The sequence below is a fragment of the Spinacia oleracea genome, chromosome 2, assembly GCF_020520425.1.
Source record: "Spinacia oleracea cultivar Varoflay chromosome 2, BTI_SOV_V1, whole genome shotgun sequence".
In the NCBI taxonomy this organism is placed as follows: domain Eukaryota; kingdom Viridiplantae; phylum Streptophyta; class Magnoliopsida; order Caryophyllales; family Amaranthaceae; genus Spinacia; species Spinacia oleracea.
This window is the reverse complement of record NC_079488.1, coordinates 98,781,479-98,852,674: the sequence shown is the minus strand read 5'-3', so window position 1 is coordinate 98,852,674 and position 71,196 is coordinate 98,781,479. Positions and strand designations below refer to the sequence as shown.

General features: G+C 36.5%; 5 protein-coding genes and 1 non-coding gene across 8 annotated transcripts; 3 read left to right on the top strand and 3 right to left on the bottom strand.

The window, feature by feature from the left end:
- Window positions 1-5,709: 5,709 nt before the first annotated feature.
- On the top strand, window positions 5,710-17,096 carry LOC110792881 (ABC transporter G family member 3). Of its 2 annotated transcripts, none has more exons than XM_021997702.2 (12): window positions 5,710-5,958; window positions 6,550-7,171; window positions 7,277-7,356; window positions 10,151-10,437; window positions 11,048-11,219; window positions 11,664-11,777; window positions 11,907-12,035; window positions 14,116-14,307; window positions 14,786-14,872; window positions 15,026-15,298; window positions 16,221-16,328; window positions 16,690-17,096. In XM_021997702.2, the coding sequence occupies exons 2-12, from the start codon at window positions 6,694-6,696 to the stop codon at window positions 16,945-16,947; spliced, it is 2,178 nt and encodes a 725-aa protein (XP_021853394.1). In that variant the 5' UTR covers window positions 5,710-5,958; window positions 6,550-6,693; the 3' UTR covers window positions 16,948-17,096. The 2 variants fall into 2 exon arrangements, with proteins under 2 accessions (XP_021853394.1, XP_021853395.1); XM_021997703.2 differs by having other exon boundaries at window positions 5,719-5,958; window positions 6,586-7,171.
- A 1,988-nt stretch (window positions 17,097-19,084) lies between these two features.
- On the top strand, window positions 19,085-30,764 carry LOC110792880 (dolichol kinase EVAN). Its single transcript, XM_021997701.2, has 14 exons — window positions 19,085-19,572; window positions 19,774-19,886; window positions 20,486-20,668; window positions 20,838-20,942; window positions 23,677-23,747; window positions 23,828-23,905; window positions 24,018-24,232; window positions 26,174-26,363; window positions 26,451-26,516; window positions 29,395-29,483; window positions 29,577-29,691; window positions 29,891-29,942; window positions 30,029-30,123; window positions 30,267-30,764. The coding sequence occupies exons 1-14, from the start codon at window positions 19,382-19,384 to the stop codon at window positions 30,378-30,380; spliced, it is 1,677 nt and encodes a 558-aa protein (XP_021853393.1). The 5' UTR covers window positions 19,085-19,381; the 3' UTR covers window positions 30,381-30,764.
- Window positions 30,765-34,234: 3,470 nt separating this feature from the next.
- Window positions 34,235-38,634, bottom strand: LOC110792879 (ABC transporter F family member 1). 2 transcript variants are annotated; one of them, XM_021997699.2, is made up of 6 exons: window positions 38,419-38,634; window positions 38,092-38,311; window positions 36,993-37,066; window positions 36,665-36,875; window positions 36,347-36,581; window positions 34,235-35,649 (listed from the first exon to the last, which is right to left on the bottom strand). In XM_021997699.2, exons 2-6 carry the CDS (start codon window positions 38,302-38,304, stop codon window positions 34,595-34,597), a joined length of 1,788 nt encoding a protein of 595 aa, XP_021853391.1. In that variant the 5' UTR covers window positions 38,305-38,311; window positions 38,419-38,634; the 3' UTR covers window positions 34,235-34,594. The 2 variants fall into 2 exon arrangements, with proteins under 2 accessions (XP_021853391.1, XP_021853392.1); XM_021997700.2 differs by lacking the exon at window positions 38,419-38,634 and adding an exon at window positions 37,169-37,314 and having other exon boundaries at window positions 38,092-38,235.
- Window positions 38,635-43,956: 5,322 nt separating this feature from the next.
- LOC110792878 (40S ribosomal protein S27-2) lies at window positions 43,957-45,914 on the bottom strand. Its single transcript, XM_021997698.2, has 4 exons — window positions 45,759-45,914; window positions 45,379-45,480; window positions 45,263-45,291; window positions 43,957-44,371 (listed from the first exon to the last, which is right to left on the bottom strand). Exons 1-4 carry the CDS (start codon window positions 45,759-45,761, stop codon window positions 44,245-44,247), a joined length of 261 nt encoding a protein of 86 aa, XP_021853390.1. The 5' UTR covers window positions 45,762-45,914; the 3' UTR covers window positions 43,957-44,244.
- A 4,641-nt stretch (window positions 45,915-50,555) lies between these two features.
- LOC110792867 (uncharacterized) lies at window positions 50,556-51,778 on the bottom strand. The gene is made up of 2 exons (XM_021997683.1): window positions 51,637-51,778; window positions 50,556-51,199 (listed from the first exon to the last, which is right to left on the bottom strand). Exons 1-2 carry the CDS (start codon window positions 51,776-51,778, stop codon window positions 50,556-50,558), a joined length of 786 nt encoding a protein of 261 aa, XP_021853375.1.
- Window positions 51,779-53,347: 1,569 nt separating this feature from the next.
- On the top strand, window positions 53,348-57,755 carry LOC110792865 (uncharacterized). The gene is made up of 3 exons (XR_008928338.1): window positions 53,348-53,723; window positions 55,983-56,510; window positions 57,221-57,755. It is a non-coding gene; the product is annotated as an uncharacterized protein (transcript).
- Window positions 57,756-71,196: the final 13,441 nt, after the last annotated feature.

Sequence of the window (71,196 nt, the reverse complement as noted above, 5' to 3'; positions counted from 1 at the left end):
ACCTAGGCTAGCTGAGGTGGCTTATTACAAATGGAATCATGTAACTGAATCTCTAACAAACTTCCGGAAATGTAGGGGAAGTTGTTGAGTGTGAAGTCTTCTAGAATAATCCATGTTGTTGCTGACTGCATGAGCATGCATCCTCTTAGTAGCAGCTCCTGCAGTAGAGTGTAAACCAACACCCCCCCTCAAACTAGGAATAGGGAACACATTGACCATTCCTAGTTTGGATGATAGATTTCTGTGTTGAACACCAGGTAAGATCTTGGTGAGTATGTCAGCAAGTTGATGTTGAGTGGGTAGATAACTTAAGGTGATGAGACCATCAAGAACTTTGTCTCTTGTGAAGTGGCAATCCACTTCTATATGTTTAGTTCTCTCATGAAAGATTGGATTTTTTGCAATGTGAATTGCTGATTGATTGTCACAATGTAGTTCAACTGGTTTTAAAGAGTTCACCCCCAGTTCTTCTAAAAGTCTGACAATCTAGGTGACCTCACTTGCAGCTTGTGACATGGCCCTATATTCTGCCTCAGATGAACTTCTAGAAATGGTGGATTGCTTTTTTGACTTCCAACTAATTGGGGAATGACCAAGTAACAAGATGTAACCAGTGACTGATCTTCTGGTGGTGGGACAAGCTGCCCAATCAGAATCAGAAAATGCTTGAAGAGTCAACTGATCAGTAGCTTTGAGCAAAATACCTTGCCCTGCAGTATGGGAGATGTATCTGAGTGTATGAGTTAAAGCCTCCACATGCTGAACTTGAGGAGAATGCATAAACTGACTTAATGACTGTACAGCAAATGCAATATCAGGTCTTGTATGAGTTAGAAAGTTCAGCTTTCCCACATAACATCTGTAAAGCTCTGGTTTGGGAAAGGGAGTGCTGTCAACTGAAAACTTGAAATTCAGAGGTAAAGGGGTGATAGCTGGCTTAGTGATATCAAATTCACATTCATCCAGAAATTCCTTAGTATATTTCTTTTGTGTGAGAATATACCCTTCATCAGTATGACTAATTTCCATACCAAGGAAATAATTCAGAACCCCTAAATCCTTAATGCTGAAAGTTTGATGTAAATGAGCTTTGAGTGCATTGATCTTATTTTCATTTGAGCCTGTGATGATGATATCATCAACATAAACAGCAACCACAGTAAGATCCTGAGAGTCTTTGTTGAGAAACAAAGAATAATCATTTTTTGACTGAGTGAAACCTTGAGATCTGAGTTCATCAAGCAATCTAGCAAACCATTGCCTAGAGGCTTGTTTTAGACCATATAGGGATTTGGTTAACTTGCATACATGGCCTGGTGGTGCAGTAACTCCTTCTGGTACTTTCATATAAACTTCTTCATCAAGAGTGCCATGAAGAAAAGCATTGTTGATGTCAAGTTGAAACAATTTCCAGTTCTTGTGAGCTGCAATGGAAATGAGACATCTGATGGTAGACATTTTCACTACAGGAGAAAAAGTTTCTGTGTAATCAATGCCATACTTTTGTGTGAACCCTTTAGCAACCAATCTTGCCTTGTATCTTTCAATGGGACCATCAGCATTCTTTTTTATTCTGTAAACCCATTTACACCCTATGGTCTTCTTTCCTTTTGGCAAAACAACAAAATCCCATGTTTTGTTGTGTTGGAGAGCAGAAATCTCTTTATCCATTGCATCAATCCATTTAGGATCAGTAATAACTTCTCTGTAAGAAGTAGGTTCAATGCATTCCATGTGAGCAGCAATGAGCAATTTGTGTTTTTCTGGTAAGCTGTCAAAAGCAACTAAATTGCACCAATGTTTTGGTTTCTGACATACAAAATCCTTCAAATGTGATGGAGGTTTGACAGTTCTAGTTGATTTTCTTGTGGCAATTGGAAATGTTGGTTGAGGTTGAGAAATGTCAGATGATTGAGAGTTTTCTGGTGAGGGAGAGTTTTCTGGTGGAGGTGAAGGAGAAGATTGTGGTGAAAAAGAAGATTGTGGAGATGAGAGGTGAGAAAGAGATTGAGAGATAGAGTCTGAGGGAACAAATAAAGAAGGTGAGTCATCTAAAGAGAAAGGAGTGATAACAGGCAAGAAAAATTGGGTAGAATAAGTTGAGTATGGAGATGAAGATATGTGGAATGGAAAATGTTTTTCATGAAAGGTCAAATCTCTGGTGATAACAGTTTTGTTTGTAGCTAGGTTAAGAACTTTGTATGCCTTTTGGGAAGGTGGATATCCAATTAACACACAAGGATTAGCTCTGGCATCAAATTTGGTTCTGCTAACCTTGGGAGTTGTCATGTAGCAAAGACAACCAAACACTCTTAAATGAGAAAGATCAGGTGGTGTTTTGAAGAGCTTTTCATAAGGTGTAGCAAATTGGATACTTTTAAGAGGCATCCTGTTGATCAGATATGTTGCAGTTAGGATACAATCACCCCAAAATTTATGAGGGAGTTTAGATTGAAAAAATAGTGCTCGAGCAGTCTCAAGAAGGTGTTTGTGTTTTCTCTCCACAACACCATTTTGCTGTGGTGTGTGACTACAACTCTTCTGTTGTAAAATTCCCTTCTTAAGAAATAATTGTTTCATACTTCCCTCTGTTAGATCAGGTGCATTATCTGATCTGATGCTCTTAACAGAAGTTCCAAATTGAGTTTCAACATAAGACAAGAATTGAGTCATAATCTGAACAGAATCAGTTTTGCTCTTCATTAAATGTGTCCAAGTCATCCTTGTAAAATCATCTACAATGGTGAGAAACTGGTTACACTTAGTAGAATCCAGTACAGAATATGGGCCCCACACATCTATATGCAATAGTTGAAAAGCTTCTGTAGTTTTAATACTACTGCTTGAAAAAGGGAACCTAGACTGTTTAGCTAGTGGACATATTTGACAGAAACACTCTGCTAAACATCCCTTGACATCAATTCCACTGATGTTCTTTATTCTGCCAAATGAAATATGGCCTAATCTAAGGTGCCACAATTTGGCTTCTTCAACTGCAGTAAAAGAAGTGCTTGATAAGGCATGATCTCTTGAGATTGTCTTGTTGGCAGGTCCAATTAGACTCTCATTCAAACTGTAAAGTCCCTTATTTAGTTTACCAAGCACAGTGTGCTTTTTCTTGGAATGGTCCTGAATAATACATTCATCATCATTGAATGAAATAGAGCAGTCAGCATCATGACAAAGCTTTGAAATAGAAATAAGATTGAACTGAAAACCTGGTACATACAACACATTTTTGAGAACAATGTTTTCACCTAAGTGAACAAGGCCTCTGTGTTTTACTTGAAATTCTGTACCATCAGGTATGGTGATTGAATGTTGTTTATCAGGAAGAGTTTCAAGATTACTAAACATGCTCAATTCTGAACACATATGATCACTTGCACCACTGTCTAATATCCATTTTTCTTTGAAGTGAGATAAAAAACAGAAAGTACCTTGAGCTTGAGAACTTGTTGCTAAACCAAGAGAGTTAGAGCCATGAGTCTCAACTTGGTTAGCAACTTGGTTAGCAACTTGATAAGTGCTGAGATGCTTCATTAACTGATTGTATTGCTCCTCAGTGAATGTAGCATGAACCAGACCTGTTTCTTCTTGATTTGATCTCTCAGAAGTAAAAGTGTCTTCCATTTGAACAGCTGCTGCAACTCTTTTGCCTTTTCCTTTAAAGTCTTTGGGATATCCATGCAGTTTCCAACATTTTTCAACTGTATGGTTTTTCATCTTGCAGTGTTCACAGAACAGATTGTTTCTCGTGTTATTCCTTGATTGACTTCCAAAATATGTGTTCTGAGAGTTAGCATTTGAGTTGTACTTGTTATCACTGAACTTCCTAGCAGTGAACACAATTGATTCTGTATTCATGTGACCTCTACTATTCTGCACTTCCCTCTGCTGTTCATCTTGAAGCAACAGACCATATGCTTTAGAAATAGTAGGCAAAGGATTCATCATGAGGATTGTGCTCTTAGGATGTTCATATTTCGAATTAAGCTTCATCAGAAACTGAATCAGTCTTTGGTCTTGCTGTGACTTAAGTAACTTTTGAGTGAGTGTACAACTACAACCAGTACAAGAACAGAAAGGTAAAGGATCTAGACCATCAAGTTGGTCCCACAGCAGCTTAATCTTGGTGAAGAAACCTGATATTTCTTCATCATCATCTTGATTAAGATTGTACAGCTTCAATTGAATAGAAAACAGTTGAGGACCAGAAGATTGATAGAACCTATCCTCTAAATCCAACCAGATCTCTCTTGCTGTTTTCAAATATAGAACACTTCTTGCAATTGAAGGTTCAAGAGATGCCAGAATCCATGAAATCACTAAATCATTACATCTAGACCAGATTCTATGATTTTGATGACCAACAGCAGGTTGATTTAAAGATCCATCAACAAAACAAAGCTTATTTCTAGCTGATAATGCAATGATCATGGACCGTTTCCAATCATTGAAGCATTTTCCATCAAAAATTATGCTGACTAGTTTTGAAACATTAACATCATGGTTACTAAGAAAATATGCGGAATTAGGATTAAGAGAAGAATCAACATTCTGATCTGCAGGCATTTTGAATAGAATGAATCACAATTTCAAGAAAAATTGAGACAATTACCAAGAGTTTGATGAAGAAACGAATTGAGAAAATGTCTGCATTCAAGAAACCAGAAGAAACTTGAAGAAATCTTAGCAGAATTACTCGATCTGCTCTGATACCATGTTAATTTTCATGTTCTCAGTAAGAATAATACTGAAACATTGAGAGAAAAGAATAGCTTCAAGCTGAAGCAATTGAATTATTGAATGATTGAATAGATATTACAGCAACTAAGTCTATTTATAGACTGATTACATGAGCTACTTTAACCAATGAGAAGCAAGCTAGTAATGAAGATCCTATCATAATAAGTTACATGTACACCTAGGCTAGCTGAGGTGGCTTATTACAAATGGAATCATGTAACTGAATCTCTAACAAACTTCCGGAAATGTAGGGGAAGTTGTTGAGTGTGAAGTCTTCTAGAATAATCCATGTTGTTGCTGACTGCATGAGCATGCATCCTCTTAGTAGCAGCTCCTGCAGTAGAGTGTAAACCAACAATGTTGTTGTCGATAATAAACAACAACAATAGAGGGTTATTAATGATAAATGTACTCCGTATAACTTCTTTGTTTCTACCATTAAAAATGTGCACTAGTACAAGGCTACCATTGAGAATTTCCTTTTATTATTTTTTATCACTCGGAATTATTTCGCCTGTACTTATTTCATCTTGTCTCCTCTACTTGTTTTGTTCGAATCTTGTGTGTTTTTTCTTTTTCTTTTGTTTGGGAGGTTATTAAAATTTAAAAGGGTATTTTTGTCTTGTTTTTGTTTTTAAAATCATTAAACAATTATGTATTTAGTGTTTTTTGTACTGCATTTAGTACGTGCGTTATTTAATTATCTTACTCTTCATACTAATATTGAAGTGAATCCGACTTTAGCATGTCCTCGAGTCATCAACATAATGTTGCCTTGCATAAAACTCCTTCGAAATTATAGCTAGATTGTTTGAGCCTTAAGCTAGAATGAAATACCGACATTAGGCGCAAATGTTGGCCCATAATAATGGCTTTTGTGTCGTGTCTTTCTGTTCAAACAAATCTTCAACATAATTTGTGATTGAAATGATGAACAAACAACGATTATATTCTCAACTTTAAACCAAAAAAGAAACCCACTAAGTAAAAAGACAAGAATTATACAAATACAAGTATAAATAAAAATCAAGCCAAAAAGCAAACTTGTTCATTACATACAAATTTAGAATTAGCTGTAAAATAAAAGCAAGTCAAAGGATTTATTGTCCTTCTTCTTCTGCTCTGCAGTCACTTTCTCTCACACTCCTTTCTTTCTTCTTCACTCTTTTATGCTTACTTATCAGATCCATCTTCGGCATCTTCAACAAGGTTAGCTTTCTTTTTACTGTTTCCCGTATTTAATGTATCAGGTTTTTGAATTTAAGTTTGTATATTTTTTATATTAATATTCCATTTTGTTGCATGTTACTGGGAAACTTTTCTTCACCCATTTTTAGATTGTTTGTGTAATTTATTGTGTTTTTGGTGTATCTTTGGCTTCTGGGTGTTCGTTAGTTTGTTCATATGGTTAATTGGGTATTTGGGTGTGTCAATTTCAAATTGGAATCTTTTTTAGTAGTATATTTTTGCTACTATATCAAGTTTATGCAATTTATTGCTTATTTGGTGCATTTCAGCTACTAGGTATTTGTTGTTTTGCTTATATGGGTAATTGGGTGTTTCAACTTTCAATTCAATTATTTATTTATTATCAATATAGTAATGCTAGTAAGCTTGTGTAATTAAATGGGTGAAGGTGCATAGTGCATTTCAGCTTTTGGGTGTTGGTTATTTTGCTCATATATATGGTTGATTGGGTTTCTCATATCAAATTAGATAAAATTGAGAATTACATGATTATCGGGGTTTGCAGTTCTTTTCCATGCTTGAATGAGTTTAATCTTGGTTCCTTTGTTACAGGCTGGCTCCTGATTGTTAGAATTTGTTGTATTGTAGAATATTGGAGTTGGGCACTGGGAAGTGTGTTGTTTCTGAATGAATTTTGTATGAGTGTGTAGTGGTTGATTTGAAGGATTAGAGAGTTGTGAATTATTGGAGTTGGAAATGGAAGAAATACAATCCCAATCAGATAATTATAGGTCTTCATCTTCCTCAGCTAGTAGTCCTGCTACCAGTAGAGTGCCTTCGAGTAATTTCTTCTATTTGAGGAAACCTGGTTCTCTTAGACAACCCATTTCGTTTGAGGATTCGCCGGACTGGGGGGATGATACGGATATTGATGTTAGAGTGGATGACGTAGCTGACTCAATAAATGCTGCCACCACCCCTGGTTCTCCAACTCTGTCAAAACTCAATAGTGGGTCACTGCCTTCCCCTTATGTTCATGAAGGTGCAGCTGTTACGAGAAAGGTAGCCGGTGCTTCGGTTGTTTGGAAAGATTTAACTGTAATGATAAAGGGTAAAAGAAAGTACTCTGACAAGGTCATAAAGAGTTCTACTGGCTATGCATTGCCTGGAACAATGACGGTTATTATGGGTCCTGCCAAGTCCGGGAAGTCTACTCTACTAAGAGCTCTTGCAGGTTTGAATTTCTAGTTGCTTATTAGTAGAGATGGGCCAGTTACAATATTTGTGTAAGGTTTATGAGTTTTGTGCTAATGCAGTGTTTTCCCTCTAATTCCTTCAGGGAGACTGCCTCATTCATCTAGAATGTATGGTGACATATTCGTCAATGGGATGAAATGCGACTTACCTTATGGGTCTTATGTGAGTCCCAAATCATACTTTAAGACTGAATGTCTGTTTTATTCCTGATTATTGCTTTCATAAATATCTAACTGTGTTCTCCAATTCTCAATGTGTCTCTCTATCTGTACTTACCTGCTTGTTTCCCTTATCTTCATCTAAGCTGGCCTCACATGCTAACACGATGAATTATGTACCACTTTGATCTTATATCATACCTTTTCACAGCTTAATAATGCAGAGAATTAAAGCACAAATAGAAGCAAAGAAGGAGAGTGATAAAGTAAGGATCTCCAGTGTACATTGTCTGTATGACCACCTGTCTTGGCTAGTTTGTTTTTGCCGAACATTTTACCTTTTCAAAGCAAACATGAGAATCTAGATAGTTTTTATTGTCTTTTGAGTTTTGACTTTGAAGTACTGCAAGAATGCAACAGTTCTTTACTATGTGATGGTTGAAGCCAATGAGTTAAACTTTTGGATTATGTCAGAAACATCTAAAAATCCCTGTGAACTCAAACAAACCTTATATCTTTTCTTGGTCACAGAGAAGAAACACCCCGCGTGGAGGTGCCACCTGAAAAAGTTTGATTGCTGAAATTCATTTTTATGCTTTGTTCTGTAAAGTGAACTTAGTCACAGTAAATCCATATAACTATATTCTTAGTGGAAGGGCTTTTGTAAGATCTGTCAGGACAGCAACTGACACAAAAGAATCGTGATTTCATCGGTTCAATATGGCACGTAATTGACAATTTTGTGAAAGAACTTTCTAGTATTAGACCTAGAGAGCTTAAACCTAGCTTGTGTTTCTTTGACTGTGTTATACTAGTTTTAAGATGATATCTTTCTCTCCCTCCTCTCCCTCCTCTCCCTCTCTCAAACCCTAGCCTCCATTAGTGAATTTTGAAGGGGCTTCCATCGATTTTATCGGTGGAAAGCCCCGATCTTTTTATTTTGTTGTTCTTTTTCTAATTTTGTTTGATTTTTAGGGTTTTAATAATACTTCCTCCTTGTGCGAGGAATTGTTCTCCCTCGAAAGACAGGGTTTTTCTTCTCCTTTTAGGGAGAATTTTTCTTAGGTTAGATGTTCCTAAATTTCTGGTGCACGAGGGAGAATATTATTTAATTTCGCAGGAGAAATTGATTCAGCGAGAAGATTTTTGCGGTGTCGCAGCAGATGTCAGTTCTACATCTACAATCAATTGAATCTGATTTAATTCAATATCAAAATTACAACGGATCAAAAGAAACAACAATGTGTTAGAGGGTATACAAGATGTTCGATGCGCGATGATCGTAGTTTTGCAGGAAACGAGTTTTATTTGATTCGATTTGTTATGTATTTGATAGATTCCGATTTCTTTGTTAGATGTCGTATGACTTTTTATTAATGAATTAATTTTAATTCAAAAAAAAAAAAGATGATATCTTTCTTGTTCATGAAAACATATGACTTAGGAAATGCATGGAGGTCTCCCTGTTATGTAGTCTTTAGTATACTAAAATACGGAGAAAGATGAAGGTTGATGAAGGTTAATTAATGGTGGTATCATGGTATGTGAAGAGAGGATGTTCATTAATGGTGGTATCATGGTATGTGAAGATGAAGGTTGATGAAGGTTAATTAATGGTGGTATCATGGTATGTGGAGGTTAATTAATGGTGGTATCATGGGATAAGAGGTTAAATGGGATACGGATGTAATTGCAGGTGATTGTGGGCTTAGGGTGGTAGTATTGAATGGAGGGAATAGAGGACATTGCCTTTTTTTCCTTTGATTTTTAAATTTTTAGCATATGTAACTATTTATGAATAGTTTCACTTTAAGGTTTCATGTAATGATATGTGAACTTCTTGAATCTCAAACAACTCTCTATACCTTTTTTTGTGTGTAGAATAAGTATATTATTGCATACTAAGCAACTTCACTTAAAGTATCTGAGAAGTTGAAGCTCAAGTAACTAGGAAATGTTTACAAAATATTTACCGTTTTAACTATACACATTCTTTCTAGCACTTATTATCCAATCATCAGTGGAAAATTAACAAGATTAAATTTAATTTCTATAGTTTTTGTATTTCAAAAATTTCTTAGTTAACATCCTGTATATTACAGGAAGAATCTCACTTCTACAATAGAAATTTGAAGATAGCAAACACCATATAAAACTGAATTTCAAAATCTTCTTTAAACAGGTTTCGCCACAGAATTTCTTAGAGGATATTGCTTCCTTCCCCCATAGAAAAAATGCCTTTTGTGCGAGTAGGCTTGGTGGTGTCTATCGAGAAACTCGGATCCTTGGCATGGTAGTCTTCTTGAGGAGTTCATGTAGTGTCAATTTTTGGACTAAATTTTCACTTCATGAGTAACAGCTAGAAAGTATGAAATTCATCGTTCCAACAGTGTCTTTCGATGCAACAGGGGTCAGGGGGGAAGGGAAGCTTGGAGACCTGTTACCTTCTACAAACACTATATGGCATATATGGAGGCTCAAAATTTTCCAGTTGAAGCATCAGATCTTGCACTGTGAATGAGTATATAAAAAAGTGGCTTGCTTGGGGTTTATTTGTAGCTAATATGTATATGTTGAAGCTTATTATGTCATTGGGTGTAATGCCTGTGTCACAGTTGTGTATCCAAAATATGTTCTCATACAAATTTTATAACAAATGATGTATTGGGACAGAATTTTGATGCACAATGGTTTGTCTTTTCAGTTGCAATCATTGTGTTTGATGCTGCTCTGGCTATACATGAGGATATCTTGCAATGCATTAAAATTTTGATCTGTCTTTTATTTTTTATATGCAGGGATATGTAGAAAGGGAAACCACACTAATTGGATCTTTAACTGTTAGAGAGTTCCTTTATTATTCGGCATTGCTTCAGCTTCCTGGATTCATTTGCCAGAAGAAGAACGTAGTTGAGGACGCGATCATTTCCATGTCTTTGGTTGATTACGCGAACAAACTTATAGGTGGCCACTGCTACATGAAAGGTCTTCGTAGTGGTGAGAGAAGACGAATTAGCATTGCCAGGGAGCTTGTCATGAGACCACATCTTTTATTTATAGACGAGCCTCTCTATCATCTGGACAGGTGCTGCTGATGTACATTAGTTTTTTTTCTTCTTCCTTTTCCCCTTATTGACCCTCTTTAACTATGTTTTCCTGCCTGGATTCATGTTTTGCGACTTTTTGATAACTGTGTTCATTACTCGTCCAGTATCTGATAACAAACCAGGATACTCTCTTACGCCTTCATCTTCAGGGGTAATTGGGGGAGGCACCTCCATTTGATACGTATTGACTTGATATTTTATTACTGATACTCCATATAGATGATTCAGAGAGCCAGAGAGATTTTAAAGTTTCTGTGCATACTTGGCTAGCTACGTCAACCTTAAGTTGGGGATATGGCTCGAAATTGCATTTGTTTGACTTTTTATTTTTTGTAAGACTAAGGGGAACTAATATGGTGCTTGAATTCGGAAATATTAAAGGATCTTCTGACATTATTTTATGAATAGTAACTTTGACTACAATGGATAAAAATAATTACCTTGCGCCTTGAGATGTTTTTTCTTTTCAGTTGGACCCATAAAGAATTTTCTGCTGCCCCTCATCTAAAACTATTGTGACGGAATCATGGAATTAACACAAATTAAATATTCCTGGTTGCCAGAAGCTAATGAATTCTTGTCTTTCAGTGTTTCTGCACTTCTTATGATGGTTACATTGAAGAAGCTTGCAACTACTGGGTGCACCCTAATATTCACAATAAACCAGAGCAGCACAGAAGTCTTTGGCCTGTTTGATCGAATTTGCCTTCTCTCAAACGGAAACACCCTATTTTTTGGAGAAACACTGTCGTGTTTGCAGGTAAAACTGACTTGTTCTGTGTCTACCCCCTTATTGCACTCGTTGCTTTATCTGGAATTAGTAAATCAGTCACATATAGCCTTAAAAAATCTTAAATTTGATTGGTTTTTGTCATGGGTCGTGTACTTTCTGCTTTGTACTGTGTTAGCAGTCCAATCTGCAAGTCTCTCAAATTTTAGCGCTGCAAGTTTATTTAGTTTTCTGACATTTTCATAATTTATTTGCCTGACTGATAGTTAGAATTGAAACATGGACGCATGCACTCTAGTTCTTTCTATGTTCCCTGTACAACATTTCTAGGAACAATGTACAAAACATTTCTAGGAACAACGATAATTTCGTTTTCAAATTAAATTTCTCCCCTTTTCCAGTAGCTTCTAATTTCTGAATTAACATGTTCCTATGTAACTAACTGTCTAAATTTTCCTACTTTTATTGATGAAGCACTTCTCCAACGCCGGATTTCCATGCCCTATAATGCAAAGTCCTTCTGATCATTTCTTGCGAGCAATCAATACAGACTTTGACCGGATTATTGCAATGTGTAAAAACTTACAGGTATAAATTTATATGCAGTTTAATTAATCTTTTGCAGCCATCATGCTTCATTTCTTTGCGATCTATGCAATTGTAGTGATCTTTCTCATGTGAACTAAAGTCACAAACATATTGATAAATATGAAACAGGACGACCACGGTGACTTGTCATCAGTGAATATGGATACTGCCGTTGCTATACGTACCCTTGAAGCAACTTACAAATCCTCCGCAGATGCTGCTTCTGTTGAGGCAATGATTATAAAGCTCACTGACAAGGTTTGTTGTTTCTATTTGTTAGTCTATCTATATTTCTCTTTTTTCTTTCCATTCCTTGTTTGGTTTCTTTCTTTTAAACTTTTTTTTGATGTTCAAGGGACTTGTTACGTATAAAGTTGTAGGCTTAGCCGTTTGCAGTTGTTTTGCGCTTTTGCCTGTTTGCCTTTCCTTCCATCCTAAAATATTAGTCCCAGTTTTCAAGAAAAGGACCAACTTTCCGGTTAGGGGGAGTATAACTACACCTAGCTTTGTAAAAAAGAAAAAAGGAAGAAAAGTTGAAATGTTAACAAACACATTTTAAGGAATTTCGTTTGTGTATTCACTGTCAGGTCTACTATGGTCTTAAACTGTTTTTTTTTGTTGCATTTAGATTTTAACGGGAAAATTTTGATTATGTTAGAAACCAACACATACTATATTCACTATCACGTTTTAAAGTAGTTTATTCATTGCTTATTTAGCGTTGAGCCCATGCGTGGTGATATTCCAGTAGGAACACACACAAGAGGGGGGGGGGTGAATTGTAATTCGAACTTTGATAGCGTTTCTTTCGAAACCAAGGAACAGTAAAGAAACTGGGAGCAAGAAAGACTAGAATAACAACTGTGAGAACTTCTTGACACTAATCAAGAAGAGAATTTCTTTTATTATAGTAATGCCTCGATTACAATAACTCTCCAACACAAGTTTCTCTCTAACTCGTGTTCCTCACAGTAATCTACTCAGATTACAACTCTATCTCTTTCACTCTCTCAGGCTTACACTCTAAGTCTTTACAGGATAACTCTATCCTCACTAATACAAAACACAATTCATGTTTAGATAACTCTAGATATTAATAATGCTTTTGTGTAGATATAAGGAACTTAGGAACTTGGAATTAACTAGGACACAAACTGTTTTTAGAAAATCTTTGATAATATGTTTTTAGGAAAGCAAAAACTCTTAGAATTGTTTGTGTAATTTTCCAGAAAATATATTTGTCCTTTTATAGGTTTATCCCTAGGGTTAGTTCCCTTCAAAACCTCAACTGCCAACTGCCAGTACTTTGATCTTCACGTCCCTTGACTTGAGGAACAAGGGGAAGACCACTTCCCACGTTTCAGCACAAAGCAGTTAGTGGTTTGACTCAATCAAACCCTAAAAGATTTCCTTCAACAGATTTTATTTGTTTACAAAAACTGTGGAGAATTTTTAGGAAAAATAAGTTTTGATTAAATAAAATAAAACGTGAATCTATTTTATATTAAAAACTTATTTTTATTTAACTACATGTTTTCATAAAAATTTCTTCCAGTAAAATAAATTTGCCTAATTAAATCACAAGTTCCTTGAGTACCATATCTTTTGCATAATTAATATTTACATAAAATTCTAAGTACAGTAGACTACCTAGACTTTTATGTCTTCCCTTTATCTGGAACTTGCAACTCAGAAGCTTCAGACGTTCCAGCTCTGGAACAATGATGAGTTCCTCTCTGGCTATCGAAGGAACTCGTGGCCATGAGTCTGTAATTGTTCTTGTGGGCATGTAAAGCTCCTGATATGTAAATGTGTTGCTCCTCTTGTGACTTCAACCAGGAACAGATACAACTTCCAGCTCAGGAACTCCAGTGGCTGTTTCAACTGTAGAACATGAACTCCAACATCTGATTCAAGTTCCTATTCTAATAGGAACTTGGGCATTTACCTGTCTAAAGTCATTGGTAATCACAATCAGGAAGTTTGCAATGTGTGTGTGTGTGTCATCAACCAAAACCTAGGAACAACACGTGGTAATGAAAATTTATTATGAGCCATTCCCTTGAAGGACTGTGACTTTATACTTAAGAGGTCCAAAGAAGAAAACCAAATAAATTTGATTTTTTTTTAAAATTCAAGTAAATAATGTAATATATTGTCTTCCTTTCATTCTGAATCTCTGCGAGGGAAGGCGTGCAGGGTTGGACATAGGTGTGTATTAAAAACTGAAGGGGAAGGGGCTTCAAAAGAATTTTTGTTATTTGTTATTGGCCTACACATGTGAGTGCTTTGAGTTGCTAGCATCACAATTTTGCCGTTTTTTAACTTTGCTCTTCAGGAAGGACCTCTTCTCAAAAGCAAAGGAAAGGCTGGCAGGTTTACCCGGATTGCAGTTTTGACCTGGAGATCATTATTAATTATGTCCAGAGAGTGGAAATATTTCTGGCTTCGCTTGGTTCTCAATATGCTTTTGGCACTCTGTATTGGTACTGTGTTTTCAGGCCTGGGACATTCTTTGTCTTCTGTTGTGGTGAGTTGCTACAAATTTATTTATTTTTGGTTTGTAGTGTGCTTCATATTTGTGGCCATTGTTTGTGTGTGTGTGTGGGGGTGGGGGGGGGGGGGGGGGGGGGGGGGGTATAATTATTGGCTGTATATGTGCACTTTTTGATGATAATACGAGCTAACACCCAACCATTAGTTGACTCTACTTGGAGGCCAGGCAAAGCAATGTGCTGACGCTTGGTTGCATCATTTCTCTTTGGTCTGGGAACCTTTTGCTCAATTCTTTGATTTTGACCTTTGTTTTGGGGGTTTGGAGGTGCTTAAAAGTAAAAAGGCTCAATCTGGTACTGGCTCATATAACACAAGCTTGTTTTTGTATCAGTTTGGTGCTTCTGAACTGTTAGTGCACATTCTTAGGCTTAGTCTTGTTACTCTTGTAAGAATCCATTGTTGGTTTTTACTTTCTTTATTTACTGTTGTTTTCTCCCTTTCTTGATCTACAGGCTAGAGTTACAGCTATATTTGTATTCCTATCATTTACATCTCTACTAAGCATCGCTGGGATGCGAGCACATATGAAAGAAATAAAGGTTAGATCTCCCACGGCACCAACCAGTGGTTCTTTTTTATTCTTCTCACTGAGGTCATAGTCTTCTTAATCTTCAGGGTAAAAGTATTATTGTTTATAGTTCCATACTAGCACTTTGGTTGTTTTATCTAATCTGAATGTGTTCGTTGTGCAGATATATGCCTGTGAAGAATCAAATAAGCATTCAGGAGCATTTGTTTTCCTTATTGGACAACTTCTATCTAGCATACCTTTCCTGTTCCTAATTTCTATTTCATCAAGTCTTGCCTTCTATTTCTTGATCGGATTACGAGATGAATTCAGCTTGTTGATGTACTTCGTATTGAATTACTTTACGTGCCTTCTGGTCAATGAAGGACTACTACTAACTGTTGCAGCCTTCCAGCTAGATGTTTTCTGGAGCATTTTGACACTGGTGATTGTACATGTGAGTAGCACTTCAGTGATCCTTTTTTCTGATCAATTGCCTGAGTACTGCCTAAAACAACTGAACTTTCACCCCACTGTCTCTACTGTTTTCTCGTCAACTTGTTAATGCTTTAACTCGTATTTTCTAGGAGTAACTATGAGGAGGTGGTGTTTGACAGTTTAGGGCCTTGTGATGGATAGTTTATTCACTACTGCCGTGTGCGAAGGATTATTATTAGTTCTTTTTTTTTTAATCAACTTGACATGGTAGTGCATACAAATTTCCTTGTAGACTTTTCCTATAGCCAGCCTGTTGGATACAACCTGCATAATCTGAATAATTAGTACTCCGTATATTATATAACAATATAATATTTTAACATGAACATACGTGCCTATTAATATGATAGTATTTGCTGTTGAAGTATCCCAACAAGGAATGACATTTTTAAGGTTTGAGTTGATTGTCATCTCTACTTTTCGTGCTGATGAATTTTTTTTAGTATGAACTGTAAACATATCACAATTCAATTCATCTGATAGTATAGAGTATTTTTGAGCTATTGAAAAATCATGATACTCCCTCCACCCCAGCTCAAGGTAACATACTGAAAAAGAATGTCCCAACTTAAATAACATTCTACTTTTACCCACTTTTACTCTTTACTTCTTCTCCCTCTTCGGTTCCCAGACCCACCTACAGCCCACCCTTTTTTTTCTCATGTTATGGGACCGAGGAAGTATTATAGGAGTACGGAAAACTGCACGGGACTTTGTTTAAATTTGGTCTGAGCTTTTGATTGGAATTTTAGAGCAACAGACTGACAGTTGTTGTTCTGTATTAATTTGATCAGTAACTTAGTCACATTATCTTCTGCATTCAGTAATTTGATCAGTAACTGAGCTGTGGTGCTGACTTAGTGAGTATCTTCTGCATTCAGATCATGATGATGCTCTCAGCTGGCTACTTCAGGATCCGTAGTGATTTGCCTGAATCGATATGGACTTACCCTTTCTCCTACATTGCCTTTCATACATACTCCATTCAGGTAAGTATAAGTTTCCGGTAACTTTCTTGAGATTCGTCATCTTTGTATGTGATAGAGTATAAATCTAATCTTGGGGCTTCAACCATCAGCTTAAGCTTTTGGTTGAGTTGGTAAGCTGATGGTTGAAGCCCCAATATTAGATTTATACTCTATCAGTATGGACTATTTGTTTTCTGTTGATCTGGACGTGACAGTTCAGTGTATCCAGGAGTGGGGAAATTACCGGGGAAAACCAAAATTTTAAAATCTTACCAAATTCATAAGCAAGAAAGGCTCAAACTTACCAAATTTTAGTTTGAGCTAATATCTTTACTTTGCTCAAGTAAAATGACCCTGCTATGTTCTTCTTTGTGTAACCCAGGGAATTTTGGAGAACGAATACGTGGGCACGAGTTTTGCGGTGGGAGAGGTCAGGACCATAACAGGATATCAAGCTGTAAGCAGCGCGTATGATATCTCCTCCAACATCAATGCTAAATGGAGTAATTTGTTGGTTCTCTTTTTAATGGCAGTTGGTTACCGGTTGTTGGTGTTCATTTTGCTAAGTCTTCGCGTAGGGGCGGGATTTATTAGGAGCAAAGTTTGCCGTTGTAATCTTAATACAATTAGAAATGAATGAAAAGAGATTTTGTTTTTGTTTTTTTGTTTTGATGGACCATCTGTTTCTTTTCTCCTCTACTGCAGATGGTGGATCGCCTGAATTTTGTAGGTTTAATAATATTTTATCCAATATAGTTAGCCATTTATTTGTGGCGTGAGCCGCGTAAATCTTGTCAACTATCTATCTCTATTTGTTGTTCCATGCTTGTTAAATGAATATCATAGCTTACAAGAAGTATAATTTTGTGGATTGGAGCCACCGAGCCATAATCCAAGCTCAAGTTGAGCCTAAAATTTCGAAGAATCTTGCAAGTTGGAGCTCATGTACGTTTGGCTTGGTACGAGTTTAGCCGAATTACCACAAGTTTGGGGTGTATAGTCTACTTGAGCAAGAAATGGCAAGTCCAAGCAACATATAGTGCCAATAGAAAAATGAGCGTTAGAGTCTTAGATATCTTCGATTAAGTTAATCTAACATCTTTTTATGTTATTGTAATAAAGTTAAAGTACGACAACTAATGTTTTGAGAAGTTACTTTTTTTTATGCACGTTTGATATTGTTGTATTTCGTTGATGGGCCAGGGGGGGAACGTGACGCAAGGTGAAGAGGGAGAAATGAATAAAAGTGCTTTAAAAAATTAGGAGAGAAAATGATAACTGCATCGTTATTACAACTAAAAATTTGTTTTGTGGGTAAGATTTGTGTGTGTCATGAATTTTTGCTTGTTGTGTACTCCGATGGTTTGGCACGCAACGTATTGATATTTTTGGCCTTGCTTGGTAAATGACTTTTCATTTCATTCTAATTAAAATAATCACTAAAATCCAATACAAATGATCGGTAAAACTAGCTAACAACCAATTGCCAAATGACCAATTTGATTTGGTCAACCACTAGTGTTGCTTTGCTCTTATGAAGATTATAAAATTGCGAGTTAAGATCAAAGTTGGGGTCCAACCTTTTACATTTTTCACCGTTTGGGACCTGCACCTTTTTTTTACACCTTTTGGGACCTACTATTCATTTTCCGGCCATATTTAACCAAAGCATAGGAAAAGGTTAGTCCCTTTGATTAAAAGTTTAAGTCCTTGAGTTAAAATCCACTTGTCACGAACTCACAACTACAATTATTTGCACGTTTTTTTTATATTTGCTCAATAGCCAATGTAAAGAGAGGAAATCAAATTATTTTGTTTAGGGAAGAAAATAAATTAATTTTTTTTAAGGAAGGAAAGAAAATAAATTAAATCAATTACTTTGACGAAAAAATGGAAATTTAATCAGATGTCTTCGAAATCCATGCTCGAAACTTGTACCTCTGTGATTACATCAAGATCGAAGATGAAATGCCGAGTTGAAGGTTGCAGAATTAGAAGGAAAAGTACCAAATTGCTGCAAGGGATACTGATTTCGGATCGAATAAGGAAATCATTAAAGTAAAAAGCTAGTAATATTTCTTCATTATCCTCAACCATGAATGTATAATATCAAAGTGGAGCCTTTTAGCAGAATTAAGCAATTGTTGATATTCTCACTTCAATTCATTCTTTGATTTCGGAAAGCTCAATAATTTGAAGATGTTTGAAGTTGTGTACCAGACTTTTTGATTTTGTTCTTTCTTTGTCGATGCTTTCAATTTTCTAACTCATGATAAACTCAAATAATGAAGTACAAGGTGGTACTCCCTTCTCTCTCCATCTCCTTTAATCTTCTCTCTTTTGGAACTTTTTTTGTGAAATTATAATTAATTTTGCTTTGTGGATTTATTTTGTTGTGTTCTTTGATTATTTTGATTAAGAACTATAACTCTAAGATTTTAACGTTTTGGAAAAATCTCAAACTAAAAAAATCTTCAAATGTTGGATTTTGATTTTTTAAAATTTCTGTTTGCAATTAATTGCACTTTAATTTCTGATATGGCTATTGTATAAATAAAAAATCATTTTATCAACCTTTTATTAACCACCGGTGAGTTAACGGTGGATTAAGTGACCGGAAAATTAGAATGAGGTCCCAAAAGGTGAAAAAAAAAGGTGTAGGTCCTAAAAGGTGAAAAACTCAAAAGGTTAGACCCCAACTTTTATCTTAACTCGTAAAATTGCACACATTTCATTTCTCTTGAATGTCCTTCGAGTCGAGTCAAGACTCCTACAACGACCAAATTTGGTAATAGAATGACCAAATATTTCCGACGTGGCTCTTCACGATTGGGTACTCCAACGTACTCCAACACCCATCCTTAAACCGGAAGTCAGCGAAAGTGCAACAATAACGCGGTTTGCAGTCGTTGAGATCCATCGGCACTATGTAATATTCCATTCCGATGCGCGCCAAAACCCACATTTTCTCTCCTAAATCTCTCTCCTAATTCTGCGTATGATTTCTGAAGAATTCGTTTCAATGGCGGCCAGATATTAGTGAAATTCTGTAAAAAATAGTGTTAATTGCGTCAATGGCATCGTCGCTGTTGAACGGCGAGAGAGCCGTCGTTTTACTCGTCCTCACACGCATCCTTTACTCAGCTCCTTTCTCTCTCCTCCTCCTCGAGGCTGTTGCTCTCTTTTTCCTCGTTTCCGCCGCCTTATTCGTCGAGATCTCCGTCGAAAACTCCGCCGCCACAACCACCGCGAAATTCAGTGCCAGGTAATTTGACCGGTTTAGGTTTTTACTTGTTTCTAGGTTTTTTATAATGTTGGAATATTAAGTATTTTTTGGTAATGGAGGTTGAAATTTTAGGTTTTTTAATTTTATTGTAATTGACATTGAAGAATGAGTTTAAGTTTTACTATTGAAAAGCAAGTCTGCATCAGCATTAGTGTATCGTTAATTGATTAAATTTTGCAGGCCAGGTGCGTCGTCGGGAATTCTGCTGGGAGCAGTGACGTTGCCTGCTGTAGTGTTCTCTAAGTTAATACAGCTGTCAAGAGGATTGGCATTAGCAGAAGTTGCACTTGCAGGTATAATGTTGTGGACATTTTCGAATATTTTACTGCCTCGACTACTTGAATACTCGTTAAAATTTGCAAACTTGATGGTGAAGAGTTTGCATATGTTAATTTGCTTCCCGTATACAGTAGTAAGTTTTGAAGAGTGGTAAAAGTAGAAAAGTTTTGTGGCTTTGTTTATTGCTATCTAACGTTTAAATCTAGGGAATGACAGATTACCTTATGTAACTAGGAATGATATTTTTTATAGAGTATAATTACATGAGTAATAAGTATCGCCAATTTCTTAAACAAAGTATGCAACTAAGGTCAAGTTTCATATACCGATAGTTTGTTAGGTTGAGGGAGAAGAAATATTTTTTCTTCACACGTGGTTTTGTCATTTCTTCGGAAAATTGAGAAGCATGATTTATGATAGACAAATGTGTAGTTCAGTTTCTCCATGGGATGAATGGGGAAAAGTTATGTACTCTGTGTATAGTAGGATGTTCGTGATGAATTGTGATCTCATTATTTTGTTAATCTTCTACTGTAAGCAACAGTAGTTCTATGTGTGAATTACTAGTTGGCACATCCATTCTTTAAATGCTCAATTTCCTCATGCTGTGCAGAATTTCAGTACCAGAAGGTGCTATATTGGACTACGTATATTAGCTGCTTCAGTATACTTCTGTTCCTTGGTGTGGTCATTCAGCATTCAAGCAGCAGCAGAGTTGCATTGAAATGCACCTTCACATGTGTAATGTTGGGTGTAGTAGTATACACGATTCTCCCATTTGATTCTTCTAATTATGGTATGTCTTGGTTATGGGAACATTCAGTCTATCATGCAAAGTGAAGGCCACTGAGTCGTTTATAGTTGATATGCTAGTGTTATCTTTCTCATATATTGTCATAGATGTCTTTTATCTTGCTTATTGGCTGGTATATGACCATATGACTTGATCTCATTATTTATTACAGGGTTGCACTTGGCATTGATGCTTCTGTGGATGATAGGTCATGGAGTAGCTGCAGTGAAATTGATTCAGCACGTTCTTTGTACTTTCCCTTCGTGTGCTTCCATAGGTATGAGCTAGTCTGATCTTGTTCATGCTCTTTCGTCTACTTTGTTTGGGTCAAGGGAAATGTATTTTTGCCACCCACTTGTGGAAACTAGCCTTGTGTGTTTTGGCCTTTTGGGACTTGTTTTTGCAACGATTCTAGACATGTCAGCTAAGAAATCTGTTCTGCTGTTACACCTTGTGGCAGTTAGATTGGTTTTGTGTAGCTTCTAGGATGTAGGGATGTTGTCTTGGCCCGGGGAAGACTTTAACCTATAAATTTAAAACTGTATAAGCCAACTCTTAAAAGCTCCCTCCCCCCCGCCCTCTCCCATCCCAGTGCTGCATCCTCAAGTCGTCAAACAACTTTTAGAAACTCTAAAGTGCACTTTCAACCGTTTTAGCTTCAGATCAGAGTCATCAGACTTAAAATTTGAATCGCCTGTTAACTTGCACTGTTGAAGAAGTGAGCACGAAAAGAAGATGAGTCCGTCAAGACACAATCAACTAACAAAGTGAGAGAAATGGAGCAGTGAGGATAGGAGGAAGAGTGAGCACGGATAGAAGACGAGTCCAACAAGACACAATCAACTAACAAAGTGAGAGAATTGGAGCTGTGAGGATGGGAGCAAGATTTTGAAAACTAGGAGGTGATGGTTTTTTCCCCTCAGTGGGCTCATTTACAGAGCTAGTTGAGTAGTCCACCAATCAGTTAATAATCATTTGGGCAGAACACTATCAAGTTTTTCAAGCAATCCCACTTGTATGATAATGGCTTACTTGGGGATCTTCTGTATGAAGTGGTTACGAATAAATATTACCTTGGTACCTCTCATGAGGCCCTTGCCTATGGTGTGGTTACAGACATTACAGTATGTTGGACTTTCACGGGAATTAATGGGCGACTAACTTTATTGTGTTACTTTACCAAGGGTTTCGAAGGAGAAATTTTGCAATGCCGTAAAGTAGTTAAGTAGTGATATTCAGATCTGTCATTTAAGCTTCTTTGGCATGAGAATGAGATTTTATGCAATTTAGGAGTAAGGATAAATGGAGAAAATAGGCTTTCCTGTCAGAATTTGAGTGATGTTGCTCCATCCCAACTGAAAAGCTGTTGAACAGCTTCTCATGATTGATCATGTAAAACTGTTATTTTTTTATGTGTGGGAGGGGGGGGGGGGGTTGTCTTTGATTCAAGACCGGATTTTGTCTTCTTTGGTAGAGAGAGAAGTTGTGACAGCAGTCACAGCACAATTCTCATACTGAAAACTCAACCTTATTATAAACGAAGTTATATCTTTATCAGAATTTATAATGTTCTTGATACGTTAATCTCATGGTTTATTCAAGATAAACCCATTTGTGTTTCTAGAATCAAAGTCATTTATCAAGAGAAGTAGATCAAGACAGCAATGTAAATTTTAAGGTTGTGATGCATCTGCTAGCCAAGAGTGTAAGCTCATAACTGAACTGAATTGTGGTTGGATGCTGAAATCTTGCTATTTCGGCACCTTAGTTAACCTCAGGGGTAGGCGTGGGAGTGTGGTATTAAGAGGGAGGACATTAGCAGGGGGTGATAGGCCCTCTGAAGCCTTAGATGTATACTCCCTCATTCTATTTGATTTGACCCCTTAATTAACTTTCCACATTCCATATTGTCTGTCACTTGAAATATCGATGCACTATTTTGTTCATTTTGAACATCTATGCATTTACAATCATTTCCTAAAATCTGTGCATAGCCTTAAAAGCCAGAGTAGGGGGAACGAAGAGAGTGACAAATGACACAATTGGTTTTGATGGAAACCCAGATTAGTTGGTATAGCCTTTATATTATGTGTTTGATGTTGTGCATACAGTCACGTCTTCGGGTTTTCAAAACGGCAACTTGGTATTTCGTTTTTTTTCCTGTTCTATTTGTATCCTTTCTTCATAGAACATAATCATTTCAGTGAAAATTAACGTTGCCTATTTGTACTTTTTTAGACATCTTACACCTTTCCTGAAAATTTCCCTTTCTTTAACTCATTTTTTTTCCTGTCATTTTCCCTTGGAAAAAAATTGGGATCTTTCTGTGATTTGTATAGTGAAAAGTTTTTTTTTTAATATCTCTATTAATTGTAGGGGTTATACCTTTTTTTCTTTATTGAGTATAATGTTCATGACCCCCTCTCTGCTCACTGTTCTTTTTCCATGATTCCACCACTGCTTAGCGGGTGCGGGGTGTTGGAGAAACAAAAGGGCATCTAGATCAGGTTTAGTTTGGATAAATCTGCAGATGATACACGGGTTGTAAGCAATTTGGTTTCATTGGTTTGGATACCATCGCTTCTAGTCGTTCAACATAGTCAAGTTCAAGTTCCATTAGCTTATTATGAATATTAGATCATATTAGACATTTTAATTTTCAGCTTTTGGTTTGGATTGGGTCAAAATCGGATTTTCTTATTTCGGCACAATTTTGATCTAAGTTGATGATATTGGGTACGGATTAGTTTTATCAGGTTCAAATTCATAGTATACTCCATGACAAATGTTTCTAGCTTTTGTTTCTAAAGGTACTCAACTGTCACAGGATCTTTGTTTTCATTTAAACTCAAGATATATTGGCTGTTTAAGCTTTCAAGGAAAACCCATGTTAATTTTTTTATGAGAAGAAGTTTAATGTATAATTATTTTTTTCTGTAGCGTATTACTGTAAGGATATACTAGCTAACCTTCCATTTTGTATATTGATTCTTGTTCGTTCAATGTTGTAGGAGAAGCGCTTTTGGTGACTGTTGGTCTTACTACATATTTTGGAGACATGCTTAGATCTACTCTTGTCAAGGTTTCTGCACTTACTCTTTAATTAATATGAATCATTCTGCAAGTTTATTTGTAGTAAAGGCAGTATTCTCTTTTCATCAGATCGTACAGTACTTGATGCCATCAGAGGTTGATGTGCGATATAGCATCAAAAGAAGTGAGATTAGCACCATCATTCAGGTAGATTGTCTGTTGCAGTTTTCCTTCTGTTTTGGCTGAGTTGGCATGTGGTTTAGGTAGATGAGAAGCCACTCCTATAGTATTATGTTATTTATTTTTCCATTTGTTGCAGGGTTATCTGCTCGGCCTCCTCCTGTTTCCTTTACTTACCAAAGTTTCTGTTCAAATTGTCAATCGCTTCACCAGTTCTAGTGTTTGTAAAGCAAGGATCTGGAATGAGAGTGGGCAATCTGTTTTATTCTTCACTTTGCTGGCAGTCAGTTCAGCTGCGGTCATTCCACTGTGGGTGCAGTTTGTTCAGGATTTTCAAGTGCATCCTCTGTTATGGTATGAATGCATTCTTCCTTGTGTATGCCTGGTGTACAAAATTTACCTGTGAAGCTGTAATATTTTTTTTTCCCATCACTGCATTTTAATTCTGGAGATAGGAATTGGCTAAGAACTTCAGCACAGAGTTGTTTCAGTAGTTCATTACATGCCCAATAGCCTGGTTGGATGGGGAAGGATAGAACATACTGAAGTATAGAGGAGAAGAAGTTTGATATAAGCCCCATTGAGTGGGCAGCTAGTTGAGTCAAGGAAGCAAGGTAAGATAAGATGCTTTGTGGAGCATTTTGTGATGCACTACTAGAGCGAGGGGTATTACTGGCGTTAATATATTAGTTGGTTAGAATTAGCTTGGGATAAAGCAAATGTGTTAGCTATATAAAGGGTAGAGATCAGTGAGAGGGAAACAAAGCAGAAAATTATTAGTGAGTTTTACTTTACTTTGTTTTAGCTTATAGTTTCGGGAGAGTCTAGCCACTCGGAGGCCTGAGATTATATGATATATAATGTATGATGTAATACAAGTAGTTAAATAATGTTCCCTCGGTTTCTCTTCTTCATCATTCTACGTTCCTAAATTTCCATTCTACAACACATTCTGGTTCTTATTTTCTGCTTTTCTCTTCTGTTTTTTCACTTGCTCTTGTTTCATCTAATCGTCTTCATGCTTTTCTTGTTCATGAGGGATTTAAAAGGGGGGAGGGGGGGGGGAGTGGTGAAGGGATCATACTTTTGGGTCTGAGGGAGCCAGAGTGGGAACTGAGAATTCTAGAAGAGGGCAATTCGATTTGTGGGTTTCGGAAAGGCGAAGGAGAAAAAGGAACTATGGCGAAATACTGTTTGGCAATCCGTTGGACAATTTGGTTGGAAGGGAATCCTCGGATTTTTAAAGGAGCATCTGTTTCACCGTTTCACGTGATTTACTAACTTTGTTGGCACCCTTGTGGACTAAGGCTGCTGGGATATTAAAACTTACTCAACTGGGGAGCTACAAGCCGACAATGGAACTGGGCACATTTGTAACTAGTTTATTATCGTTCATTATGAGAACACCTTGTCCTCTTGCTGTACTTCTCTCCATTTCTTAATAAAAATAATTTTTCCTATTAAAAAAAAAAAACTTTTCTCAATTTTTTATGAAAGAGAAGGAATCTGAAAAAATAATCAGTAAAAGTTTCTTGAAGCCTTCTCCCTGCGAGCTAGCTACACTGAGTTTCTGCCTTTAAAATTAAACCAATCTGAATAGTGATGGCCTGTAGGTCTTGATTATATCTTCCCTTCCCATAACTATACTTATTCAGGAAATGCTTGGATCATCAGAGGTTGCATCCTATTAAGTGTTTGCTGCAGGCGTTCAAGATAATCCGTTGGTCATATTATACTGTTTAGGCCATGCTTAGATTAGGGGAGTGTATTAAGGGGTAATAAAAGTTAAACTAGGAAAAATATAAATGATTAGAGGTGGTGGCAAATGAGATAAGGTAGTGGTTGCATGAGGGAAAGGGAGAGTTGGGGGAATTATTAGCTTCATAATGAAGGTAATAGTTACCCACCCCCACACTGGGATAACTAACTATTAGTGTATTACCCCCAAAATGAGGATAACAGTTCCCCCTTTTTCACCTCTCACCATACCATAACTACACAATCCCTCTTACAATTACACCATCACTACCTCGTCCTTAACAACTACTTGCATTCCCTTTCGTTTTCTTTAATTTTGCTTTTTTTTTACCCTCTTTATACATTACTCCCCAAGCATTCCCTTAATCATTTTGAGTTTTTTTACTATCTGAAATAATTAATGATGGCTCTTTATGCATTTAACAAAACTCATTCTGGAAAATTGTCGTCTAGATTGGCATGAAATTGTGGAACGGTGGTGCTTTACTAAAATGCAATTTACTTAGCTGAATCTTAACTTTAAATATGCTTGAACAGGGTGCTTGAGTTCGTTTTCTCTGAGCCACTGAAGAGGTTATCATTGTGTGTCTACTGGGTAGGTGTAATATGTGTCTCGGTGCATCGGTTCTATAACATTTCAAAGAGTAGTAAGGTGGAGAGGATCCTCTTGCGGAAGTATTATCATCTAATGGCTGTTTCTATGTTTGTCCCTGCTCTTATTCTTCAGGTTGATTCTCCTTCATGATGGCTGTTTTGTTAATTTCCGTCTCTTCTAACAATGTCTGATGCTACGTTTTGTCTTACTTCTTTTCAGCCAGATTTTCTTAATCTTGCTTTTGGTGTGGCTTTGGCAACTTTTTTAGTCATGGAAATTATTCGAGTAAGTTCAACGCGCAAATTTCGGTTATTACTTTTTTCATTCATTCCATCGCTATTTGGAAGAAGTAGCATTCTTCTTGAAATCTAAACGAAAATGATTTTGAAGGGAAATTGGGGAGGGTAATTTTAGATTAACAACGAATAAGATTACATCCATAGCAATGCTTCTAGAATACATTTCGAAAATCCCCTTTTGAAACCTGTTCACACAGTTGTGCCGGGTGAGAAATTGGCAATTAAAGGAGAGCAAGGTTACCATATTAACATGAGACAATGACCATAATTAAAACTAGTAAGTATAGATAAATATCTTCCAAGGAAAGAGAAGTTAAGACAATGAAGTCTTGATCTCCTCCAAAACAATCGATTCGATTAATTACAATTCATCACTCTCCATGAAAACCACATCAAGGCTGCAATGAAGCACAAAATTTCATCCCAAATGAAGTGTTTGCCTTGGCTATGTGTGGATCATTGCTAGCCTCTCACCACTGCCACAAGGCCCATAACCACTTCACCTTGTAAGCAATCTCATACCCACAACACCATAACACATAACATCTATATCACAGTTAATTCTAATAATCCTTCCCTGCAGTGTTTCTCAGAACACATCTAGAGTTCTAGACGCTCCTGTGCAACTAATCCGTCACTCCGTCAGGTTAAGCTTTATAAAAATCTTAAAGAGTAACTGAAATCTGTCCTAATTACATCCCATATCGCGTTACACCCTCTACAAACAGATTCTCGTTCCGATAATTCCATAATCCCCAACAACCCATTGCAAACTACCTTCTTACTTTGAGCAAGAAAAGAGGCAGGACTTAGTACCCCCCCCCCCGCTAGCTAAAGAAAAATCCTTGAACACTTGAAGCATGTCCTACCACTCACCACTACCGCAAGCCACACTCAATAGATAGGCCAAGGATCTTAGTTTTATAAAGTGCGCCCTGGGCTCACTCAAGGCGCAGGTCCAGGCGCCTAATCGGAGCACCCTACCAAAAGTAAGCGCCATATGCGCTTTTCCCGGGCTCAAGGCGCAGAGTTTTATGAGTCTTATGGTATAAGGCTCCAATTGCTCTCTAACAGTTAAAAATTATTATATTGAAAAGAGAAGAGAGAAAACCCCAAATTTCTCCATTGTTTTCTTGTCTCTTTCAGCGACAGGTCATGTAAACTCCTTCTTTTTCTATTTTGAAGTAACTGTTTTATGTAAGGTGTGGGCCGTGTGGCACAATTCTTTTGAGAATCTAAATGAAGAGTCGGTGACTAAAAAGGTGCCTAAAAAGTTTCTTGAACCTCTTGGTCCCTTTTTTTTGTTTTTCTTTTTCCCCAAAAAGGCTTTTTATTTTACTAGAAGCACTATTTTACCCCTTTGTGACAAAAAGATATACTATTTTGATTTTTTTTTAACACAAAAATTTTAAGAAAATTTTGCGCCTTGCTCACAAAAGGTTTGCGCGACTTCATCTTGCGCCTAGGCTCCAGGGACTTTTTCTCCTTGGTGCGCCTCGCGACTTCTAAAACTAAGCCCTGGATGCGTTTTTCCATGCATACGCTCACTAATAGGTAATAAGGTAAGTGTCACGACAAGCATGCCACTGGAAAACCCTAGCCTTAGGAGGCATTCACCAACTCTCAAGTCTAAGCAAATTAATGTCTCTGCTCAACCACTGCTTCTGTCCCTCTAGGCGAGAGAGTTATAAAAGATGGTGGGTTAATATGCCAACCTTCCCATCAAAGAGAATATTAGTATGACCAATTTGCCACCTCGACGCTTGAGTATCCAATAAGTATTAGATACACTTTATTCAAATACAACCTGAATTACACAGTCACAGCATTCTGCACACAAGAGTTTGATAGTAAAGGGCTTGGTCACACTTGCAACCAGTGAACTAGGTTCCATAGGTAGCCTCTAGACTTGCTTTGCTAGAAGTAAATTATTAAACACCTGAAAATGTGCAGTTTGACTCTACCCACCCAAAGCCTTCATTTCATAAAAGTTCCTACTACCCGGTGAACATTAGTCTTGTCCACCTTGTAATTGACTGGAGATCACCAAAGTTAACCGGAATCTTAAAGATGGTCATATATATAGGATTCTTTGGACATCTCAATATGGACTTTTGTAACGGTACCTTTGAGAACTAAAAGCTGTTCAATCATTCCCGTTCGTACATAGCAGCTGAAATGAAAAAGGGATAACGTCAAAGAACTTTGTGGATAGCTAATCCAGTGTTCCAGTATACATTAACAATATAGGTGTAGGATGTTTTAAAACATATACTACCTCCATTTCACAATGTTCTACTCACTTACTATTCGTGGATCAAAGTAAACAAACTTTGACCACATTTTGTGACTTACATATAAGAAAAAAAATTATCATGTGGAATATTGTTAGATTCACTACAACGTGTATTTTCAAAATATCAACTTTTTATAATTTTCACCATTATATAATTTGATATATTAATAGTATTAGATGTGAATTGGAGTCCGCAAAGAAAAAGTTAGTAGAACATTTTGAAAAGTGGGAATAGCTCCCAAGGTTCACTCAAAAGTAGAATTCAAAATTTTAAATTGGGTATAGAAAACGCAGTAAGAGTAAGTATTGGAATTGAGAGATTAGAAGGGTTGATGTGAGAGATAAAGATATTAACTCCGCAATGAAATGGTATTTTTTGGATATCCTTAAACAGGAGGGGGATATCCTCACATGAAAAAGGATATGTGGCTTAGCTTGATTCCTTGTATTTTCCCTAGAGATAGTTTCATTTGACATGGATATTTAACTTACAAGCACTATCAGTCACCTGATCTGAACATAGTGATAATCATCAGTGTACTTGTCTAATCATAATCTGTATAGGCAGGTATGGAGAATTTGGCCTTTTGGGGAGACTATCCATCATTTCATGAATGCTTTTACAGACCACCGTGACTCGGAAATTCTTATTGTGAGGTATGTACCCTTTATGCGCATGACGTCTTAGCATAATGCCTGTAAACCAATTAGTAACTACCTAATGCCTTTTTTCGTTCATTCTTATTTTAGCCATTTTTCTCTCTTATTGGGATGTGCGCTACCTATATGGATATCTTCTGGATTTAGTGATCGTCCACTTGCGCCCTTTGCTGGCATTTTGAGCCTCGGAATTGGAGATACAATGGTACGTATTATATTAGTGAAGGTTTTGTCAAAATTACTACTTCTGGGAATCGTCTTTTTGTTTTCAGAGTAATTATTGAACCTGGAAGAAAAGCGAGTCCTGCAAAATGGAACTTCATCTAAACTGGTTGGATAATGTATCTTTATGTCTGCAACTTTCCTACTCGGATATGTAAAGTTTTATCTTTTTTTTTATACAGGCATCAATGGTTGGTTACAAATATGGTGTCCTGAGGTGGAGCAAGACTGGCAGTGAGTTTTGTGCATGGTGCATTTATCCTTTTATTTCATTTCTGAATGTTTGACTTTCTAACTAGTCTTCTGCTGTGTCTTTTCAGAGAAGACTATTGAAGGAACTGCTGCTGGTATAACATCAGTCATGGCAGCTTGCTCTTTCCTCCTCCCACTTCTTGCATCGGCTGGATATATCCAGGTTTGTATTGTTCGCGACTACAAAATAAGCTGTTATACAGTTATTCATTGGCAAATGAAGTTCACTTGTTGACGCTTTCCATTTTAATTGTGGGTGATCAAACATGGATCTAATAATAACTACCAAATTGGACAATCGTGCAGAATTGGAGCTCACTTCTCTTGGCGGTGATAGCAAGTGGCTTGCTTGAGGCTTATACTGCTCAACTTGACAATGCGTTCATTCCGTTAGTGTTCTACTCTCTCTTGTGTCTGTAATATGACACTAATGCTAAATCAACGATAATGACTGGTAGGCATTTCTTAGACCGTTCACAATATGCAGAATAGTACATTTCTTTGTATATAGACTAAGCCCCAAGCTACACTTCCATTGACAAGTTAAATGCAGTTGCCTTACCATATATTCACGGATCTATTCTGAAAACAAATTATTATACACTATAGAGGACCAGACAAGGTTTTTTGTGAATATTGCTCCAAAATGCTGAAGGCTGTTCTGCTGGTAGGAGATGAGCCTTTTATGTGTATATCATATACGTAGTATGTATAATATTAACAAGCAAATCTATTACTTGTAAAATTCATTATTTTGTATGTATTCTATGTTATATGATCACCCACGAAATTTTCCAGGTCCTACTTCTTGATCCTGTTTTTCTGTTTGGAATGCGAACCTATTTGGTCGTGATGTTAGATGATCTTTGTTATAAAAAGTCTTCTTAACGCGGTTCGTGAATCATAATTGTCAAACATGATATTGCCAATTTAGTTACTTGCATATAACAGAAGGAACAATAGTACGGTCAGCTCAACTGCAGAATTTGACTTACACTAGTAACTATTCAGTTATTGCAATTCGAAAATCAGTTTATCACCATGATACTAACTTGAATCTATTCCAACCCTAGGAAAATCTGTTTGCAATCAGTGGCCCGTCTAATTCGAACCGAATCCGTTACCCATTTAATCCGAACCAATTTCAATTTGAACTCATTTAATCCGAACCGTTCACGACCCGTAAAAGAACATTAATTATGCCGCACTACCAATTAAGTGTATGACTATTAGTTGTGCTTATACTTCAGGTCTCCCTTTATATACTCTCTGCAAAAGAAATTTGTAATTTATGTATTTTGTTATGTAAATAATTGTAAAAGACTATCAGATACTCCCTCCGTTTCTTTTTGATCTTCCTGTTTGGAGTTTTGGGTGGAAATTAAGAAATTAGAATCTTTTAATGATTGGATGTAAGAGTAATGATTGGGGGTAAGAGAAAATAATAAATAAATGAAGAAAGTAATAAAGAAATGAAGGAGAGAGAAGATATTTTTATGAAAGTAATAAAAAATCATAAAAGTGGGGTTGGGTGGGTGTATAGGGAAATGTGAATGAATTAAATAAGGGATGGTGATGGGGAAATTTATGGTAAAAAGTCATGTCCCAAAATAGAAACAGGAAGATCAAATAGAAACGACATTTATAGAAACAGGAAGATCAAAAAGAAATGGAGGGAGTAGTAAATTGTCAAACAACTTGTCACATCACTCAGACACTCATCTTGTATCCATAAGTTATTATTAGTTTGTTAAAGCAATCACATGTGGACGTTATACTTTTTAATTCGTTACAAATTATACTCGTTAACTATTACTTTATTAGTTCATTAATTCGACGTAATAAATTTTATTAGTTATTAGTTCATCGTTATCGATTACGTAGTATTAAACTAAGTTATACTCTGTATACAATAAATTGATCAATAACTTATATTACTGATCTTAATTTTTAATACTTTTAAAAGTTAGTTATCGTTTTAGTCTCCTAATTAAGTCATCGATATTATAATTATATAATTTGGAATCGAATTGACACGGCCCGAATCCAACCCACTACCAGTTAACCCGATTTTATAATATCTCGAACCGATATGACCTGAATCCGGCGTACCCGCCTAAATCCGTTTCAACCCGACCTGTTTTAGTCTGCTACCCGATTAATCTGATCCGATATTAATCTGACCCGATATGAACTCGAACTCGTTATATCCGACTAAACCCGTTAACAATCTCTGTTCCAATCCGATCCGATCCGATCCAACCCGACTACAATCTCACCCGTTTACAACCCGACCTAATACGAACCCGAGCATAAAATATCCGACCCAATCCGATCCGTTAGGTTTTTAATCTGATCCGACCGTTAACCAAAAGAATATGTTCCAACCCGAATCCGATTAATCCGACCCAAACCCTACCAGGGATACAAGAGTGTCCGATTAATCGGGTTTGACACCCCTACCAGGGATACAAGAGTGACAAAGTGTACAGTTTATGCTAGATAAGGAAGACTTGAACGTGGGAGTATGGCTGAGCCTAGAGGTGTTAAAACGGTTACTCGAGTCGGGTCCGGGTCTGGTCATCTCGGGTCTCGGGTTATGATCTGATCGGGTCGTGTCGGGTCATTTTATTGTCAGGTGCAGGTCGGGTTCAGGTCGGGTTCGGTCAGGTTGAAAATTTGTCGGGTCATGTCGGGTTATTTTTCCGTTTCGGTATAGACCGGGTTCGGTTCGGGTTCGGGTCGGGTCGGGTCTTTTTCTAGTCAGGTACAATTACGGGTCCGGGTCTTGACGAGTCGGATCAAGTTCGGATCGGATAAGTACCGGTCGGTTAAAAGTCATGTCGGGTTCACTATTGTGCACGGGTTAAGACCGGGTTTGGTAGCTATCAGGTTTAGTCAAGTTTTAACCTTATAATTAACTTTTATAACTTTGGTTAAATTTGGTTTAACGCTTTTCACTTGTTCAAGATTAGGTAATTATAAAAAATAATATTAACTTGATTTAAGTTATTATTTAGTTAGGTCAATGACAAATCGGGTTGTCAACAGGTCGCGTAAATTCAAGTAACGGGTTGTCACGAATTGAGTCAATAACAGGTTTCATCGGCTTATAATCGGTTTCGGGTTGACATCGTGTCGGGTGTTGAATCGGGTTCGGGTCATTATTCGGTCGGGTAAGCTTACTCAGGTTTGTTATCGGTTATATTTCGGTCCGGTGTCAGGTTCGGGTCCGGGTCATGCGTTAACGGGTCGAAATCGGTCGTTGGTTTTAACGGGTTGGATACGGTCGGGTTACGGGTTTCCTATTTTAACAAAATTTCGGGTCTCGGATCGGGTCCGGATCTTTAAAAATACAGGTCGGTTCAGGTCGATTTTTCGGATCGGATCAATTTTTGACAGCTCTGAGCCTCACACCTCCTAGGAATTTGGAGCATGATACATAGCGGGCGGTTCCGAGTTGACCATTAGTTTCCATGCAACTTACGATATTTCAGGCCGCTTTCCTTATTCAATACTCCCTCCGTCTTGGAATACTCGCACCGCTTTGACTTTTTACACTATTCACATAATTCACTTTAACCCTATTTTATTTTTAGTATATGAAAACAAAAGTTAGCATATAATATATTGTTGGCTTCATCTTAACATATATTTTCAAAATATTAATATTTCATAAATTTTTATAATATGTAGTTAAAGATATTAGTGGTCAAAGTTGTGCATTGGCAAACGTGTCGACTCGAACCGGTACGAGTATTCTGAGACAGAGGGAGTAAGTTGTTTGCTTACTTCCTGTGCAGTAAACAGCTTGCTATTCTTAGTTTTCATGTGGTGGTTTATTTCTCCTCTGTATGTTCATTCTGGTGGGCGAATAATGGCACAGCATAACGTTTTGCCTAGAGATATTGAACAAGGGAAAGCCAAACACTATCCAAGCAGGGGTTAAGTGCACTCTTCTTTAGCACTCTTCGATAAATTTCTTAATCAAACAAAAATATTGATGCTTTGATTGTTCAGTTTACACAGCACCTTGTAATACACAGTTCAGATGCAATCAGCATTCTTTGAACTGAAACAATAGTTCTACGAAGGCCTAGTCCAACCTGTGTCTACAATAGTAGTAATAGTAGTAGTAGTACTAAGCAGATAAAATACATCCAACTAAAACCCTTTCCCCTGTCTTGAACACCTCATACAAAAAAGCTAGCTTATCTAGAATAAGAGTGTGGCTGACATGCTATTCAACAGCCAGCAACAAATTACTAAATGAATAAGACAGAAAATATAGTAATGATACTTAAGAATCTCAAACAAGCAGGTTCACAAATGATCTCTTTTACAAAGCATAATTTCGTTGGTCAAACTACAAAGATAATTTTATAAAGTGTTTTCAAGGGGAAAAAGAAAACAAAACAAAAAATTTACCCAAACCGAGGGCCGCAATAATGTTCGACTTGCTAGATTTGGGTTATAACCAAACCCTTCAATGGCTCGGCTGCAATTTTCTATCCAAACATTGGGAAGGAGATATGCTCTGCGCGGCACAACTGAATGTCAAGCTGGACGGATTGCATAGTACTAATACGTTTTGACAGATTTCTAACCAAGTCACCTCATCATAATCCTCGACTTCATTCAAATCCAGCTTTCTTCTTGAGATGCTCCTTAAAGGCAATGATATCACCTCCCCAACGAGTGACTGCCTGATTTTCACACACCCATATCTCATGAGCCACCTGGTTTATGAGCCTAAAGTCGTGACTAACAAGAACCATACCGCCATCCCACTCATTCAATGCCTCGGCCAATGAATCAATTGTCTCAATATCCAAGTGATTAGTAGGCTCATCTAGTAACAACATCTGAGGCTGTCGGTAAGCCAACCAAGCAAAAATAACTCTGCTACGCTGCCCATCAGACAAATTTTTCATAGGCATAGTCTGTGCTTTGCCTGATAGCCCAAACCTTCCTATTGCTGATCTCATTTTCTCTTCTTCAGTTCCTGGGTATTCTCGCATCATATAGAGTAGAGCAGACAATTCTAAGTCAAGCTTTTCTGCGAGATGCTGATGGTACTGGGCAATCCTTAAATGATTATGTCGCTTCACCGTCCCTTCAATAGGAACCAAATCCCCTGTCATCAGCTTCAAAAGCGTACTCTTTCCGGCACCATTGGGTCCCACCAAGGCAATCCTGGAGTCAAGGTCCACACCAAAATCTAGGTCTTTGTACAGAATATGTTCTGGTGTATAGCCGAAGGACACTTCCACAAACTGCAATACAGGAGGGGGAAGCTTTCCAACATCGGTAAAACGGAAAACCAGAACTTGGTCTCTGGAAACCTTCTCTGTCAGTCCTCCCCTCTCCATCTTCGCAAGTGTTTTCTCTTTGCTTTGTGCTTGCCGAGCTAACTTAGCTGACCCATGACCAAACCGAGCAATGTACTCCTTCATGTTAGAAATTTGTTCCTGCTCCCATTTGTACTGTTTCATCTGATTCTCTTCAAGTTCAGAACGCGTCTGAACATACTGGTCATAATTACCAGAGTAGATCTTCAACTTCTTGCTTTGCATGTGTATAATGTTGGTGCAAACACCATTCAAAAAATCTTGGGAGTGTGAAACCACAACCAGAATGCGATTGAAGTTCTTCAGATTCTCCTCAAGCCAAACACAAGCTTCAAGGTCTGTCATCATGGAGATAAGAAAAGAAGGTAAAACAAACATACTTCTCGAAAAATAGAAGCAACAACATAGAACAATACAAGTTCTCAAATAGAAATATAATTCCATTAGGCTAAACCCACTTCTTAACCACACTGCCACTATAAAGTGTTCAAGTTAGGAGCTCAACATAAAATGATGACCAAATATGATTGACAGAGAATAAGAAAGTTCTTCCTCCATTCCAAAATAGTTGCAACAAGGGGGAAGCACAAGTCTATGATAAAAAGAGAGGCCTATGAGAAAGGAGAGAGATTAAGAAAACCCAGTAGCCAAATAAAGTTATGTAGTCGATTATATGAGATCTCCTGACAAAGTGTCCCACTTCTTTTGGAATGGAGGAATTACATATTGGACTTAGTCTGGGACAATAACCTATATGGGAAGCCCTGAACAATCCACTAATGGAATGACAGTTGAGAATAACTCCTTTCTTGGCAACCACAGTAACTTTTTTACTCTAATTGCACGAGCAAAAGCAAATAATCCTCATGCTGCCTGGCATATGATGATAGGAAGAAGTTCTCAAAGAACCAACCTGTAAGAAGGTTTGAGAACATCTTCCCCTCCTTTAACGGTACATGGCCATTGCCAGACAAGTTGTGGCATAATAACATGATTAGAACCCCAAGTGACAAGAGAAGAAGTGCTTCAACTTACCAAGGTGATTTGTAGGTTCATCCAGCAATAAGATGGTTGGTTTCATAAACAACGACCGTGCTAATGCAATCCTCATTCTCCAACCACCAGAAAAATCTCTGGTCTTTTTTCCCTGCATCATCTTGTCAAACCCAAGACCATGCAAAATTTCAGCCGCACGCTTTTCAGCAGTTGCTACATCAAGAGCTTCCAAACGCTCATATACACGTTCAAGTCTTTCTCCGCCTCCATCATCCTATTGCAAAAGGAAAATTCATCATACAAGCCAATGATAGAACATATTTACAGGTGTACAATTAACATATGCAAAGCACACACCTGTGCCACTAATATTTCGACTTCTTGTTCTAACTTCACCCTTTCCTCGTCACAGCATATTACAGCCTCGAGAGCAGACATGTCAGACGCTTCAATCTCTCTGGAAAGATGATAGATATCCATGTGCTCCGGAATCGGAAGCTCACGGAGCCCTATCGCAGTAAGAAGGGTAGATTTCCCACAACCATTTAAACCAAGCAAACCGTAACGTCTGCATATATAATTTTCAAGTATAAGGCATTGTGCCCAGGCAACTATATAACAAATTCAAATAAAATAATTACAAAGAAATAAAGTTTGGAAGAACCAGTTTGAGAGAGAAAATTACCTTCCAAAATTAAGCTCCAACATCGAATCAACTATCAGATCATGTCCATGAAAAGTAACTGACAGAGACTCTATCTGCAAGATAGCGGTATTTTATCACAACACTAGATAGAGAACTACAGAAACTAGAAAACATTACATAATCAAATTACAAAAGCATGTTATGCATAACTTTACCTAGATAAGAAGGGATCACAAGGGATGATATTTCGGGAAAATGCACTAAATTATAAGTTCATTCAATTAATCCGGCATCATAGATGGCAGAACACCCAGCTGACAGACGATCTGCTCGCCTAGGCGTTGGTCTAAGTGCGGCATAGCTAAGAAGAATAAGCTAGAAGTGAGACCAACTAGCCTCAAATAATTCATGAACACGTGCATAAAATATGTGAAAGAAGACTTCAAAGATCACCAACCCATGAAAGAAACTAATAAGGCATATACTCCGTATAACCTATGAACTAGAATAAGATAGCTATTTTTATAATCACATGATGCATTAGAAGCCAAGATGCAATATTCGAAGGATACCAATAATCACCCTTTAGAAGAAAAAAACCGTTATGACACATTAGTCCCTTCTAGCTAGCTCTTATTTGAAGAGCATGTTCAACCACAGTAGCTGACCAAATATGATTGCACATGCCAAACTACGAGCATATTTCAACACTCTAAACATGCCAGCAAAACAGGGATTAGAAACGAATCTCTACGATGTCATCAGCAACAGCTTCTTCCCTATGTATACATCTTTTTAATCAAGAGGAAATTCAATTTTTTTTTGAATACAAACATTAAATCTCATATACTTCATTTCCTAATAAATCAATATTTTACTCCACAATGGCTTCTATAAACAAAAACCTTCTTATAAATTCATACCCCCTTTTTCAGTTCAATCAAACCCCAAAATAGACCTCATTAATCTATGATTAGTAAATTATAACCATCAACGGAATTCCACCTAATAAATGGCATCCATCAGCAACAACGGAATTCGACGTAGTAAACTCAATACCCATTACCAACAACAGAATTCCACATAACAAACAATGAGAAACTAAAGAATCCACGTCAAATCGATCGAAAAAGCTTACCCTGACATCTCTGGACATCGGATGAGAGCAAAGAATACCCGTACAATTCCGATCAGAAATCACAAGGTCACCAACTCCATTAGACACCTTATCGACAGCTGCTGCTGTTGCAGCCGCCGCCGCCTTTGATGAGGCAGAGGCTTTTCCTCCCCTCTTCGCAGCTGCAGCTGCCTTTTTCTGAGCCGCCCTCTTCGCAGCCGCGTCGGACACCATTCTCAAACTGCAACACCACAATCAAAATTCGATTAATCAAAACTCTCAAGAAACACATAGAAATCAACAAAAACAGTGAATTAGAAGAAAGCAAGAAGAGATTGAAGAACATACCAATTAGGTTAGGTAGGAGTGAAAGAGATAGATCGGCGACGAAATCAGGGGGTTGAATGGAGGAAAAGAGGAGAGAGAAAAAGGAGCGATCTGGGTAGTTAGGGTTAGGGTTTCCGACGGAAAGGGGGTAATATCGGACGGTAGAGGGAGAAAAGTAGGCTCCCAGGTGTGTGGATTATAAGGTATGACCTTCAAAGAGGGTTTGCGAAGGAGTGAAGGCGTGCAAATATATAAGTACCGAATCGTAAGTCGTGACCGACTTTTCTTGTTCATTTTCATTTTACATTTCTTTTTATTCCACACATTAGATTTTTATTAGATCTTTTTTAGTTAAATCTCACCCACTGTCTCTCTTGCCATTTTTATATTTTCGTATGTTGGTAGGGGTGCAAATGAGCCGAGTCGGTCAATAAATTATTTGGGCTCGGGCTCGGACTCGGGCTCGTTTAAAGCTCGTTCATGTTCGTTCATTTATTAAACGAGCCGAACTTGAACAACTTTTGAAACTCGCTTAATAAACGAGCTTGAACATGAACATATGTATGCTCGTTCATTTAAGTTCATGAACAACTCGTTCATTTATGTTCATGAACAACTCGTTCATTTATGTTCATGAACAACTCGTTCATTTATGTTCATGAACAACTCGTTCTTGAACAAGTTCGTCTAGTTATGTTTTGTATCATATTTTACCATATATACGTTTTTCAAAAAAAGATTAAAATCATGTTTTTTACTTTTGAAATCTATAATAGAATAAAAAAAAATATTAATTGCTAAATTAGTGTTCTTTGACTCTTTCTAAATTATTAGTTTGTTTATCCAATAAAGTAATGTACTTTAATCTTTATTATTAGATATGATTATAATTTTGTTAGATTTTCAAGTAGTTAAACTCTAAAGCTCGTTTAAGAAAGTCAGTTCATGAAAAAAGCTCGTTTATAAACTCGACTCTATTAATAAATGAGCCGTTCACGAACAGTTCGCGAACATATGTTCTTTTAAACAAACCGAGCTTGAACAAATTTTTGAGCTTGGTTAAAATTAAAGCTCGGGCTTAGGCTCGAGCTCGCATAAGTTAAATGAACATGAACATGAACAGGGTAAAGCTCAGTTCGGCTCGGCTCGGCTCATTTGCACCCCTATATGTCGTATTGATGTTTTGAATTGAATTACGTTGAACTAAATGATAGAGTTAAACACGTGAAATTGATGAACTTGTTGAATATGAATTTAACTGAACTGGAAAGGGGGAAAAAACAGGACCTAAAGTGATGTATTTTCTCCACCTTTTTATGCATTGTTCTTTTCAATTGAATTGAAATAAGATTTTTGTGTAATCACTATAACGTCGTTTTTCCGTAGCCAGCAAGAAGAAACCAATAAGGCGGGGTTATTGGATAACTTGATATGCTAAATTGTGACTTTGTGTGAAATTCTATCATTTTAGTGAAAATTAAGATAGATATCTAGGAAATTGGACTTTGAAAATCATATTATTTTTGTGTTTTGTGTTGGGTTAATCCACCAGTAAATGTAGTTGTAGGGGTTTATATGTAGAATATGAAAAAAAAAGTATGAATATTCATACTCCCTCCGTCCCTAAATACGTGTCCAGTTTCCATTTATGGCGTTCCCTTTTATGTGTCCACTTTCCGTTTTTGGACATACACTTTTCCCACTTTTCTATACACTTTTCCCACTTTTCCATACACTTTTCCTACTTTTCTATACATCATTATTACCTTTTCTTACACATTTTACACTTTTCCCACTTTTCAATCACCACCTCCACTTTTATTTATACTTTATCAATAAACAATTATCTACTTTTTCCTTTCCAAAAAAAAAAAAAACATTCTCAATCATTACCTCTTACACACCATTCAATTTTATTTACCGTGTACATGTCCAAAGTGGACACGTATTTAGGAACGGAGGGAGTAATAACTCTTATTGGAGAGAAAATAAATTATCAGATTTAAGACACTGGAGAATCTCTATTCTATAAGGGAACTCCTAATGTCATTAACCTAAATGGTCTTTTGATGCCCTATACAATAGTCTATGCCCTTACATGGACAAATTAGACGTATTTGACAGCTTAAAATTACTATTGACAAAACAAACGTAACAAACAATTTGGTAAGCCCCTTAATCACTCCATGATTTGCGTCCAAAAATCAATCATCTTCCTCGTTAAATATTATTTGATTTTCTATCTATTTATTTCGCACGCAATGCGTGCACAAACTAGTAAAGATAAGGTGATGCGACGAGGATACTAATTATTTTACCATAAGCCTTTCACTGTTAAGGAACATAATCATATATTGATGTGATGAAGGATGAGATAAATCAATGTAAAACTTTGGATTGAATTTCAAAATTTGAAAATTAGACATTGGGGAAAAGAGAGTCTTTTCAAGATAGTTGGTGCAGAAAAACCAATTAAGATAGACAAGACTACTATTAAGTGAGATAAGTTGATGGTTTTCTAGAGTAGCGAGGGGGGTTTAGATCGTTTGATCAACATTTCCTAATGAGAAAGAGATGGAAGTCATCCGGACGGTTAATTATGAGTTGAAATTTGTCCATGTGTAGAGCGTAAGAGATAGGGAATACTGAGGTGCGGTGTGTAAAGAAGAATAAAGGAGTTTGAGGGTGTTTGTTTTGTGGGAGTTGGAGGGTGGAAATGAGAAGAAAATGTGAGAATTAAAACTTCCATGTTTGTTTTACGGGAATGGAAAACGAATTGGGATTAAAATTGAGAATGGGAAATAAAGTGATCACGGGGGATTTTAACATGGCACTATACATAGGAAAAAGAATTTGCACTATGGAGTGCATAAAAAATGTGGAGGTTGAGATTTTAGTAGACGTTTGGATAATTTTGTGTGTCTTGACATTTGTGAAAAACATAGGAAAATATTATACTTATTTTTATAAACGGAAAAATATAGGATGTTAATGTTTTAGTTATTACAGTTGTGTTTTCATGAATGTCGATTCAAGTAGCCGCATTACAAATGTTTATAAAGTTCAATTATATGCATAACTATTTTACGACAAGGCTTTAAACAACAATTTCGATCACATATTAATGCCTAAGAATGAAATTTATAGATAATCGTTCATGAACTGGATGATTACATGAAATAGTTATTCATATATTTCAACAACACTTTTTTACTTCGAGGCGCGCGGTCAAGCGACACTAGTTCAAGAAAAAGGAGGGAGATGAACGAATAGTTTTCAAGAACTTGAAGACATACCATCAGATTAGAACAACGATAGTGGCAAACTCTTAGGTGACTATTGAGGAGAGAGACAAATTAAGAGTACTCTCTCCGTCTCTTTTTTGTTCTTTACGTTTTCCTTTTTGGTTGTCCCAAAATGTTATTTACATTTCATTATACATTATCACATTAATGCTTTAATATTATATCAAAGTTTGTGTCCAATTATTATTTTAACCAATTAAATCCATAGGGTCATTTAATCTCTCACACTTTTCCATTGGGACATTAAATTTCGTCATTTTCCCAATATCAGAATTTTGATAAAAGTTAAAACATTATAAATAAACGTAATTTTCCTTGTTAAAATTAAAAAAAAACAGATCTCAATGCACATTAATCTATACTAATATATTAAAAGGCGTTGATAAACAAGCCAATGTGCCATGTGGCACTCGCACTAATCTCATTTCAATGTTCCATGTCATACACAATTATTTAAAAATGATAAATATGTGTGGTACAAAGTCTTGAACCCGTGACCTCTAATTGTAAACCAAACAATTAACCACTACTCCAAATCAAATTATATGTCATTTTTTCATAACAAAATATAATAAATGACAACTTAATAATACAAAGTGTTGAATTTATTTAAATTTTTTATACGTGTATCAACCCGGTGCATCGCTCGGGCCCGAATACTAGTTTGTCATTAAAACACGTGCAAAATAACAACCGTCAAGAACAAAACTAGACGAAGGGAGTAGTTCTTAAGTAAGAAATGAGTTAAGAGTTTGTAAGATTTTCTAAAAAAAAAAGAGCTAGTGCCACATCATCTTTTTTTTTTGCATGAAAATAAAACATTTAAGAAAAGAGTAAGAAAGGATAAGAGCTAGTGTCAAGAGATAATGCATTTTCACAATTTTTGGGAGGGGACTTGTATTTAGAGTTGGAGCTAAGGTAGCATAAGAGAGAGATTAAGAGCCATCAAAATAAGAGTCTCCCTAAAGTTATCAAAATCGGAATTTACTTTGAATCGGAATTAATTCTTAGGATCGAATTGTAAAATCAATTCACGAACAAGTATAACCAAGATATTATTCTCAAACGTCATTGAAAGTGTTTATATTATAGGTGAAAAACTTAATAATTAAAATATATAGTTGTTTACAAGCTAAATAAGCAATAATTAACAATATTTATCTATTAATAACTTTCTTAGCGTGATACAAATTTATGAGGTTTTGCTAGTCAGGAAAAAAGTGTAGAATCGTGTAAAATTGTAAATCGAATAGTAAGATCATATTTGAATCGTAGAATCGTAAGATCTGCGATTTGAATAACCATGAGTCTTCCCTTCTTGATGCTCTAATTGGGAAATGAGAGACTATTTATTAGAGTTTGTAAGAGAAAATTCTGAAATAAAAGCTAGTGTCCTATCATCCTTTTTTGCATGAAAATAAAATAAAAAAAAGTGAGTAAATGAGAATAAAAGCTAGTGCATTTCAAAAAAAATTGGGAGGGGATTATTATTGATGGTGCATTCTATTCACCATTTTCACTTATAAATTATATTTGATTAACCCTTATTTTTTCCTAAATTTATCTTATCTGTACTTATTTTTCCTGAAATAAGTGAAAATAAGGTGTATAAGCCTTAGAGCTAGTTAGAACGTAGGTAGCATATGAGAGAGATTATGAGCAATTTGGAAATATCACTAGCTTTTAGCACTAACTAGTAACTACTCGTATTCTCTCTTACCCTTTTTTATTTATTTTATTTTCATGAAAAAATTGATGACGCAGACTAACTCTAATTTCACAGTTTACTCTTACAAACCCTATTTAAGAGACACTCATTTATTACCAAAGCTGGTAAGGTCTTAACTTTCTCTCCTTAAAAATCACCAGAGTCTCCCACTACGGTTGCTCATTCTTTAGGGTTTCTACAGAGAAAAGTTCAAATTTATTAAAAACCACATGCCACATCACTGCGATTCACCAATAAGAGATGAATTACTCCGTATTACTGTTCCTAGATTTCAGAAATAAATCAGCACCACATAACGAAAAAAATACAAACTATCTTGATATTGATCGTAGTCCGTACTCAACCTCCACTATCATTGCCATCATTTAGGCATTCACCAAAGATATATTCTCATTAACCTAATTGTTCATTTCTTTATAAATGAGCTGAGGCTCTAATTATTTTAAAAATTAGACAAAGCACAATGCTTGCTTATATGATAAAAAATCTTTCATCAGGGATGCATAACAGAAGCACGATCAAACGTCAGCTTAACACTAGATGCATAACAACAAGAAAGTAACAACAGTGGCAAAATTTTGCTAGTCACTAGCACCAAAATGTCACTCGAAAAACCCACAAACATTAAAACAAAATCGAATCAGAGAACGAGACTACTGCTACTGTTCATATCAAGTTCTTAGGCACACTCAAGCACTTGATAACATAAAAATACGTAATAGAAATTCCCGAGTGACAAAAGGGTCCTTCATTTCACTGACTCAAAACTAAAAGCTCATACTCTCTGGCAGCAAAATTAGTTGCAATCTTTATCTAGTCTCCCTTTCTCCTGAAGGAGCAACCCTCAGTGAGTCTGGCACGCCCTCCTGTAGGCTGGCACAACACTGTTTGGCAGTTTCCGCACACCACAACAGTCTGGGAATGGCTAAAGACAGTGGTTCTGCATTTTAATTACAGAAAACTCATCAGTAAAAATGGGTTGAATACTTGAATAAGCATCAGAAGAAGCATGAACTCCAATAACACTAGCAGATTTGTCGAACAGAGCACTGGGGGACAATTACGAGTACAGAGAAACAGCCAAAAGATAGAATTGAATTCTCATGTCATATCAGGTATTCTCTACTAAACACAGTATTAACACATACGGATATCATCAAACGAACTACAAACCAGAAAAAGCACTCACTTTTAATAGTCTCACAATAATGGGATATCAAGACTCAACAAGATAGGATGGAATGAAAGAGACTATTGCTAAAATGGATCTATTCCGAGCCTCTTGTCAGGTAAGTCTATCAATGTAGAAATAATTACCAGTCTAACAAGAGGATTACAAATAATAGATCATTTACAGCATCAACCACCAATCCACCATCCCCTAAGAAAGTTAAACTGATAATTATTCCAAAAAGTCTAACAAGAGAATTACAAATAATAGATCATTTACGGCATCAACCACCATTCCCTAAGAAAGTTAAACTGATAATTATTCTGAAAAATTATCTCTTTTGAAATGATAAATTACTTCCAATCGATACCAATTTATCCAAACTGAGGCCAAACAAATCATTACCCAAATCTATTTTCTTAAAGCTTACAATTTTATTCTCTTAGTTATGAAAGGTAAACAATAAGCAGATCATAAACCCATTTCTACCATCATTACCCAAAACACGTGAATTTAGGATCAAAGTAACCAAAGAAGCAAATTGACAACATGTAAGTTAATCAAATCATGTTTGCAATAAATTGAACTTTTTGATAATTTCACATGTAAAAATCACATATTGAAGGTGAATAAACTAGAAATAGAGATTTTAATACTTACATATTGAAGCATCCCTGGCATTTAACATCCTACACCAAACCCAGAAAATACAAAAAATTAGAAACAGAATTTTTTTGATAAAGAAATAAAAAAATAGAAGAGAGAATTGATGATACCATAAAAAAGGAGTTGGGGGACTGAACAAGACGCTTGAGCTTGTGCTTCTTCTTCTCAAGCTCGGCCGGTGGGTTTAACAGGTCAATATCGTTTTGCAAAACCTATCAACCGACAAATTTAATTAGTTGATCCAAAATTCTGCAGAAACTCTAAAATCCTTAAACCCTAAACCTAATTGAAGAAAATACCGATTAAATTGACAAATTAAGATCGATTAGTCAAAACAAAATTCATCGAACACATAAATCAATTAATCAAAACTTGTGCAGAAATCATCAACCCTTAAACCCTAAACCTTATCTAAAGAAAAAGGAACAAAAACTAGGAAAATTCGATGAATTAATATCTGATGAAGATGATAAATTTGAACAGAAATCACCATTTTCGCAGAGAGGAAGCGCTGATCAGAGGAGAGAGAAAGTAAAAGGTGGTAATGCGGCGGAATACGAAGAGGAAGATGCGCAAGGGTTTTCTTTAGTGAAATTTCCAAGCCTATGCCGTTAGGGTTATCTTTCTATTGCTACTTTGCTAGGAATGAATTTATGTTAATCGACGCCCATAATTTTATTTTATTTTATTTTATTTTATTATTATCTTTCCGAATGAGTTATTAGGGCAATCAAATTGGAGGAAGTCTTTGTCACAAGTGACTTGTGTCCATATTGGACACAAGTGACTTGTGTCCATATTGGACACAAGTGACTTGTGTCCATATTGGACACAAGTGAGTACCAATACAGAATTTGGAGTACCAATACAGAATAAGTTAGTACCAATACAAATTATGTGAATACCAATAATAACACATATGACTTATATTGGTGGTATTTCTAAGCAATTTTGCATTTTGGTACTGACATATTATGTGTTGGTACTCAAGATATTGTATTTGGATCACTTGTGTCCATGTGGACACAAGTCACTTGAGGTTTAGAAACCCTCATCAAATTGTCAGTGAGGATATCAATTGCTTGTAGGTTTAATGGTGAGTGGGGCTGAACTTGATAGTGAGAACCCGTGTTCGATCCCACGTATACAAAATATGTGCATAAATTAACAAATTTTCATGCAAAATTTATAAGTAGTCAAATTCAACCGGGCTTCGTGCCAAGCCCACGGGTCGTGGGCCTAACCGGGCCGGGCCCACACCAGGCCCACGTTGTTTCGTGCGGTGTCGTGTCGTGCCGAAAAGTTAAAAACAAGGCCCGACCCAAGCCCACGTGCTTTCGTGTCGGGTCGGGTCGGGTCGGTCCGTCGTGCCTAAGGCTAATTTGACTAAATTTAACGTGCTTTGTCGTACCGGGTCGAGTCGTGCCGTGCCTTGTCGTGCTTTTTCCAAATAATTGAGGCCCAAGCCCGGCCCACGGCCCACGACTTCTTGCCTGTGTCGGGCCGTGCTTTTTGCGTGCTCGTGCCGGGCCGTGCTTTTTGCGTGCTCGTGCCGGGCCGTGCTTTTTTCGTGTTGGGTCGGGTCGGGCCGGCCCACAACCATCTTTATATTACACCCAACAATAGTAACGACAACGTGTTTATTGTGTTAAAAATTCCTCAAAATCTCATTTATTATTGTAATTAAATACAACGATTGTCTATCAATCAGGTCAAAAACGGTTCAGTCGAATTTTGACCTATTATTTTTCGGGTTTGTTGGGTTCGAATAAAATCGAGTTATGGCTCACGTACAAATACTTATTCAACACCTAATATTACCGGGTCGGATCAATTTTTTTTAGGTCTACCTGAGACCTATCGTACACAAAACCTCCGTTTTAACAATTCAAGTAGGTCTATACCTTGTTGTATACTTATTAATTACTAGTACCCTTTTGTTTTCTTTTTTAAATGAATCACTCAGGTCGATAAACTTGTCAATGCATCATTTGACCATTAAATACCTGTAATTTTCTATTTGTAGAGATTGTAAAAAGTTGATATTATGAAAATATGTATTGTGACTAATCCAACAATATTTTACATAATAACATTTGATGTTCATACTCCCTCCGTCCCAATTAATTGTTACACTTTTCATTTACGTCACTCCCAATTTAATTGTCACATTCCCTTTTATGGCATGAAGTCATTTACTAATATTTTATTATCTCTCTCTTTCCACTACCTAAAATGATGACCTCACTTCCTCTCACATTCAATTAAAAAAAATTCCACTATCTCCCACTACATGCATGCACCTACTTTTCTATTAAACTATAATAGATAAGCCTATAACAACTTATCGCATAAAACTCCGTGAAAAACTAAGTGTAACAATTAAATTGGGACGGAGGGATCGAGTACATTAGTTAAAAAAAAGTCAAGTCAAACTTAGTGTGTGTATATATATATATATATATATATATATATATATATATATATATATATATATATATACCATACTCATGTTGCAGCTGATGGGGCTCGACCCCTGTGACTTCCAAGTCACAAGGTGAGTTCTCCACCAACTTTATCAACTTATGTTGGTTCATATAGTGACAAATTGAAAGTGATGTATTTAAAAGAAAGCGAAGGGAGTATTGCGGAGTATTTAAAAGTTACAAAGTGAAAGTGATATATTTAAAAAGAAGCGAAGGGAGTACTGTGGAGTATATTCCGTATAAAAAATTCGATCTACAATAATGCAATTACTTATATGCCCTGACCACCACTAACAAGTAACAACCACCCCCGCCAAAAGAAATAAAAACTTTGAAAAATAATTTTTTTGTAAAAGATAAATTGTGCCGTTAATTGAAAAAATTGTAATTTCTATTAGTTGGCCACGAGGAAAAAAAATCATAAAAATTAGAATTGTAATTTTTATTAGTTGGCCACGAGGAAAAAAAATCATAAAATTTAGAAATGAAATCAATATAACAAGCTCCTGTCAAAAAAAAAAAATTATATAGCAAGCTTAACTTATATTTATCTTTCTGTAAAAAAAAACTTATACGAAGTATTTATTTAGTATTTAAAATACTTCTATTTAAATTGTCAATTAAAAAAAATACTTCTATCTAAAGAACAAAAATGATAAAATATTAATACAGTATATAATTACTACGAAATAAATATATTTCAGATATTATATATACTTGCTATAATGAGAAAAAAAAAAAGTTAATTGTACATTTGTATAGTACAAGCATACGACTATTAGCTATGTATATCCTACAAAATACAAGACTGCTCTGTATCTAACTACTCCGTATATATACTCTCCATACAACGTAACTTGCATTAGGAAATCAATACCTAGTATTTAAAAGGCCGGCGAAACCAATTACCATTTTTTGCCATGTGTCAATCTACTTTTGGTTGCCATGTGTCACTCTACTATTTTATTTGCCATGTGTTTTTCAACTCTCTTTTAAGTGACCAGTAACTCAATACACTTCTTGCTCTTCACATTCTCTATTTGATATTTTAATTACAATTCCTCTTGGGCTTCATATTCTCCCTGTAACATACATCGTCCATAAATTCCTTTAAAGTCTATCACTTAAATAATTGGATATTTTAGTTCTCAATTTACAATTCTTAATTTTGATTTTACCTTTCAAATTTAGATTTAACTGGCTTTAGGAAATCCGGTTAGAATCATTTCTACCTCAAAGCCAAAAGTTCAAGATTTATTCCTGCAACTTTTCGTATTAATTTTTTTTATTTCAACTTTTCGTATTATTAATAAACCATATAATTTTTGCTCTTTTAAGGAGAAGGTGTTGTAGAGGAGTGGAAGAGTAATAGGACAAAGGGCGTGAATGATTTTGCAGCATTTCCTTATTGTAGCTATGCACGCCATCCGCTAGGTATAAATTATTTTTTATTTGTTGGTCATGCAAATGAAAGAAATTTTCCCTATTTCATTAGATTTTTTTTAATCATACTCCAATATCTACAACAAAGGATTAGCAATCTTGTGATACAATGTCAATGTTAAAATTTTGTACTTCTCATTTTGAATTTTTTGCTTATTTGATTATTTGAGTTCGATGCTTTAGTTTTTGAGGGAAGATTTCAATGTTTTAATTTTAATGTAATACCGTTAATTATAGGAAAACGTTGACTTTGTTTACATAATAAAGGATTTTGCCGAATTGACAATACATGACTTGGACTCAGTTGAGATGACTTAGCAAAGAATTGTATGTTGTTGTAGAAATTGTCAGATTTGGGAATATGCGAGATATGATATTAATATGTTGTTAAAGGATCTCCTAATTTCCCATTTCTCCGTGTTTCGGTTCACTATTTAGATGTATTGTTTTAAATATGACAAATTATGAGATTTATCAACATTGTTGTGTTAACATGCAAAACATGTGAATTGTGAAATGTAATAAATTGATAGTAATAAATGATGAACTTGCAGCGGCTACACACGACTAAAACGGGCGATATTACTTTTGGATTTAAGCAAAACACAATTTGATAATTTTGTACTCTAAACTTCAACGCGAAAATCGGTTAATCCCTTAACAACCACGTGGTCTATATTCATAATTTAATGTATTGTACGTAACGTGTTACTTATAATGGATAGCAATGTCTTTTGGTACAATACTATTTGGCGGATAGAAAATTTAGAAAATAAAAAGGTTGCAAATGTATATACGTATTGTATACCATTGTTACCGTTAATATATATAAAATAAATTATCAAAAATTACATTTTTATCATTTATTGGTGCCTTACGTTACCTTATGTTATGCATAGCCCATACATCGTACGGGCCAAAAAACTAGTTCTATTTAATTTGATGCACTCCGGCCTTTCCTCCTTCCACACTATTTTCCCTAAAAAAAAAAAAGAATAATGTTCCTATGTCATGTAATTGAGGGAATTCATACAAAGATGGATTGCGCTTTTTTGTTGTTAGAACATCAATAACACTTGTATTTTATTTCAACAATCAGAGTAAGATCAATCCAGACAATCTATCGATCCAACCAATAAATTATATTATCAAATGAATGATTTTGTATCTTTCTGGGGACAATTCAAGCTAATTAAATCAAGAGATAAATTGTCCATTACTGCATGCAGAGAACTCTCTGATGGGCAATGATTATCCGAGTTGAATTTTTCAAAGAACTAGCTTAACAAGATGATGGGATACACCGTTCCCTCCACTTGAACACGAGATTACATAACATTATAATTAGGATCACCACCCTAAACAGTTTCACAAGTGGTCTCTTCTATATACATGAGATTATTATTAGGGTCATGTCCTACATTATAATTTACTAGCTGCTCAAATCCAAGGACAGATAAGAATGACATTGTCCTAATCATTTGCAAACACTCTATGTTAGATTTTGGGATTTTCTGCCAAATTCTAAACCCCTCAAATTCTAAGGTAAAGTCGGTGACTTGTAGTCCAATCAACGGTCTTGGATCTTCTTGACCTTTTCCTAACATTGAGGAAGGATAACAAATCTCAAAAATCATGTACTTTGATGCAGGACCTAGGAATTGCTCTACCTTCTTCTTCAACGCATCAAAAGCTTCTGAGGTTAAGACTGTTAGTGCGGTAGTAGAATCTGCTATGAAACCTCTTTTCCCATCGGTGGACATCTCAAACACTATTGGCTTTATGTCGATCTCTTCTCTGTTCACTTCAATAGTGAGAACGTCGAGGTAGTAGAAACCAGTGTGAAGGTTCTTTACCATGTCTAGGGTATCACCACTAAGTATTGCAGCTGGACCAAACTTGACTAGGTTTGTTTTGGACAAATCATCAGAGATACAGTACGAGAACTTGGGATCTTCTGGGTATAATTGTCTTGGGAGTGATAACCCACTATTAGATGCACCTGTAGATAAAAATGTTGGAACCTAGCTAATTGATTAGTTTAATCCTTGAGAATTACAGTACGTGACTTATTTTTCTTTTGGTGTATGGATTGAGACAAAGAAACTGTCAAAAAAAGTGATGTAGACGGGATACTATATAGAGGAAGTATTTGCGCATATCAGATATGTATGGGCAAATACATATCAGAACAAAAGACAAAATAGTACTTTTTTTAAAAATAAATGATACTTTCTTTTTTGTCTTATAGCTATTTGTCTTTTATTTGATATGTGTGTTGCCACACATATCGGATATGCAAAAAAACAACCTTATACTATATATCCGATTTTATGCATCTTACTCTCTTTGATTTAACCAAATAAATTAATTACTCGAATAGTAAGCATTTTCAGACAATCATTTATCAACATGTTGTAAGAATAGTTGAAAACTCACCTATAACTCCCATCATTTTGATACTATTTTTGAGGCTGCATCCAAAGACGAAATCTTGGACGATTTCCGGCAAGGGTTTAAAGTTGATAACATCCGTAGCCATGATACCATAAGCAACAGTCGCATTCTCATAAGTCGCCATAAACGCGCAATTGTGAGGTAGCCCTTTGCATCCTAAGATGTTTACATAACTAGTGTTGCATTTCAAATCATCACAAGGGACATTTTTATATGTAGATGATTTAGTTTGGTTATAATACGCAAATTGTTTCGCTTGTTTTGTGCATTGGATCCATACAATATCGCTCCCTGTATCAAAGATACCGTACACTCGTTGCGCTGGATCACCCATGTACATGTCCATAACATGGTGCCCCGCATCTTTTTGAAAATAAATCTCACTATATTTGTTTTGTGAATATTTTGACATGAGCCACTCCATGTAATGACTTCGATTTAGAGTGACATTTTTCGTTGTTGATATGTTATTTGCTTTGAGTATTTCAATATAAAATGGGGATTGAGGAGAAGTTGGTGGAATTAGAAGAGAAATTAAACCTTCTCTAGGTGAAGAGGAAGCCAAAGAGAAGACCAAAAAAAAGATAGTGATGAGGAAAATGTTAGGAAGCATGTTGAAGATAGTTGGTCACAAAACATATGTGAGGTTTGAGTTAAAGAATAACATTCTTATAAGAACATTTTTTTTGACGGGTAAACCTTCTTAAAGAACTTTGTGATGGGTTTGAACAACAATTTTGTAATAAATGTTTGTTATGACATTGCTATAATTTGAATCCATATTTAATATGGTAACAAATAAAGTTTAATTAGAAAAAAGATATCAATTTTGATTTATTGCCAAAATTATGTAAGATGAAGTTGATTTAACTATATAAAAAAGTTGATTTATTTCTATAATAGCGTTTATACATGTGTGTCATTCACATTATGAAAAATAAAGTTTACATTATTTTTTAACGTTTTTAGCTCATTAGTATCATGCTTAATAAAGTTTATAAATATTATTTATTTTGTTATTATTTATTAGGATCATGTCCTACTTAAAACCTCTATAGGATCATGTCCTACTATACCAAAAGTAAAATTATTTATTTGGTGTCACTACTTAAAACCTCCATAGAATCCGATTACATGGACATTTGTAATTTATTTCAACAAGCATATAATTTGTTCGGATCGCTATATATTACTCCGTATCAATTAGAATCAGAAGTTAACTTCTAAATAGCAGTTTCACAAGCGATTTTTTCTAAATACATGAGGTTATTTTTAGGATCATGTCCAACATTAACATTTGGAAGCTAGCTATTCAATTTCACTAATGAAAAAGAACGACACTTGGGACAATTGGAGCTTAGCTTAATAAAGGTTAGTCTTAACCGAAGACTCGTTCTTTATCCATGACAGTTTTTAGTTTTTTGGGTTCGAATATCGTACATTCGTACTCCATAATTTAGATTGATGTCCTATTTGGTTTATTATTAGTAAAGGAAATGATGAGAAAAGAACGGAAGGGAAAAGAAAGGAAAAGAGATTTATTTTCCTATATTTGGTTTAAGGGAAGGAAATGAAGGGAAGGGAAGAGAAAAGAAATATGAATGACATCTTTTAATTTTCTCGTTTCTCTCAAGTTACTCCAAGTTTGGGAGGAAAGCATTTCGCAGTTGATGGGACTCGAACATGTGACCTCCAAGTTACAAGGTGAGTTTCCCACCAACTCCACCAACTTATGTTGGTAACAATATGGAAACATGTAGAGTAGCAAACTTGCCCTAAAAAAATGGGTAGAATTCTACACCTGTTATTAATTTTGAAGCTATTAATTAATATTGAAATTCAATATTCATACGTCACAATAAACCCCTAAAATATTTCCCTCTTCCACTCTCATTCACGATTCTCTGGGTAGCACCAGAAAGTAGGGGCTTCAAATTATCTCTCACAAACACGAGTAGCTACGAAATTCCAACGGGAAGTGTCGGCAAGTCATAAGTCATAAGTCACAAGAATTCACACAGTAGCAAGTTGCGCGGCTTCGAGCATCCACACATTCAGAATTCCCATTGGTAAGCTTGAAATTGTTATCATTTTTTTAATTTCTGTAAAAAAACTATCGATTTTGGGTTTTTTGAAGTATTATTTTGCTGTTTATTGAACTCTAAATGTTGGATTTGAATCTGGGTGTTGCGAATTTGAAATTGATTCGGGTATGTCTCAAAGTGTGGATAACTCTACTTAATTAGCTTGAATTTGGTCTTACTTTTAAATATTTGTTGCATTTTGTGGTAAAATTTCTGGTATTAAGCATGAACTGTTATTCTTTCTATTGATTTTAACTTTGGAAATAATAAATTCATAATTAGTGGAGGTTTAGTTGTGCTGCCTGTTTCTGATTCATTTTGTTGAGTCACTTCACAGTCCACTCGTTCTCTTTCATGTTTCTGTTGCTTCTGCCGAGTTAGTAGTAGTGTACTGTGTGGTTCAGATACTTGAGTTCAATTAGGAATACAAAGTACTTTTAACGAAGTAGTAGTTTACTTTTGGAAAGTACTTCGTTCTTGGACGATATGGTGCAGGATTCTAATGATTCATTGGGAATACGAAGTACTTTAGACGAAATAGTAATAGTTTAGTTTTGGAAACTCCTTTGTTGTTGGAAGATATTGCTGTGAAGAATTACAAAAGAAAATGGAAGAGATTGATATTTGTGTATGAATTGAGGTTAAAGGAAGTGAAAGCGGGGAGGAATAGAAGGAAAATCATGGAGAGGAATGAGGGTAAACGAAGATGTAGGAAAATCATGAAAAGTTCTATGTTTTGGGAGTAGATTGAAAAAGAATTTTAGCAATTTTATTTGAAATTTGAATTCTAGAGCTTGAGGCAATGTAGGTGGTGGTTATTTTGTTGATGAGAAGATAGTGTAGTAGTTTAAATTCGAACCCCCGAAGCCTTAAGAAGTTTGACGATGAACAATTTAACAAGGCCTTGAACCACTTCAACCATTCTGCCTAATTTCGCAGGCCTTTGTGTACCCTTTCATACTAGGAATCTAGGATAAGAATTATGAAAATGAGCCTTTTTGGCGTTATGCTCAGGGAGGTAGTCCCTCCTGCCCTGGGCTCCAGCTCACTAATGGACCTGGACTGAATTTGGACAAGACTAGAGTTATCATAGTTTTATGTGAGCTTAGTGGACATTGATTGCGGCTAATGAACAACTTAAGAGGTTGCATAGGAACTTACTTGCATGGTTAAAAAAAGGTGTAGTACTGATATAAGGGGTGGCTCGAGAGTCGTGACTGCATTTTTGTACTGTAAAGAACACACTCCCCTCTTGTTGCCGACAACTTATTTCCAGAAAACAAATCTTTGCTGATCAGTGATCACTGTTCACCTAAGATGATTTACTTTCTAGTCACTATTTTTGCTTGCCTGCTCTCTTCTGTAAATAAGCTTCTCTCTCTTCGTGAATGAGTAGCAATGAGACGACACTTCTTATAGTGGATTTCAAAGCTGAGAGTGGATTCCATGGCATCGCAGACTATGAAATTGGGACTTCCTTCCTCTAAAATCTTTTGATAGGACTTTTTAAGCATTGGCTTGTAGCTTTGTAAAATAATTCCCACGAAGACACATTTCATATTACTCCTTGTTATTTGAGCTTTTTCATGGTTAATTCCAGTTTTTCTTGTTTTGTTTAATATGTACATGTAAGTTGGTGAATAAAACAATCTGACATATCCGTCTGTTATGTCTCTAGGTTGTTTCATCAGTTATTTAACTTCAGGTTCTCGTTGAGGAGAATCTTTCACTTTTATTATTTTTCTTGTTTTTCTTTTCTTGATTCTCGATGGAAGCCAACTTCAGGTTTGTTTTGCAGTTGTCCACAGTGTTACGTGTTGTAATGATACCGTTTTGAGCTTTTTATTGACTTAGTTTTGATAGACGCATGAGTTTTTAAATTCATAAGGACTTTTTCATATTGAAATATATGCTCTTATCCCCACCCCTTTACCCACGAAACAAATTTGGCACAATTTGATCTTAAAGGCCTCGTTGTTAAAGGATTCTTATCTCTACCACTTGATTATTGCTTATTGTGTTGAATTGGTAAGTGTATACTTGATTTAGGTGAAATCTGTTAAATCAATTGCATTATTATTTTATCTGAAATAGATTGAAGTTCTATTGTTCTTTGCTATCCTTTGTGATAATCTCTCCTATGATTCTCTGTGAACTCTATATCCTGCTTGCTTCTATTCAATGGTCCATTCATTTGTCGAGTTGTATAATCCACCGTAGTTTTCTTGTTCTTTTCTCATCCAGGTATTTAGTGTGGAAAAAAAGGGCAGATCGCGAAAGCAAATATAACACATTGAGATTCTATAAGTTCACTTGGACGGACAAAGGATGGCAGCTGTTATGAAAAGATATGTTCTAAAGCTGTTTATATCTTTGAAGTACATCACAGCAAATGTAGTAGATAGGAACAATGGGAAGATTGTTGCCACAGCTTCTACAGTTGAGCATGCTCTCAAAAACACGTTTGAGTGTGGTCGGTCTTGCAATGCAAAGGCAGCAACCATTGTGGGAGAAGTATTGGCGAGGCGTTTGAAGGTTGAAGGTCTCGATGATGGACAAGGAAGAGGGATCCATATTAATATAAATAAGGAGGTCGAGAGAAAAGGCTTTAAAAGTCGCACCAAGATATGGGCTGTTGTGAATGCACTAAAAGACAGTGGCGTTAAGCTCGTACTTGAAGACAGGGATGATGATGTTTGAGCATATTGTTAATGCTACCCACATTTTGTAGTTGGGTTGGAAAGGATAATGATATTTCTCCATATATATCCTGTGAGTCCCTCTCTATTGTTTGACTTTTTTTTTACAAGCAGTTAATTTAGCATCTGAGGGAAAAAAGAACGTAAATAAGGGATCTTAAAGTGATGGGAACTGTTTGCTACCTTGTAGTTAATCTACTCCACCATAGACAACACCCTATGTTTTCTGGCTCCAGCACAAAGGCAAAACCAAATAACAGATCGGTTTTGGCTTTAGGGGTAGAAGGCTGTTAAGTTGGAGTCAAGTCTAAGCAGAGATTATCAAGTTTGCAAGTTCATAATTCATCTATGTTGAGATATTATTATTTGCATGTTGTTATTATATTGTTGCCTGATAATTTCTAGTTGTCTGGCTATCCATTTATCTTAAGGTCTTGTTAGCCTAGGAATAGGGTGGATTTTGTATGCTATATCATCATCGTCAAACTGATAGAAGATTTCTTTTATATGTATATATAGAAGACAAGGATAGCTGTAATCTAGTTTATGCAAGTTTTCGTCTTCTGTGAATTGTGTGAAATGAAATCACATATTATGTTGATATGTTCTACATAATTGACCCACTTAACTGTGCCTGCTGTAAGAATAAACCGTCTGAACCATTCTTATATGAAAATTCCGGTGCTATGTTCTTCTGTTACTAATAATAACATGTTCTGCCCTTACTTTTCGCAGGGTTAATGCATACACTGTTATTTTGACATCAATCTATTCTGTGTACAGAGAGTAGAGACGTTGAATTTGTATGGCTTGGCCAACTTCATTTAGGACATTGCTGATGAAAAGAACTTACTTTGCTTGACACTTCCAGCATTTCCATAAAATGCTAAGTTGCTTGGTGGGAGGTAGACGTCTCTAATTAAGATGCAACATTTGAGCTTTTTGCAAATGTAATGACCTCAAGAACTCTTTTTTGACGGAGTGATGATCAGTGCTTCATTTCTCTTTGTTATATTGACAAATATGATTATGATTAGGTTACATATATATATATATATATATATATATATCAGTTTCTGTAGATATGAGGAGATTAATGAAGGTTATTGAACATTACTTTAGTATTGTACTCCAAGCTTGGTGTTATCCTAGTGTATGTTAGTATTTGGGTATGGATGAATAATTTTGATGCCTAATGAAGTAATGAAGTGTATATAAGGAAATATGGCGATAGTCTATTCATTTGGGCGACTTGTCATGTACCGTTCTGTTCACCTGGATTTTACTTATATCTTATCTTATTGCCTCTTTTATATTATCTTATCTTATTGACTCTTATTGTGATTTATACTAAAGAAAAAATATAGTCATATGAGGTCTTGTTATAGAAGAATTGTGTCAACTAAAAAGGAACAGAGAAAGTTTTATTTTATCTTATCTGAACTTATTTTATACGAAGTATTATTTTATTTGAACTTATTAACCCTTGTTTTATCTTATACGGAGTGTTATTTTATTTTATTAGACCTGAAATATAATTGAAAATACGGTTTTTTCATGAAATACCCCCGAGCTTTACAAAAACGCACCAAATACCCTCGCGTGTTTCGATTCACATAATATACCCCTATTTATCCGTACTGTTCATGAGATGCACCTAACAGTTAACGGCGTTAGTCTACCGTTAGTGGAGTTTTACTATTTTGCCCTTAATTGTGTTATGACCCCCATTTACTTACCTTCCCTTTGGCAGAAACTCAAAAAAAAAAAAAATCTCATATTCTTCTATTTCTCTCTCCTCTCCCCTGTTCTTCAAGCTTCAACCTACTCGAAACCCAGTAATTCTGGGTAGATCCGTCGGATCTCATATTTTTTTATTTCTCTCTCCTCGCCGGCGGAGGCCGATCTCTGGTCGCCGGCAGTGATCCGGAGGATCACTTAAATCAGATGCTGATGGTGGTCGACTTGGCTTCGCGGAGGGTGGTCGTTTTCCGGTGGCCGCATTGGGAAGGTTGTCGATTCTCCGGTGGCGCGGAAGTTTCGCGGCGGTGTGTTGGCTGGGAGGGGGTTGTTGATGGCTGCGACAGTAGGGTGGTGGTTGCTGATGGATGCGACGGGGGTGGTGGAATCTGGGTGGTCTTTCGCATCCACGGATAGGTTTGCTGGCGCGGGTGGTTGCTCTTGTGTTGGCTGGGTCGGGTATTTTAGCCCAGCTCGATCCACCACTTGAGTTTCTGTGACATTAAGCAAATACTAAACTGCTCCCAGATCTCCCTTGAACTTGTAGCAACTCCGTACACAAGCTCGTGTCCTCAAGAATCCCAAACCAAATTTTTGATGGAATTCTCAACGGACTCCCGCGCTGAAAGAAAAGTTCCATTCCCCACAGGTTCATGGTTCGGTCCTCTCCACACTTCAATCTGTTCCTTCATAAGCGTAACTGGAATACATGGCACCAAGTCCTGATAAAAAATTTGGTGACAAACAACCAGAGATTCAGAGGAATTAACTAATCTGTCATTTGAAAAATTGGTTGTTGCCATTATTTTGTTGGTGTAGACTGTAGAGTGTACTTAGATGTTGCTGACTTGCTGGTATAGTACTTGGGACCCATTTGTTTCATAAATATTGAAGTGGTAAAATTGGGAACTTGACATGGAATTTGATCGGTAGCATTGCAACTGATTTGGTGGAGTTTTGGGAAAGAGCTAGAAGATTAGGATTGACGACAGGTAGCTCCTATAAGTTTAAAAGGTTAATACGAATGAAGTAAATCATTCATTCTAAGCGCCTGACCTGTAAATACTACACCAAAAAATCGCATTGATTTGGTGGTGGAGTTTTAAACTTGACTAATGCACTGATCGATATGTACACCAACAATATAATTCAATTCAATCAATTTCTTATTGGATTTGTTGTTTGATCATTTCAATTTTCTTTGATTATTACTTCTATTTTTGTTTTATGTTTAACTTTTAGGTTGATTAATTTGATTAATTAGGTGAACAATTTGTGGAAATCAAATTCTGCAGTTTAAAACCAGTTTGAGTATTTGGTGCAACTTAGTTTCAAAATAGGTGTATATTGTGCAATAGGTTTATAAATAGGGGTATTCTGTGAATTATAAACACGACTTAACGGAGGACTAACGGAAGGTCGGTTTAGGGGTATTTGGTGCAAACTTGGAAAAAAATAGGGGTATATTATGTGAATCGAAACACGCGAGGGTATTTGGTGCGTTTTTGCAAACCTCGGGGGTATTTCATGAAAAAACCGTTGAAAATAAGGTGAAAAGAACAGAGCCTGGATAGTGGTAAAATTTATTTTCATTGTTCAGTAGTAGTGAATGGCAGCACTGATGAAAGTCTGTATGCAACTTCAGTTTTGTTTTGAAGGGGCTGAGAAAAGCATCTCAGCCTGTTATTTTGTACAAATTGGCCGCTTCTGGTGTAAGAATTTCAGACGTTACTGCCCACCACTACCGTAGAGACTAAAAGAGTGGCACTTCTGTTACACTGTTTTCTCTTAATTCTGCAAATTAACATTCTATAGTATTTTTGCCAACTTGCCATTAATGGTTACTTTACTTGGAGATGGAAGGGTGACAATGTGACATTTAACAAATCGATTCATTAGTTGATTACGAGTAGTTGTTAGTTAACTAACTGTTCGGCGTTTAAAGTATTCCGTTGAGAGAAGGGTGTGTTCGGCAGTAGCAGGTAGTGCGTAGCATTTTGACAATTAAATTGGTTTTGGGCACAACAAACCATTTTTCTGTTTGCTGCTACAAATTGCTATGGCCCCTTTTCGAATCACTTTTACTGGAGTACTCGCTCTGTTTCAATATAATGATTATACATTGATTTCATTATTCACAAATTGTAATTCGACTATCATTTTGTGATTTAACGTAAGGAAAATATCGTCATGTTACATGTGTGATCTTGTTGTATTCGTGTTGATATGTAATTTTGGTATATCAACTTTTATAATTTTTACGAATACAAAACTAAAGATAAATTTAAAAGAAATAAAAAGGTAAAGTGTAACCATTAAATCAAAACGGAGTAATTTGTACTCCGTACTTTGTAACGGTTTATCACTCTTCGTTCAATTTAACCCTCCCTTTCTAGTTCTTTTACTGGACTGTCTTCTTTCCTGCCAGTGTAAAGTCTTTCCCTTTTTATTTTTTCTTCATGTTTTCTTCCATGTAGGCTAATGAATTTCTTGATTTGTAGTAGTATTTGGTAAAAATAAAGTGGACACTGCGCGACAAATTGGTAAAAAAAAGTGTCCCATACGATAATTTGGTAAATTTAAATCACAACGGCGACGGATATGTCATAAAACTGGTCAAAATTGAGAAGACCCAACCGCGTGAGTTGCACACTCCGACTAGGCGACTATTATTATTATTATTATTATTATTATTATTATTATTATTATTATTATTATTATTTATTTTTTTATTTTTATTTTTTTTAAATAACGCAAGTTTTTAAACTTTTATTATTATTATTATTATTATTATTATTATTATAAATCAAATGCCAACAAAGTCAAATATTTTACAAATAGTTAGTGGGAAGCCGAGATACAATCTGGGCCCCCACTCCCCTGGCTATAGCAAAGCCTATCCTAGTTTTTTTTTTTTGCTTCAAATGAGGAAACTAGTCCAAAGAAAGGAGAAAACTACGAACACTACTGAATCAAAGCTAAACAAAATTAAGGAGGAACAAGGCGTGGAAAGGCCACACCCCTAGAATCCTCAACTAAAATTCTACCAAGTTCAGAAGGAGCAAAAGAAAAAATTTGAACTCGAATGTGTTGGGCAACACCTTGATTCGCAAGCCAATCTGCTGCCCGGTTTCCTTCACGGTAGACATGAGATAACTCCACCGTCCAGTCATGCTCTTCAATCAGCTTGATGCAGCGTTTTAGCAGATGAATACATTCACCTCCACCACAATCTTTGGACTTGAGGGCTTGAATACATGTCATATTATCCATTTGCACTTTTAGCTTCTTGATGTCTAGGTCCCTGGCTAATTCCAAGCCCTTAGCCAAAGCCAACACTTCAGCCTTGAAGGAATTGCAGATGCCAAAACGTGCAGCTAGCCCCGAAATCATTTGGCCACATTGATCCCTGATGATAGCCCCTCCCCCAGCCTCTCCAGGGGACCCTTTAGCAGCCCCATCTACATTTAGTAAATACCAGCCATCAGGTGGGGGCGTCCATCGAATAAAGATCTCAACCTTGCGAGAGGCTTGCTTCTCTACCTCATCAATTAAGCCTTCCATAGCTCTCCTTGTTTCAGCATAGCGGATTTGCAAGAATCCTCCAATATCAACTGGAATGTCTGAGTTTCGACCAAAGAGGAGACAATTCCTCCATTTCCACACCCACCATGCCACAATGCCAAAATATGTAGACCACACAGGAAGCCCTTCTTCATCTGCATAATTCAGATTCTCTGTGAGCCATTGTCTCAGGGAGCACTGAAAGAATTGGTTATTATCTGCAGGACCCCCCATACGCCTCCACACAGATTTAGCCGCAGGACAGTCACGTAGCATGTGTAAAGTAGACTCTTCAGTCGCATCACAAATGCCACACTTAGGATTATCAGTCATACCTCTCTTGAATCTATTTAAATTTTCCATTAATCTGTCATGACAGACAAGCCAAAGGAAGGCTCTAACGCGTTGCTGCACAGGAGCAGACCAGATTAAAGACCAGCATTCGTCATTAACTGCATCACTATCATTTCTCATAATACTAAGAACTGATTTAATTGAGAATTTCCCTTTTGCATTACCCTGCCAGTACACCAAATCAGCAAGGTTTGGATCATTTTTCAGCTCAAAAGATTCGATTATTTTGAGATGTTCAGACGCTAAATATGGAGCAAACGTTTCCCACTTCCAACCTTGATCATGTTCCCACATTTCTTCCACCTTTGCCCCCTCTATATCTTCTGGAATTGGGTGTGTAGCTAGAGTACTTAGAGGTACCGAGGTTGCCCATTTGTGGTCCCAAAACAAAGTACGAGAGCCATTCCCTACAGCAGTGCGCATCCCCTCACAGAGGAACCTAGCATTTTCCGTAATGCCACAACATACATTCGACGTTCCCGCTTTTGGAACAAACATATCAACATCACACCTCCCTTTACAGTATTTAAATCTGAGAACACGAGCCCACAAGGAGTCTGATTCAGTCAACACACGCCACCCAAGTTTGGTAAGAAAAGCCGCATTTGCTTGCCTTGCTGAGTTGATGCCCAACCCCCCTTGTTCGGGTGGTTTTTGTAAGTTTTCCCAGGAGATTAGATGTGTCTTTCTCCTCTCATCACTGCTGCCCCAAATGAACTTCCTGGTTTTTTTGTCAAATTCATCACATATAGTTCGAGGAAGTTTAGCCGTTTGCATAGAGTAATTTGCCATAGTGGTGATAGTTGATTTAGCAAGCGTTATCCTCCCTGCCAACGAAAGATATTTGGCCTTCCATCCAGTTAATCTTCTATCCAGTTTCTCACACATGTGGCTGAAGGTGTCTCTTGTAACACGACTAGTCAGAGTAGGCATGCCAAGGTACATACCTAGATCACTAGTGGCTTCCATCCCAAGGGTTGTGGAGATCTGTTGCTGTACTGAAATATCTGTGTTCTTTGAAAAATAAACACGCGACTTGGCTAAGCTAATTTTCTGACCCGAAGCCTCACAGAATCTATCAAGGCAGTCCCGCATGACCAAAGCTTGTTCCTTGTTGGCCACAGCAAAGAGAACAACGTCATCGGCAAAGAATAAATTGGATAGGAGGGGGCCATCTCTACTAGCCCGAATAGGTTTCCATTTATCCAAAATAATTGCTTCCTCGGTGGTTTGATATAGACGCTCCATACACATCACAAACAGATACGGTGACAAGGGGTCACCTTGTCGAATTCCTCTACTAGGCTTAAATTTGTGAGTTGGTTCTCCATTCCATAGGACACTAAGGGAAGCCGACGTGATACACTCCATAATTACATTGATAAGCAGATAAGGCAAATTCATTTGGAGTAGGGTATCACGAATGAAGGACCATCTCAATCTATCATATGCCTTTTCGAAATCAATCTTAATGGCCATATAACCAGTCGCACCTTGTTTTTTCCTCATCGTATGGATTACCTCTTGCACAATCACAATGTTATCGGTAATCTGTCTTCCCGGAACAAAGCTAGCTTGAGTGTTCGAGATGAGAAAGGGAAGGTGTGGTTTAATCCGATTTACAATTACCTTAGTAATTATTTTGTATGCTACGTTGCAAAGGCCAATAGGGCGGAATTGAGATGCAAGTTCAGGATTGTCAGCTTTGGGCAGTAGAGCTATGTGAGTCTCATTCAAGTTAGCAGGCATTGGTCCTCCATTTAGCACTTCCAGCACCAATTTGTGGACATTCGACGCCACTAGTTCCCAATTTTTCTGAAAAAAGAGTGCCTGAAAACCATCCGGCCCCGGAGCTTTGAGGGCGCCTATGTGTTTGATAACCATATCAATTTCCACCGAAGAGTAAGGTCTAGAGATAGCCTCCCAATCTCGAATAGGTAGTTCAGGGAAAACATCATTGGGTATGTTGATTACAGGGGTCACGACTTCCTCTGTGAATAATTTTGTAAAATAGGCTACCATATGCTCCTTGACAAGCTCCTTATCATATAACCACGAACCAGTGTCATCTTTTATTGCAGCTATCTTGTTACGCCATTTTCGTATTGTAGCACTCAATTGAAAGAAGGTGGTATTCTTATCACCGTTTTTCAACCAATCAATACGGGACTTTTGATACCACAAAATTTCCTCTCTGTTCAGTACCTCATCGAGCTCTTTACGGAGTTTAGCTTCCAATTTAATTAAACCCCTATCCTTGTGCTCATCGAGTATTTTTTGGATACCTGCTATACGGGCCTGAAGGTTCCGTTTCTGCCTGAAAATATTACCAAACACTTCATGGTTCCAGGATTGGAGGTTAGTGGAGAGGTGAGCCAGTGCCTCAACCAGTGGGCTGTCCTTCTCCCACTTATCCTGAATGAAGTCTTGGAAATTCTCGTGGGTAAGCCATGTGACTTGAAATCGGAAAGGACGGTTCATAGATTGGATTGGTGCAAAACCGTTAGGAGATATGAGAAGAGGGCAGTGATCGGACTGAATCGCAGGGAGATGTTTGACCTTGGCTAAATCAAATCGAAGACCCCAATCCCCATTACATAAGGCTCTGTCAAGTCTACCACTTTGTCTAGTCTCCGGTGTAAGACCACGAGCCCAAGTGTGAGAAGCACCAGAGAATTCCACTTCAATAAGTTCCATACTGTCAATCCATTCATTAAACAGGGCAAACCGTCTAGTAGTCTCATAACATGAGCTACTACGTTCCGAGGGGAAGCGAGTTTCATTGAAATCCCCTGCCAGCAACCAGGGTTTATCATGGGTCCTGGCAAAATCCCTCAATTCTGCCCAAAGTTCCCTTCTTTTAGACGGATCTGGACTTGCGTAGACCGCCGTGAAGTACCAAGGAACTGCACCCACTCTAGTAATGTTCATGGTAATGTGCTGATTATGTTTTATAATGGGCTCAACAGTGACCAATTCCGTCTGCCAAAAGATCCAAATTCCTCCACTGAACCCCATAGCATCGACACGAGTATGACCAGTATATCTGATAGCATTGGCAATTCTCAACGCTTGGGCACCCCCCATGTGTGTTTCAACCAATGCAATCACGTTTGGATGGTGGACACGGACGATGTCTTTGAGTACTGCTATAAACGCGTTGCTTCCCGCCCCTTGCACATTCCATACCATACAAGAGATAGGTAGAGTATCCGGACAAAAATTCGGGATTGTGTCTTCCATTAAACGAGGTAAATTGGGAAGGGTGGTAATAAAGGCTTGACTAATCAACCGCATCAGACGACGAATTTCATTGGGAATCATGAGGTTCACCACTAGTTCCGGGGGTTCCGTTGGGACATCCATCCATGAGTGTATCCTCACCTCCAGAATATGGGTCTGGGGGTTTGCTACTGTGTGATAAAGGTCCCCCGTCGGTTGACCTACACAAAGAGTTTTCTCGGGGGGTATCAAGAGGTGGACTATATTGGGGTGTAGGGGAGACATGAGTGCCATATGAAGAATCCCTTAAGTCAATGTGTTCAACAGGAGAGTTAGCATTCAGTTCTTGATAATGACTTTGGGATTGTGCTTTAAAGAAAATAGGTGAATTCTCCTTTCCCGCAGCAGGGTTGCTTGTAGGGGCGTTGGTTGTATTTCTAACGGCGTTGGTATCTATCTCTTTGAATGCAGTCTTTGGGCTTTGAGTTGTACTTTTTGATTTAGGTTGATAGGTTTTAATTCCTACTTTGGGAAGAATGGGTCTAGCAGGGATTCTATCTGACTTACCAAAATCAAAAATAATATTGTTAGGCCCTTTCCCAGTAATTGATTGAGAATTAGAATCCAAGTCAACTGTTGCAAAGGAAGTTTCGGATTCTTCTCCAATTGTTTCCTTACTTCCACTGACATGGTCATTAGGATCCCGTATATGTTGCAACGGTCTACCAATCTTAGGATTCTGATTCTCCAAAATCGAAAATCTTGACCCAATTCCACCAATTATGCCTGAATTTTCGGATATTTTATTCTTTGAGATATTATCCTTAATTGGATTTTGTTGACTCCTCCCCTTATCTCCACCCAGCATGGTGTTTCCGGTCACCGGTGGCAGTTTGTCAGTGCGGGGGACTCTTTTGCGGACTGGTTTTTTCACTAGCATCCAGTCACCAAAAGTTTCCGATTCCTCTGGCTTATTCTTGAGAATGTTATCATCAATTTTAGTATTGACTAATTGGGTATTGATGGTTCCCACGTCGCAATGATCTTCTCTCACCATCAAAGGGCAGTTCGAATCATTATGCCCCAAGATGCCACACTTGTAACAAATCATTTTGATTCCTTCATATTGAACCCTCCAAATCTTCCCTTTCAGCCAGAATTTAGATAATAGAGGCTTAGTGAGATCAATCTCAACGCTCAATCTGGTAAACTGATCCCTTTCCGCTTGAGCCGTGTTTTTGTCCACCCGAAGGACCTTTCCAATTTTTGACCCAATTTTGTTCAGGAAATTAATGTCAAAGTACTCTACCGAAAGGTTCGGGATACGTACCCAGGCCGTTAAAATCTTAATGGGTTCCTCATCAGGGACGAAGTTGGGGACCCATTTTCGAATTGTGAGATAACAATCATCAATCATCCATGGACCTTGGGTGATGACAAAGTTGTAATCAGCTTCATTCGTGAATCTTGCTATAAAATAACGACAACCAATGTCCGTTAAGGACAACTCACCCCTGATACTCCATTTTTTCTTCAGTCTCCTCATTAGTCCCATATAGCCTAGGTTCCCATCAAACATCTTAATAATTAGGGAATTCTTCCATGGCTTTCTCATCCGTATCTTCTCCTCTTTTGTTAGCAGGATCACTGGGCACTTATCATTCCCAATCAGTTCTTCCGGAGCTGTATCATCATCGGATACATCATCTGCCTCCATATCTTGATCAAAAGTAGGATTGGTTATGAACTGATTGTTACCCCGTAGCATATCCCTAAAAGAAGGGGGAGTAATCTGTCCATTGGTATCAGCCATGTTTAGGGTGATGTCGTCCTGATTTGTGGGGGGATGAACTCCTTCATCCATTGGGGTGTCTTGATTGTTAGATCGATTGAAGATTAGGTGCGTTATTTTTCGCTTGGGTTTTTTATTTGATCTAGCTAATTGGTCATGTTCTTGGGTGGTTTGGGTTTTTTCGCTCACCTCTTTCTCGAGAGAGATTTCCTAGTGATTATTATTATTATTATTATTATTATTATTATTATTATTTTCCGCTTATTTCCTTTCCCTTTAATTTCATGATTAATATTTCCAACTACCGAATTCTTTTTCAACTCCCTCCCTAATCTCTTTCTCCTCCATTTTCCTTCCATTGTCAAGATCAGGAGTTTGGGTTTCAAAAAATTAATTGTGGGAAAACTAGTGAGACGTGCGTGGGTGGAAAATAACAAGTTAAAGGGCCATTTACCGTTACCACGCCAAATTCTTGTGCTAATGGTACTCTTTCATTGTTTTTGTTAAGTTGACTCAATAACTCTGGTCTATTGAACGAATCTTTAGCAATAGTGTGTGAGCTGGGAAAATGGAAAGTTTATGTTAAAAATGGTATATGTTCAAAATGGATACAAGTAACTCTTTTTAATACTTATTAATTTGGTATTGGTATTTTATTAGTGTTGTCAACCAATACACTACTAAGTAAGACCAATACGAGTACTTTGCATTATTAGTACTTAAATGCTCAGTATTGGTACTAAAAATGATTGTATTGGATGAATTGTGTCCAATTTAATCACAAGCTACTCCGCACTTGATGTTTAGAAAACCTCCACCTAAAAACACCTCCTATTTGTCACGGTTTTTTGTTTTTAAAAAAGGTTCATTGCAGCAAGAATTTGGCAACGGTCCTAATTATAAAAACCGCATTCCTTAGCCGTAGACCAGTCAAATAGGCCGGTCAGGTTGGGTTATAATAATTTACTTTTAGGGTCGGGTTTAATACGGGAAGGTTACTTTTGGGCTCGCGTTTACAAATGCTTGTTCATGTCCCATCGTTCTCAAGTTAGAGTCAACCCTTTATTATTTTAAAACACGGATTATTATACTTAAAATTAAGTAGTTTATAAGTATAACCATTTCTCAATAAAGTATGCAAAATATGATCACATAATAACAAAGTGTTATACGCACGTTTATATGTAGTCAAATTCAACCGTAAAATGGGGTATAAATAAAAAAATAAAAAATCATGTTATGCTCAATATCAATAACAATAACAACAATAACGTGTATGCTTACAATGGGCCATAATCTCAATTATCACTAAAGCTAGATTAATTCTCGTTCATGCACGAATATTTGAAAATTATTATTTGACCATCTTTTTTATAAAGGAAAATTTGTAATTATTAATCCAACCTTTGCCCGATTTTCTTTAATAAAGCCTACCTATGTGATATTTCTAAATAATCCAACCTTTATGACCCAACTACTATTATTAAGCCTAACAAGTTACTAACCTGCTATAGGCGGTATTCACCCTTAGGTGGCATATAACAATTATAATTTTTTTAATTTTTTTCCCCTTATTTTCTTTAATTGCTATTTTAATTTTCGTTCCTCTCTCCTCTGCGATTTTCTACTTCATCTCTGCACTCCTCTCCATTATTTCTCTTCTACCACTTCTCCACCATTGTCGATCCCTCATACGGTCATACCTCTCCATTCGAAATTCATCAAAAATAATCAGCAATTGCTATGGCTGGGGTAAAGCAATTGCCTGTTGGATCTGGATCTTCTTCAAATTCAAGGTTTTTTTTTCTTTCTAAATTTTCAACAAGACCACAATAACCAACATCCCACAACATAAAAAAACTATATTATTGCAACAGCTCGGGTTTTTACGAACTGACCATCAAGGAAGCCCAAAATTCAAAATTTACCAAAAAAGGAACAAAAACGCTAAGGTTCGTAAGTTCACCTTCAATTGTACGATTTTGGAGACGAAATTTGAATGCGCATGGATGAAGTCACCTATTTCCATAAGAAAATCGCTGATGATCGATGTCATGAACCAGTACAATTGTGGTTGAAGCAGCAGTAATGGAGGAGAGAGGAATTGAAACACGGTACAGAGAACAGAAGGGTTAAGGTTTTTTTGAAGAAAAAAATTAAATCCTTGTTTAATTAGGTGGCAAGTGATGATGACGTGTCCAATATTTTAGGAGGAAAACCAACTTTAGGTTGTCAACGTTTTTAACGTTGACTTTGTAGCAGGTAACCGGTCATCTAGGCTTAATAATAGTAGTTGGGTCATAAAGGTTGGATTATTTAGAAATATCGCATAGGTAGGCTTAATTAAAGAAAATCGGGCAAATGTTGGATTAATAATTACAAATTTTCCTTGACTTTGTAGCAGGTAACCGGTCATCCAGGCTTAATAATAGTAGTTGGGTCATAAAGGTTGGATTATTTAGAAATATCGCATAGGTAGGCTTAATTAAAGAAAACCGGGAAAAGGTTGGATTAATAATTACAAATTTTCCTTTTATAAAATATTTAACCATAATATTTATGCCTTAAATATATTGCGTTATTAATAAATCTCGAACATACTCATTTTATTATATATAACAATCAATTTCCTCCCTACTACGTTATACTCCATATTGTATGTATTTAATATGACGATTTAAACAAAATATTTTATATGCTATATGCTAATTTGAGCAAAATATTGACTAAGGATATTTTCTATTATTGATATGACGATTTAACTAAAATATTACCAAAATTATATAATATCATATTCCATAATCGTATAATTTTTTCCATATTATAAACATTTATACAAAATGAGAGAGAATAAAAAAAGAAAAAACTAGATATGTGTTTTAAAGAAATGATTTTTGGCGGAAAAATTTTGCACCAGAAAGTGACATGTGTCATTCTTGGTGTCTGTTTTAGTATAATGAATAATAGATAAGTCTGCCGCTCTCCCCTCCTATCTCCCTCTCTCATTTTATAAGATTATTTTCTTGGTCATTGTAGGCTGGAAATAGTCTTATTTTTTCGGAAATTAGACAAATTTTGACCATTTCTCTTCATTTAATTCATCTATTGTCTCTTAAGTCAAAAAAAAAATACGTCAAAAAAAAAAATGTTCAATAAATTTTCCATATGAGCGGAGTTTGTTCTTGTTCGTTCGTCTCCCTATGATGGAGTTAGTTTTAGTATGTATGGTTTGTCATTCACTCGTAGTGAATTTATGTATAATTGATTCATTGGTAAATTTTTATATGGGATCGCAACAAATATCAAATTTTCGAGTATATTCAGATGAATCAAGTGGAAATCATCCTCACGGCTACTACAAATCGTTAGACCCTCACAGAGTCACAGTGAAAAAGTTGCATGTTCTACCGTTATATACAGGAGACGTTCTACAGTGCAAGATCTATTCAACGGTCGTAGTTTTGATGAAGGAACCTTTATATGATTCAATTTGTCATGTATTTATTAGATTTATATTTCCCTTGTATATGTCGTATGCCTCTTTATTAATGAATTAATTTTCCTTTTGAAAAATCTCAGTTATTACTATAAATACAACGATTTTCAATCAGTCAGGTGAAAAACGAATTCGGCTGAATTTTAATTTCTGGTTGTTCGGTTTGGTTAAAATCTGGTTTCAGGTTACAATTTATTAAGGGGCTAGCATTTTCGGGTCGATTTTTGCCAGTATTCGGGTCAGGACGAGTTTTGACGGTTCTGCTTAATAGTGGAACCCGTGAATCTCAAAGCCTGTTATAGCGTGATTGGAAAATGGCTTATTTGAGTAATTCGACCTACTGTTCATAGGATTTCATTGATACATAAATACATATTCTAGAAATGAGTAAATAGGTCTGGAGGTCCTTAAACTTTGCCAAAAGGAGCAGTTAGGTCCCTCAAGTTTCAAAAGGAGCATTTAGGTCCCTCAAAATGGATGGAAAACGCTGCTTTTTGTTTTCCGTCACTAACGACCGTTAAAATGAATAGAATAATAAAAAAAATTATTAAAATAAAAGGAGAATTAATATACACGTAGATTAAAACAGAT

Coding starts and splice junctions, on each gene's coding strand:
- LOC110792881 (XM_021997702.2), top strand. CDS start 6,694: ATGGAAGAAATACAATCCCAATCAGATAATTATAGGTCTTCATCTTCC. Junction 10,438..11,047: donor CCTCTCTATCATCTGGACAG/GTGCTGCTGATG, acceptor CTTGTCTTTCAG/TGTTTCTGCACTTCTTATGA. Junction 14,873..15,025: donor CACATATGAAAGAAATAAAG/GTTAGATCTCCC, acceptor TTCGTTGTGCAG/ATATATGCCTGTGAAGAATC.
- LOC110792867 (XM_021997683.1), bottom strand. CDS start 51,778: ATGGCGACTTATGAGAATGCGACTGTTGCTTATGGTATCATGGCTACG. Junction 51,200..51,636: donor CAAAATGATGGGAGTTATAG/GTGAGTTTTCAA, acceptor TTTTATCTACAG/GTGCATCTAATAGTGGGTTA.
- LOC110792878 (XM_021997698.2), bottom strand. Junction 45,292..45,378: donor CCCCCAACTCCTTTTTTATG/GTATCATCAATT, acceptor GGTTTGGTGTAG/GATGTTAAATGCCAGGGATG. Junction 44,372..45,262: donor TGCCAGGGATGCTTCAATAT/GTAAGTATTAAA, acceptor ATTAAAATGCAG/AACCACTGTCTTTAGCCATT.
- LOC110792879 (XM_021997699.2), bottom strand. CDS start 38,304: ATGGTGTCCGACGCGGCTGCGAAGAGGGCGGCTCAGAAAAAGGCAGCT. Junction 37,067..38,091: donor CGATGTCCAGAGATGTCAGG/GTAAGCTTTTTC, acceptor GCTATCTTGCAG/ATAGAGTCTCTGTCAGTTAC. Junction 35,650..36,346: donor TGAACCTACAAATCACCTTG/GTAAGTTGAAGC, acceptor CCATGATGACAG/ACCTTGAAGCTTGTGTTTGG.
- LOC110792880 (XM_021997701.2), top strand. CDS start 19,382: ATGGCATCGTCGCTGTTGAACGGCGAGAGAGCCGTCGTTTTACTCGTC. Junction 19,573..19,773: donor ACCGCGAAATTCAGTGCCAG/GTAATTTGACCG, acceptor TAAATTTTGCAG/GCCAGGTGCGTCGTCGGGAA. Junction 26,364..26,450: donor TCCCTGCTCTTATTCTTCAG/GTTGATTCTCCT, acceptor ACTTCTTTTCAG/CCAGATTTTCTTAATCTTGC.